Here is a 51,954-nt window from a genome sequence, read left to right on the forward strand (position 1 = left end):
TTTGGTAACGCACACAGGCAGAACACATCAGACCTTCGAGAGACAGAGATAAAGAGAGAGGAGGGCAGATTACTTGAAAATACGTGAAATAAGACATGCAACTTCATAGAGTGTGTGTGTGTGGGAAGGTGGGTCCAAAACCACTGACCAGAAAATGTTTCTTGGCTTAAAACAGATTGTAATACATTTGAGAGACTCACATTCTGCAGCACCTTACTTAAATACGGACAAAGTAAACAACTCTGTTTCCGTAAATCATGAGAAAATACTTTTTTTTTTTAAACGATCTTCCTCTGTTTCGTTGATTCTTCTACACGTACTGCGGAAGATAGTTCACCTTTTGAAAAACTCCTTCCATGTTAAGTGTTGAGGAGTATACTGGGATAACTAAGTTTAGATTGATTATATGCCGTTATATTATTTTTTGAGGCATCAGACACACATTGGCGGATTTGGCTGGATCTGAACTTGCTTTCTTACAGTTTTTATTTTTACACGGTATATGCATGGTACAGATAACAATAGAGCCTTTGAAACTTTGTATCTTATACATGGGTACACATTACAATACAGAGGTCACTGTGTGTGTTTGTCCATAACAGTTCTTCAAGTGTGTTTTTGCATTTTCATTATGAGTGGACAGGATTTGTTTTGATAAAATAACTGTGTTCTGTTTTGCAGGAAATAGTGTGTGTGTTGAAAACAAGATAAGTATACGCAAATGTGAATATCTGAGAACGGATACTGTAATTCACAGCTCTGTATGCTCATAATCAAGATACCTCAGTGAGTCACCATGGTTCTGCTTTTTAAATGCATCTGACAGAGATAATGTCTTTCACAACAGTTGCGCAAGGTAGAGTGTAATATTGTGAGTATTATGTAAAGGCTTTTCCTTCCTACAAATCACTACAATGCAACATTGAAGTGTGAGAAGAACACCATTTCTAACTCGGATATTTTCTTCCAAACTTTAAACTTTTTACCCAAATCCTGCAATATTGTACTGCGTGACGATGTATGATTCAATTCATTTTGCTTTAAACTGGAATTTGCGCCATAATAACTTCCGATTTTCTAAATGTGGTCCAACCACAAAGGAACATAGTAAATCAGAGCAATGCACGCGTGTGTAACTTTTATGTTCCTGTTAAAACTTATTATGTGCTTCAAGTGGGAGAAAATAAGTTTAACCAAAGGTTGGTTTTTATCTACAAGGCTGATCGACATTGTTTAGGGATATTTAATGACATTGATACGTATATAACAATGTGGCTAATGTATGAAAAACACGCCGATACTACTGTAACTCCCTCCTGGCTGGTCTACCTGCATGTGCAGGGTCGGCGTCATGGGGGTCATTCGCGGGCCATGCCCCCCCAAATGAGTCACTGTGCCCCCCCAACGCAGGGTGGGCAAGCCTTGCCACTTTGCCGTTTATTTATTTTTTAATCATATAAGTGAAAACGTTTCCAATAAAGGTTTTTTGTGTGAAATACATCAGAAATAAAGAATACAAATATAAAACACAGCCTGAGGTGTGCTCACTGCTGCTCTCTGATTGGTGTGTTGCTTGACCAATGACCCCCGACCTTTGTTTTGTTATCATTACGTGGCTGTGTGTTTAGATGAAAGCCCAGTGGCGATCTGTTAATCTGTTACACTGATTACACAGTAAAGCCATCGAAAATAATATGATATACAGTACAGTACAAGTAGCCTACTTCTGGGTCTCTGTGTTTCATTCAAGCTCGGCTCTGTGTGTGTGTGGCACGAGCGCATTTTGTGAGCGTGCGAGCGGTAACGTGGAAGTTGTTGTTAGCATCTGGTTAGCTAGCTATGCTAACGGATATAAAGAGCTGTTTCTACACCAAGGTGGAGGAGAGTCCTCTCCTGTCAGACTGAGAGGATCGTATAACCTCAGCTCAGTGAGGTAAGGACTCTCTCAGTGTTTAGATAGTTCACCTTAGTGTAGGTTATCTCAGTGGGTCTCAAACGGTTTGGTCACCATTTATGTAAACAAGTATTTGCGAGGAACACCTTTTATATGATCATATAGTTATTAAAAAATAAGAGAATAAATGAAAAACGGGTATGAAATACTATAGGACAGTAACACAAGAATACAGTTTAAATGGGGAGTGATTAGTAAAATATCCATAAAGAAAAAGTAAATCTGTTTACAGTTCTGTTTCATATGGATGCTGAGAGATGTATCCATAGATCTCTTAATTTTGCTCTCAAAGTGCACCAGATTGATGCACAGATTAACTTCAATATTTAAAAAATAATCTTCCCAGGGGAGCATGCCCCCAGACCCCCCTAGAGGAGGTTAGGTCCACCCCCACCTAAAACATGTTCACATGGATAGGATACTAAATACATTTGCACACTTTTATATGGTGGCCTATGTCCATATGTTTCTGTTTTGGTGGTTGTGCCACAACCGTGCATGCATGCACAAGTCATAGGTGCGCTATACAATAGCACTACACCCTGCAATGTGTGTGAAAGACAACAGACTTTACAGCATGTTTTTTGAAGTTGCGTTGGTGTTTGTGTGTTGGTTGTTGACGGCAGTGTGTGCCCCCCCTTGCTAAATGATTGCCCCCCCATTCGATTTGTTCTAGAGCCGACCCTGTGCATGTGCCATCCGACCTCTGCAGCTCACCCAGAATGCAGCTGCTCGTCTGGTCTTCAACCTTCCTAAATTCTCCCACACCACTCCGCTCCTCCGCTCCCTTCTCTGTCTTCCGGTAACTGCTCGAATCCAGTTCAAGACAATGGTACTTGCGTACCATGCTGCGAATGGATCGGGCCCTTCCTACATCCAGGACATGGTTAAACCGTACACCCCAGCACGTGCACTCCGCTCTGCATCAGCCAAACGGCTCGCTGCACCCGCACTGCGACGGGGACCCAAGTTCCCATCAGCAACAACACGTGGGTTTGCTTTCCTGGCTCCAAAATGGCAGAATGAGCTCCCCATTGACATCAGGACAGCAGATAGCTTACACATCTTCCGGCGCAGACTGAAAACTCATCTCTTTCGACTCCACTTCGAGCGATAGAATTACTAACAAAGCACTTATATACTAATAAAGGGCTGGCTTATCTAAAGCCAGTTGAGTAGCACTTGAAATGTTTTAGCTCTATGAAACCTGATGTACTTATATGATTCTGTTTTCTTCAAGTGTGTATCTTGTTGGTCGAATGCACTTATTGTAAGTCACTTTCGATAAAAGCGTCAGCTAAATGCAATGTAATGTAATATTTATAAATCTAAGAAATCAAGTTAAGTCCACAAAAAAGCTCAGGAAGCTGAGCATGTTTGAGAACGCAAAGCTTAACAAGGCTATCTTACAGAGGATCGAGGAAGCAAAACATAGTTATATCCTAAAATATACCAATGTTAAGAGAGATATGTGTGAGATACAGTGAATCAAATCGCAGGTCTAAGGCCTAGTTTGTGATGCTGTGTTGCCAGGTAGATGTTTTGGAGCCAGCAAACATCAACATTAATTAGATTAAAAATAATAAGGCTTCAAGCTTTAGTTCTTCTAGACACATTTGACACTACTCAACAAAATTCTAGTTTGAATCACTATATTTGAAATATTTCTCTAACTGATTCCATGCCTAAGTGTTAATGTTTGATCTCACAAGGCTTGTGCAATAGTTAACATGTCTTTTTTTCTGCGTATTTGGTGCACCGCTGTCTAGTTGGCACCATTGCCCTAGGCCACGTTGCTTTGGTTACTTATCTATCATATGCATCTGTTTCAGTACTTCCTTTTTCTGCTGGGAAACTTTAATCCCCAAGCATACATACATACACATATAACTCAATCTTATGTTTTCTAATGGCACATTTGGGAGTATTTGTTTCTACCTTTAAAGGTGTTTCAGGATGATAGGTGTATACTTAGCAATTTGGTAATGACTATTAAACATACGTTGTTGTGGTCTGCGGTGCAACGGACTGCATTCCTAATGCAACATGTGTTGTGTACCAGAAGTTATGTGACATTGCTCTTCGGTGCAATATTACATCAGGTACGTGACAGTACGTGACAAAGTGGTGAAATATTGTCACAGACTTCACTTGCAGGAAAGTGAAGTTTGGTAGTCTTATGTTAAAGTTGTAAATCATTAGTGATCAACTTGTTAAGTCTGCTAGAGAGAACGGCAGCAGAGCTTTGTAGTTATATAATGTCGATGTTCAAAAGTTCTTTAGACCTTTTATGATTATTTTTCTTATTTGTATATAATGATAATTCATGTTATTTTGCTTTTGTTGGCCTTATGTTTATCCTTCTCTTGGTATATCCTTTGTCTGCCAAAGCACAAAACTTCCAGTTGAAGGGTTACTTTATTTATTTTTTTAGCAGGGGTCAAAAAGAAAGTGTAACATGCTGTACAGATTGTTCAACCCTTTGGGATTTGGTATATTGGGGTGTCTGAATTAAATTGACTTGACGAAGGTGTAAAAGGATATTTACATCAATCTGAAGAAAGCCATAACACCTATAGGTGTGAAACATCCCTTGAGTAGTGTTTGTATAGGTACTAGTAGTTCTTCGCTATACCCAAATCTACCATGTTAAGAAGAGGTCTTTTTCTGATGAATTCTTCCACTAAATTGGTGGGTATGGAAATCAGTGATATGTGATATACAGTATGAGTGACATCCTGTTTTTAAATCTCTTTGTGATTGTGATGCCCCTGTGGGTTCATTAGTAGAGAGGAGGTGGCTGTCCTGCCTGTGCTGCATTGGCTCCAGTGATTGCAGTGACTCAGGGCACCTGGGTCTGGTGTCCTGCAGCTATTTAAAGCCTCTCTGTCCTCTCTCTGGGCTCTCTCTGCAGGCACCCGGTTTCGTTGAGTATATTATGAGTTTCTTCAGTTGTTTTACTTTGGGCACTTCAACACTCTCACACACATACATGTCCATACAATCCTCACCCTGCATGTACATTACTGATACCACTGACATCCACACCTCATACTTTACTGGTTTTGACTTGATTTCTTTGTCCTCAATAAACATATTTTGTTCACCGTCGACATGGCGTGTCTCCTCTTTGTTGTGTCTCCTCTTTGTTGTGTCTCCTCTTTGTTGTGTCTCCTCTTTGTTGTGGCCTTATGAGCTGGGTCATAACAGTGATTCATTTGATTGGAAACCTAAGAAGGTTGAAACATCCCTGTGTAGTTCTTACATTGTACCACCATTGAGAAAATGTGAACTTGATCATGACTTCATTCTATCATTGGCAATTTTGTTGATAAATGCTTCCATTGAGCTGGTGGGTGTTGAAAGAGCAAGGCTATTCCCCAGAGCAGTAGGTACACATTTTAAATGAGAAATAACTGTAGGACTAATAAAGGTATTCTGATTCTGTTTAAATGACACTGGCTGAAAGCCCAGAGAAGCACTTATAATACTTCCATACTGTGCCAGAAATATTTGAGAAGCTCAGTGCCGTTTGTATTGCAACATTTTTGTTGGCATACAACTTCAACTTTCACCAGAATGAACTGCATTTTTATTCCCTACAAAGCTGGAAATGAATAGTGAATGATGCACGAATGAGTCCTAGATCCTTGAATTTAGTTGCTGTTTTTGATTCCATTGTATTGAGGTCGATGTTTTTTTGGTTAGATTATTAAAATATGTTCGGTGGGCACACAAGTTTAAGAGATTCTGCCGTATATATCTGACTTAAAGGTGGGGTAGGTACGTTTCAGAAACCGGCTCGAGTGCACTAAAATTTGAAAGTACACAGCCGAAAAGAATCCGCCCCTTCCTTCAGACTTCCTTACAGAGCACCTCCTCCAACACACACGAACGCGCACATGACGTCAGCAGACTGGTGAAAGTGGCCGGCTGTTGCTGGCGAGTCATTGAAGTACTGCTGCAATGCACGCCCAATGACGGCACGCCCAATGACGGCACGCCCAATGAGGGCACGAGATACATTTGTGCGTGGACGAGATGGAAGGCTGACAGACAGGGCGGCAATCGTTGTACTGTTTACCGTATTACGGCTTCCACAGATGACATATTTTTTATGGATTTTTTGTCAAAGCACTTCAGATATTCATTGCTATCGGGATGTTAAGAGCATTCCATGGAATATAACAACAAGTGTATCTCGAGCCGGTTTCTGAAACTTACCTACCCCACCTTTAACAAAACGTTTTGGTATTAAAACACGTGGGTTTGCTATCCTGGCTCGAAAATGGTGGAATGAGCTCCCCATTGAAATCAGGACCGCAGAAAGCTTACACACCTTCCGGCGCAGACTGAAAACTCATCTCTTTCGACTCCACTTCGAGCGATAGAATGACTAACAAAGAACTGCTAACAGAGCACTTATATACTAATAAAGGACTGGCTTAGCCAGTTGAGCAGCACTTGAAACGATTGGCTCTTTGAAACCTGATGTTCTTATATGATTCTGTTTTCCTCAAGGTTGTGTCTTCCTGGTCGAATGTACTTATTGTAAGTCGCTTTGGATAAAAGCGTCAGCTAAATGCAATGTAATGTAATGTAATGTAATGGTATTACACATTTCTATTTGCAATTATCCGCAACAATCCAAAGGGAAAATCTCATGGGCTCTTTTTGGAAAATATTAACTTATAGGTCGGCCTACAAAAACACATCTTCCTTGCAAACTTTTATACACAAGCATGAATATAGTCTCATAATCCTGCTGTTTCCTGTTATCCTCAACCTTAACCCTGCGAAACATAATTAAAATGTAAATGAATGTAGTGCGGTACCATCAGTATACAGTAGTACATTCCCTGCCATATTTTTGTTGTTAAGGCTGTCTGTTCTTCAATGACTGATCGTATCCGGAGATAAACTGTTTTGTCATTTTCCTTGATGCACAATTGTTCTCATATCTTCACTGTCTCCAAGAATAAAACTAGACATGTGCAGGCATGATGGTTTCATATGGACAGACACCTGAGGAATTTCACAATTATTTCACCCCATACTGCTGGAAAACACCTTTAACTGCCAGTTTCCAGTAACAATTTCATGTGTAAAACCGAAACTGCAGTGTATGCCCCCTTCTCTTAACACTTACAGTAGATCGGATTCATCAAAATGCCATGTAACTGGTTACAACATGCATTTGTTGTGTGTCATTAAAGCCTCAAAGTCTAAACCACACCTCTAGCTGACAACACATATTTCCTCTCTGAGGGGTCAGAGGCAGTCTCACATAAAAAGGGCTTGCAGGCTGACTAAGGAAGGGTGTTTTTTTCTTCTCTATATTCAGTACTTTTCTTCATGCTGTGTGTACGGTGCATGTTTCCTCAGCATGTTTTTTTGCACAGACAGAGTCTCCAGGATCACTTTGAGGATCTAACAAGCCGACTGTTGAATTTGACGGATCACAGGGAATCAGCGCCTGAGAAGAAGATTGCGTGTAAGAGGCAGCTACCACCAACTCCAAAACAAAAAGGATTTACCCTGCTTGGCAACACATTTAACCGTTATGCTTCCAATTGCTTTGGCATAACGTTAAATAGGACTACTTTGACATCAACTTCTTCTATTGATTCTCAATGACTTCTGCACCAGAACAAAACATGCCTGTAAATTCAACGATTGACCACTGCAAAGTACCCAATAATTCCACATATGAAGTCCTCTCCTGGGTGATGGTTGGAGAGTTCGTGATGGGTCTGCCTCTCAACCTGTCGGTCCTCTACATCTTCATCTTCAGGTATGAAGTCACAAAATCTCTCTTTTAATGCCTATTTGCTATTTTCTGAAATAACTCAAAAAGTAGGTCGATAACGCCTTCAGGGAGGGGGACATTTAGCCAAACGCCTTGAACTTGCTGCATGATTTGTCAGCTGGGATTACCCCTACTTTCGTCAGTAATTACGATGACAATATCCCCCCCAAAACACCACAATAATGGCACTTAAGGATAGGATAGATTAATCCAGATAACTACTAGTATTACTTTCTATAACCTGGAGGGAGGACTGACATTTCTTTGAAAGAAAGCTGAAATTATGCCAACGTAAAAATTGGTCACGTAGTTGTGAAGAGCGTCTAGCCTGCTGTGACTCAGTCAAGTTGTTTATTGATTGAATAACTGTCGATTCATGACTCTTTGCAGGGAAAGGTAATACATGCATGCTCAGTCAAGTGACTAGAAGAAAGAAAATAGAGGCCAGTAGTTAGATCCAGATTAGGTTATTATTTTTTGGCCAAAAACTTGTTGGTATTCCTGAAGTGGTTAATTTCAGTTGTCTAGGACAGCTTATTTTAGGTCAGTGAACCAATTGTACTTAACGTGCTCGATCACTAACCTGCATGTTTTCAATACACTTACGGCCCGTCCACACTACAGCTTCGACAGCTTCAAAAACGGTTTCCAACGCTTCTGCCCATTCACTTTGAATGGGGTGACGTCACTTTTCGCCGAACTGCATTGTGGGAAGCAGAGCGGAGCTTTCCTGGCATTTCAGGCTGCAAAAGTTGAGCAATGTTCAACTTTTGAAGATTCTGAAGCTTTCGGTGGAAGCGTCAGCCAATCGAATCATATGCCAGTACAAGCTCTAGCCAATCAAACCCCTGCTTGTGTGTCAGGGGCGGGAGATTCATGTGATTGGTTGTTGGTCGAGCTTCAGACCTTTTTTGAAGCTGTAGTGTGGACGGGCCGTAAAGTTATTTTAATTATTAATAATTCAAAAGCAAAACATTAAATGTAAAAACAATCACATGAATGTTAAATGGTTGTTAAAAAGGTTTTGGCTGATTAGACTAGTCAGGCATCCATTGCCATTTTTGGAAGCTATTTTGAAATGCCTCACAATTTCACTTCTTTAAAACATCACTTGAAAACCAGACTATATTTAACAATTGAATTGACGTGAAATGCTTTTTTAACAAGGTGAGAACTGTCTGCTAGTCTTGAGATAAACCTATAGAACATAGCGGGCTGTGGGTAAAGATAATCTCTGAGAGCGGGAACTTCAGCATGCAGAGATGTTGGTGTTTTCTTTGGCCCGATTGTACATTTCTACCACTAAATTATACAGTGCAAAAAAAAGAAGCGGATGCAATAACACAATTATCATAAGCCTAGATTAAAATATGCATTAATATGCTGATAAAGAACTCTTTTTGCACAGTGATTCCTGTTTGAGTCTTCATATTTGACATTAAGTAGAGTGCTTCAGTTGGATGAATTGTCAGACTATAGCCGTGCAGAGATTCTGTGCATTTGTATAACTTGAGATGCCGAATAAATAACAGCTTGTCAATGGCTTCCTCTTTCAGGTACAAGTTCTGGAAGAACAAAAGTATCTTCCTGTTCAATATTGTGGTTGCGGACTTCTTGCTGATGCTCATTCTTCCTGCAAAGATTTACCATTACCAACATGGCCAGAGACGCAGCCCAATTAACGCCGAGTGTAAGACAATGCACTTCTTGCTGTTTCTCAACCGAGGGGCCAGCATCGCATTCCTCATCACGCTCTCCATCGACCGATACTTCAATGTGGTTCATCTCGGGAGGAGGAACTTTGTCAAAGTGCTGAAAAAAACGCCTCAAATCTCCATCCTCATCTGGGTTCTCTTGCTGCCCCTCACCATCCCCACTATGGTCAAAACGTTTGAGTGCTGCAACAGCCACGGCCGTAAAGAAGAGACGCCTTCTCACGATGTGACGGACACCTTTAGAGAGGTATTGTTTTGATTTGCTTTATTGCGGGGAAGCTATGGCTTAAGAGGGAAATGTTTGTCCTCCAACTGGAAGGTTGGCGTTGACCCCAAATTGCTCTTAATGTGATGTGTGAATGTGTGCAGCCTCTGCCTCTGTGTGAATGGCTGAATGCTGACTTGTATATTTAAAGTGCATTTAGGTGTTGCAAAGACTGCTATAAAGCAATATAAATACAGTCCATTTAGATTGACATAGCTGTAAAATATTTTAGTAGCTAACAACAAAGGCCATAATCATTTAAACAAACTTCCTATGAAGCTGCCAGTCATTACAGGTTTTTGCCCAAAGGTTATTTCAACACCCTGTAAACCCGAGAAAGACGTAGAGCTTGCAATAGCATCATAAATTCTGTCTAAATTATATTGTATGTGACAATCGAATAAAACAGAACACTTCCCTTGTTGTTCCTGTGTTTTGGACTGTGAATCAGACAAAACAAGACAAGTAAAAGCATGAAGAGTTGCTTTTGTTTCAATATGACTCACAAACCTCAAAATCTTGACTCCAAATGGCTCCAGAAGGCATGTCTACAGTATGGACATATATGTTGTTTCAGATATAAGCTCATTGACATGTAATGTGTCCCCGAGGCCTGTCTGTAGGTACATTAGTGTTTTTTTTCTGTGTTGGGTTTCATATTCAAAGTCACTTCTCTTTTCAGATTGTCTACTTCACGCAGATCATCATCCCCTTCATCATCCTCGTCTACTGCACTGTGCGCATCGTGAACCGGCTGCGGAGGAAGACCGTGGGCGAGAAGACCAAACTGAGGCGAGCGGTACTGGTGGTCATATCGGTCGTTGTCGTGTTCGCCCTCTGCTTCCTGCCAAGCACTATAGCCAGAGCCGTGCTGCTGGCCGTCAGGCTGATGGACTTGCAGGTCAAAGAGGACATTGTGGTTCAGGTGTACGACAGCCTCATGGTGCTGTCTTACAGCGACTGCCTGCTGGACCCGCTGGTTTACTGCTTTTGTAACTCAGGGTTCAAAGACGCTTACATTTCCACCTTCTGTCCCCAGTTTCTTCAGAGGAAACTGTTGAAAGCTGACTTTGGATTGGGAACAACAACCATAACAACCACAACAACCACAACAACCATAAACTCTGGTAATAGAACTGTGTTCTTGCCGATGGTAGAGAAATGATCATGTATATCCCTTCGGGGTGTTTATTTACTGTGAGCCAAACCACTGTTCCACATAGGTGTTTTCAACAGCCCTAGCAGATTACACTTTTTCTCAGAAAACATTGGATTTTGCGATACTGATAAATGCAATTGACTAAGGCTGAAACACATCAGGCACAAAAGTTTCCGGACAAAACGCCTCCTCCGCAGAGCTCATCATGTAAGGGCATAGTCTTTATCTGATCAAACCACTATCGACAAAAATGCAGGGCATGCTTATCGTTTATCTGGAACTGGTGTTTTTCCTTGGTACTACACACACACACACACACACACACACACACACACACACACACACACACACACACACACACACACAAAGTTGTTCTTTGTGGGTTACTTTCTGCATGAATCTCTACAAACCGTTTAATAACATTTCTTTGGAACTAAAGAGACTATCTTTTTTAATATTTCAAGAACCAATAATATCTTTTTGCTATTTTTGTGTGTGAAATTAACATTCATATGTGCTCAATAATGTGTCATATTAAACGTACTACTAGAGAATAGTCAGCAGTAGTAGGCGACTGGGCAATATGGAGAAAATCCGATATTTTTTATCAAATGCCACAGTGTCGATATTGTTTTCGATTGGACTATTGGTGCGTTCATAAAATATTGACATAAAGAGATTTATAATGAATAACCATCATTAATCAGTAATGTAGATATGATGACTTAGTGGGTTCATGCAAATCAGAGATATGAAATTCACTTTCCAGTAATGCAGCCTTTAAAACCAAGAAAAGACAACACCATATTACGATATTATGATGACGACATCTAGTCTCATAGAACAATATATTTACAAACCCCAGCCCTAGTCTGTATACAATTAATCAGAAATTGATAAAAATCTCAAATGTGGACTATCGCTAACCAAGTTGCTGGAGGTGCAATCTTTTTTCGGAGAAGAAACATATTAAAATAAACGTTTGAATAACATTTTTAGAGCTGCAAATTGTTTACTGTGGAAGTATCTGCAAACAGTTTGGGCGTCTTTATGTGGATTATCAGGGACGTGTACTCATATAGCTCATGTAATGTGGCTACTTCCGTTAGAATGTAAAATCCAATAAGAGAAAAATTGATTATAAGCGCAAAGCATTTTTTTATATTTATTTTTTTATAATATTATTGAGTTTTATTGTATAAAGGCCTTTTAATTTATTAGCATATATTTCAAGCCAGGATTTAGGGTTATAGGGCATTTCAGTTGGGATTGCATTCTACCACTACTTTGTACCTATAATTACAAAGTATTCAGCAGTCAAGTAAAACATGCTCTGCAGGTACTTTTACAGTGTTTGCAAAACTCTCATGTATCACTCAGGAAACTCTATATCTCTGCATTCATCATCATGACCTCAAACCAGTTTCACGCGTCCTCATTGAGATTTACCATCAGTGAACAGTACATTTCAATATTTCACAATTGCTGCTTCAAAGTGTTGGAATGCATTTCTTCAAATGACTCGTTTTGTTTCCTTTTTATAAGTCAGAGTAAGAACGAGCCTTTCTGTTTCGTGAAATGAGGTCATCATGTCAAACCTACGTGGACTGCAAATACCTGGAAGGCTGTTTTAAATGCTTGTCGTTAAGGCTGTATACAAACATGTGATGTTGATTATCAAAAAATAATTATTTGTATAAGATTGAGGTACCGACTGGGGATGTTTGTATACTGCTGCTGTAAATAAAGAGAATTCATGTCTTGGCAATGCAACGACATGCAGAGCTTTTACTGTGAAACCACATCCCTCTTTTTTCTAATGGTGTAACGTTATCCCAAGCAAGTACTAAAACCAACACGTCTATATCTCCTCTGTACACTCCCACAGCTTTGCAAATGTGGACATTCCCCCCCCCCGCTTGTGCAAAGGTGTTTCAGTCAGTTTGTACCAATTGTGTATATGCAATCTGTTGGAAACACAGGGTATATGCAGGAATCCTGAAGTCAGATGTAAAACCTTTTAAGACCTTTTTTAAAGACCCTTTCCATACATTTTAAGACCTCATCGCCACTTGGAGTTGTAACCGGTTGCCTTGCCGACACACTTTACCTCACATTGACTATATACAGTATTGATTGTCCTTCCTCCTTATCTTCCAACCATTTGGACGCAGACTTGCATTTCCCCATAACGATGTTGTTTAGCAACCGGCGTAAACGGACCTTCGCGCTATCGAGCAGTGAGCGTGCGACGTCCTGTTCAGATGACGTCAAATCCAACGGGATGCCATCAATAAACTACAGAATCACTCTACACACCTACGCCATGACTACATTCAGGCAGACTGTAGAACACAACCTCTTTGGACAATTTATATTCTTATTGAAAACAAGCTACAAAATGTAATACCTTGTAAAATGCCGTTTAATACTTTTTAATAGCCTTCATTTTCGCTAAATTGATTTATCAACTTGTAATACTTTTTAAGACCCCGTGGTCACCCTATCACAACATGAAGTTATCTACAAAAGGTAAAATACAGCTAATTAACACATATTGTTGTCTATCCATTTCCTAACTCTGTCTTTCTTAAACCCTGTGTGTACAGTAGACACATTAGTGCCTCATTTATCTTTTAATGATGTGGGAACATTTCGAGGTGTGTGGCCTTAGCAGTCTGTGTGGGTGTTGCAACAGGAGATATGATGGTGGCTGTCAAGTTGAGGGTCGCAGAGCAGAAATATCACAGCAACAACAACAACAACAAGAGAAAAGAAGTATGAAAACAAAGACAACAAACTCTAAACATCGAGAAACACTAAGGTGTTATTGCTGCCACAACCTTTGCAGATTGGCTCCACGCCCTGTCTGCCTTTTTGGTTAATACTGTAATGGCTTAACGGATAGTTTGGATTGTTTGAAGTGGAGCCATCTGAGATAATTATTTACAGCACGCCCCCAGTTTGGAGAAGCAGAGAGGAGTTATTGCACATAAGCTAAGCAATGTGCTCCTGTAGACGGGGGAATCATGCAAAACATATTTTAGCCACCTAAAAGAAAGGCCCATCTATTTCGAATATTTTCCTTTAGTTAGTTTATTTGTGTTAATGTTTGACTTCGGTGAAGCAGAACTATCCCTTTTAAAATATGGGTTTACTCAGAAAAGGCTCAGATGCAAACCTTAGGATTTTAAATATCAATAGTGGGGCATTCATACAAAAGTTAATCAGAGAATTGTTTTTCTTTTTAATGAAGCCCTATCCGTGAGTTGGTTCTGTTCAACACTGACCTGTTTTCATTCGAGTCCCCTTTGTGGATCGGCTCAATTCAACGCTGAAACTCCTCATATGGATGATCTGGAGCCTAGAAAGAGACAAACATTAACATCTTGACCAAAGAAACAGAACATGCCTCACAACTGAAAAACTAATCTGAAGTTCTACTGCTATCTAGTGGCCAGAAGCACAAAATAAAAAAACTTAACTTAATCATCGAGTCCCATACAGGAAGCTGAGCCTTAATGTTGGGTTATTATAAGCCTGTATAACGTGTTATGCTGTATGTAGAGAGAGATGTGTTGGATCTTACTGTACATATTTTCAAAGAACAAAATAAAAGTAAACTGTGGCGTCAGACTGGTTGTTTTGTGCACTGAAATTGTTAAAACTCAGTTAACCTTACTTTCATTCCAACCTATTTTCAGTGAAACGTAGAAAGCTTATTGACGTTATGTATTTCAATTTGTTCTGATAAAAGGCATTTCAATATTCGTACAGTACGTACCTTCGCAAAGCTTGTCCCAGGCAGCCGGCCAATCGACCCGCAAGGATACGCTGGCTGGAAACATCAGACCTACGACAGAGACAGAGATAAAGAGAGGAGAAGCAGATTACAATGTGAAAGAACACATGCAATTTCTAAAAGTCTGTGTGAGTGTGAGGAAACACTTGATGGGTCCAAAACCACTGACCAGAAAAAGTTTAAAAATGATACATTTGAGAGATTCAAATTTTGCAGCACCTCGCTCTAAGTGCGGATAAAGTAAACGACTGTAAACTATTGTCATAATTACTGCCCCTTCAGAAAAAAGTAGTAAAGAATAAGCGAGAACATATGATTGGATTACTAAGGCGTGGTAGTCCACACAGGTACTTTGTGGGTTGTGTTGTGGCTCTAAATGCATGGTGATGATAGGTCACTTAAGTAAGGACCTTTTGGGGATAACATATGTTTTTGACTTCATTTGCATTTTCATCATGACTGGACAGGAAGATTACATCAGTTTTCAAAAAACACCTGTGTATGTGCAGACACGATGCATGAAAACGTACATTAAAAAACATCTGGTGTGTAAAACAGAAAGTGTAAAGGGCATGTCACCTTCTCTTATCCCTTTAATCGGATTGATCAAAATGCTATGCAACTTGTTAAGAGACATGTTTAATTTCTTTAAACCACACCTCTAACTGACATCAAATCTTTTCTGAGAGGTAGTCGCATTAAAAATAAAGGGCTTACAGTCTTAAAAGAGCTCCAGGAAAGTGGGTTGTTGAATTTGACGGATCACAGTGAAGGGCCTAAGGAGAAGATTCTGGGTCCAGTGCAGATACTACCACCTCCAAAACAAAAAGGGTTTAACTTGCTTGGAAACACCTTCAACCGTTATCCTTTGCTTTGAAACTGCAGAAAAAAGGACTACTTTGACACCAAATGCTACTTCTTGGAACTACTGAAAGTACAACAAGGGCTCTTTTCACACACCAAAACATGTCTGTAAATTCAACGATTGCCCACTGCAAAGCTCCCAATCGATTCACATATGAAGTCCTCTCCTGGGTGATGGTTGTGGAGTACATGCTGGGTCTACCTCTCAACCTGTCAGTCCTCTACATCTTCATCTTCAGGTATGAAGTAACACAATCTCTCTTTTAATGTCTATTTACTATTTTCAAAAGTCAGTAGAGAAAGCCTTTGGGGAGGGGAAAACGTTCAACTTGTTTACGTGATTCTTCAGTTTGGTGTTTCCCGTCTTTCAGACACTAATACGCCTCCAAAGAAAAGTCAACGAGGTCACTTGGGGATAGCATAGTCACATCCAAGTGACTTTGCCAAAGTTAAAATGTTTACATATTTTTGAAAAGCTTCTCATCTCACTGTGACCAATTAAAGTTGTTTCTTGGTTTATTAAATGATCCGCTGCATTTCCTGTCTGGTTGCAGGAACAGATTCATACAGCTTTGAGTCCATAAAATCACCATCCAGAGTGCTCTAAATACACACTAAAAGGATTGATAGATAAGAAAGAACAACGAATACATCAAGCAAATAAAAAACTAAACATTAAACAAATCAAAACATCAATGTTAAAGGGGTGTTATTATTATAAAGGCTTATTAAGTTTTAGGGTAGGCTGTATTTAAAACAGTGAACTTGCTACACATAAGAACCATACTTTATTTAAATTGACTTCTCACGAAGTGCCGTTTTAACCAGATGATCCGTGTCTGCTAATCTTGAGATAAACTGATAAAGTTGTAGAGCATAGCGTGCTGTGATTAAAGATAATCTGCAGGAACTTCAGCAGGCAGGATGCACAAGTGCATGTTGCCACCATTCAATTATACATCGCAAAAAGATTTAAAAAAAAGCTATAACACAAAACTCATATTCCTGCATTAAAACATGCATCAATGTGCCGATTGAAGATTTCTGCACAATAGGTCTTCATGTTTTAAACACTAAGCAGAGTGCTTCAGTTTAATGAATGAATTGTCAGACTAGAGTTGTGCATGGATTCTGTAAAATAAAGCCAGTAACCGCAAAATAATACTGTTTTCTCAATGGCTTCCTCTTTCAGGTACAAGTTCTGGAAGAACAAAAGTATCTTCCTGTTCAATATTGTGCTTGCGGACTTCTTGCTGATGGTCTGTCTTCCTGCCAAGGCTTACCATTACCAAAATGGCCAAAGACGCAGCCCAATTAAAGCAGTGTGTAAGACGATGCACTTCTTGCTGTGTCTCAACCGAGGGGCCAGCATCGCCTTCCTCATCACGCTCTGCATCGACCGATACTTCAATGTGGTTCATCTCGGGAGGAGGAACTTTGTCAAAGTGCTGAAGAAAATGCCTCAAATCTCCATCCTCATCTGGGTTCTCATGCTGCCCCTCACCATCCCCACTATGGTCAACACCTTCGAGTGCTGCAACAGCTTGAGCAATGAAACTTTTCTAAACGATGTGACGGACCTCTTTAGAGAGGTACTGTCTTAGTTACTTTTCTTTGGATTTGCTTTAGTGCGCAGTGCCTGATGCTCAGGATACAGAAAACATGTCGACCCGACCTTGGGCAACAATACATACTTCAGCCCTATTTGCTCCTGATGGCCAACAACATTGTGTGAATGTTAGTTTCCTTGAGCAGGTAGCACCTTGTATGGCAGCCTCTGTGTGAAAGTCTGTCAATGGGTTAATATTAGTTATGCAATGTACAAAAAGGCCTTAATAATTACGGCCATTTTATACTCCAATGTTAGAGGACCAATCTTACTAAAGCTTTCAACCCTGAAGAACTGTGTATCTGTATGAGCTGTCTAACTCAAAGTCACTTTTCTTTTTAGATTGTCTACTTCGCGCAGATCCTCATCCCCTTCATCATCCTCGTCTACTGCAGTGTGCGCATCGTGAACCGGCTGCGGAGGAAGACCGTGGGCAAGAAGACGAAACTGAGGCGAGCCGTGCTGGTGGTCATATCTGTCATTGTCGTGTTCACCCTCTGCTTCCTGCCAATCACTATAGCCAGAGCGGTGCTGCTGGTTGCCAGGCTTCAGAAATGGCAGAGCGAGAACGTTGTGGTTCAGGTGTACGACAGCCTCATGGTGCTGTCTTACATCGACTGCCTGCTGGACCCGCTGGTTTACTGTTTCTGTATCTCGGGTTTTAAAGATGCTTACATTTCCACCTTCTGTCCAACGTTTCTTAAGAAGAAACTGTTGAAAGCTGAACAACCACAATAGTAATTACGAATTCTAACTGAGAAATTCCTGAGGACTCTGAAAAACAGGTTGTCTAAACGGCCAAATATTAACAAAGCATGGACAGACAACTTCTCTGTGCAGTGTTAATTCTGCTCTGACGGCTCTGACTCATCAATTAAGTTGAATGGTTTCATCTGAAGATTTTTTGTTTTACTGACGCTGATTAAAAAATACTTGTCTGCTTCTTTTGAAACTCATTTTCTTCTGTGTTTTTATTGAGAAATAATTGACACCAAAACCCATGTTTTCTTTCCCAAACTCACTTCAATTCTAAGTCTATGGTAAATATAAAGAAAATAAGAACATATCTTAAAAAAAAATCAAGAGCGGTGCAAAGTACATCATCATCCATAGCTGTTTTTAAGTGTTCAGTCATGGACTTTTTCTTTAATTCATTGAGATATGGTGTAAAACTGAAAACAAATAAATACTTGTTGCATGATCGGATTTATGGTCTGCAGTTTTGCTCTCCTCATTTGTATATCTGCAGACATCGTTGGACAACACTCACTCAGTTTTCAGAAGACCATTCCAAGATTGTATTCATCTGAATTTCACCATCTGCAAATATTACAAGTTGTTAAAAACATTAAAATGCCACAGAGCAATGATACTATGTGTTTTCATTTTCAGAATTAATCTAATACATGGGACAAACCAAATTAATCTAGAATGGTTTTCCACTTTTTTTTATATAGGCCTATATCATTTTTAAAACCAAACTAATATTCCCGCCAGAAATATCAGTTACATATCTGAGTGGAAGTGAGGTGCAGCTAGCTTTGTCAAGGTGTAACATTAGCATAATGCAAAGGAACAAATAGGCAGCGACAAAACGGGTTAAAAAGGTTATTTTTTTAATAAACCACAAAATATTGTTATATTTAAATCTAGGAGTAAGACATCAAGAAATGTCTTCAACGCTGTGGTAAACTAGTGACTTAGCTAACAAAAGTTAGCTAGCTTAAGTCATATGTGAGTGACCTGCCGGTTTTTTTAAATTGGCTTTTGGGTAAACACTTAGTAAAAATGCTTTTATTTGAAAGTATTTGTTTTAATTATCAATTAAAAGTAAAATGTCAAAACTATGATTGTAAATAATTCAAACGGAGTATTTCAAAACTGTCCTGTCATTTGAAAAACAAACTACATTCAAACTGCTATAAATTAATGTAAACTAGCTTAAAATTAGTAACCCTTCATCTTTAAAATGTCACATTCATGTAAATAAATAACAAACATAGTATTTCTCACTTCGGGTAAAGAAAAATGAATGAAATTTGATGGTAAGTTTGAGAAACCGGCTCAAGATACACTTTTTGTTATATTCCATGGAATGCTCTTAACATCCCGATAGCAATGAATATCTAAGTGCTTTGACAAGAAATCCATAACAAAATGTCATCTGTGTAGTACTGTAAAAAGCACGACCAATCATCTGAGCCGGCCCGGCTAAAGTAACTGGATGGCCTACCTGCCTGTCAGCCTTCCATCTGTGCACACACTTATCTCGTGCCCTCATTGGTCATGTGCACGTTCGTGTGTGTTGGAGGAGGGGCTTTGTAAGGAAGTGGCAGATTTTTTCCAGCTGTGTAATTTCAAATTGTAGCGCACTCGAGCTGGTTTCTCCAAAATGACCTACCCCACCTTTAAGGATCGCGTAAAAAAATAGTTACCTTGAGTGTCCCAGGCAGCTGAGTTATCGTTGTGACCGTTGAGTGAAGTTGACCGTTCTCACATATGCATTCTTTCACACACAGTGACGTCACAAGCTACCCACAATGCAACGCGCGCCATATATATATATATATATAAATACGCCATTTTCCTGGAGGTGCAAATATTCTGGAGGTGCAAATATAAACAGCTAGCTAATGTAGCCAGGCAGAGCGCACTAGTTTTTTTTTCTGAATTAACGACCGAAGAAATCGCTGCATGTCTTCGGATTACATCTTTGGATTTGAGGGGTGTACTCTAGGTCGTTACCAGCGTAAACTAGAGCTGTGTGGGTTGTCGGATTGCCCTTACAGACTGCCTGCAGATGTATGGAAAAACGACCCGCGAAAGTGGCCTTCGTCGATTTTGGCGGCATCTACATCTAATTTCTGGAAACACCAGGTGAATACCCCACTTGTCACAATAATATTATCATTCCATTGCATATGTGGTATTTTAGAGTTGACTAGATATTGATTAAGGCAATAGACTATGATATTCTGCTTGCACCTCGCGTGAAATGGCGGATACCGGAAGTACGGTGTCGCCCTCGGCCCAATACCCGTATGTGTGTGTGAAAGAATAGAATGCATACAGAGTTATGGCTGTTATGACAGTGTTGCGACATGCTTTACGGCATGCGAGGGATTGCTTTACTTCAGAGTAAGCCCGCAAGTTGTGTTGTTGCTGTCTACTGTAATGTCTTGACTTACTGTACAATAAACCTGAGTCGTGAAAGATACTCGACCCTCGATCATTCTACAACCGTTAGTACAGTTTATCCGTTACTTAGGCTAGTTTGAATTCAACCAATCCCTTAAAGTGAAATGAGGCCACAAACATTAATTGTTTAACCTCCCAACAGGTAAACAGGTGGATATTCAACTCACTTTCGGTTATTGTGACGTCAAGAAATGTCTTCAACTTTGTGGTAAACTACAGTGACTTAGCTAACAAAAGTTAGCTAGCTTAAGTCATATGTGAGTGACCTGCTGTTTTTTCTTAAATTGGCTTTTGTGTAAACACTTAGTAAAAATGCTTTTATTTGAAAGTATTTGTTTTAATTATCAATTAAAAGTAAAATGTCAAAACTATGACTGTTGTAAAATAATTAAAACGGAGTACTTCAAAACTGTCCTGTCAGTTGAAAAACAAACTACATTCAAACTGCAATAAATTAATAAACTAGCTTAAAATGAGTAGCCTAACCCTTCATCTTTGAAATGACACATGCACATACATATATAACAAACACGTTATGTATCACTTTGGGTAAAGAAGAATTAGTGAAATTTGATGAAAAGCAGCATATATTATTTAAGGTTCGTGTAAAAAAATAGTTACCTTGCGTGTCCCAGCTGAGTTGCCGTTGTGACCGTTGAGTGAAGTTAACCGTTAGTAGTTTATCCGTTAAAACCTATACAGTCTATGGTTAAAACCTATTTTATTGCGATAAAAAAAACTCCATAAAAATATAGTTTGAATTAAACCTAGTTTTAATCCCTTAAAGTGAAATGAGGACACAACATTTATGTTTTAACCTCCCAACAGGTAAACAGGTGGATATTCAACTCACTTCCGCTACGACCCTTCAAGATAAAATGATTATTAACGTGTTTTGAAAAACTGGGCTTATTATTATTTATTTATTTTTACACATTTTTATAAATGTTTCCGTTTTTTTCATTTATGTATGTAGGCCTATATGCTTATTAATTTATTTTATTTGTTTATTTATAGACTCTTCTCTTCCTCCTTTTTTGCCAACGTCACGGAAATTCAAACGTCTGCTTCAGAGCCCTAGGCTGCAGTCGAATAGTTTAAAAATCAGCTCCTAAATTCTAACCCTATCTCCTATTCCTTGACCTCTGAGTGAAACGTCACGAGGTTAAGGGATAGTGGATAGGAGAATTCAAAAGGACTTAGGAGAAGAGACTGCGGTACTTTAGAGAATCAGAATGCACTTTCACTATCAGACGTGTTTATGATGCGCCAGCGGACGTCATTTTGTGCGTCTGCTGCTGTGGGGAAACTATGGAAACCACAGTTTTCTATACAGCAGACTACAACATGGATGTTCAATAAGAACGAGGGACTACTGTAAACTCATCTAGAGACTCTGCACCGTGCTCTGATGCTGTTGCTTTGCTTTATGAACGGGGACAACAGAGAAACATATTCTTCATGACCAAAGTTGGAATTGAAATAAAAAAGGAAAGTGAAACTTATGCTCGTCACCCTCTCCCTCCGGTCCACATTAATACTAATGATCCCAAAGATTGTATGAACTAAAGATCTTAAAATCAATACAAATGTATTTATTATCAACGTTAGTCCTTAACATGTATCACTGTGTATATCACCATTCAAACATCTTTTAAAAGTTGAACAAACCCCACACAGCTCAGTAAAGACTGTGAAATGTTGACTTTATTTGATAATTTCTGTAAAAACTAACGTTCATATTTCTCTTTTTGATTATAATACTGATGAACGTTCAAAACAAAGCACTTTGACAACTTGCCACTTACGTTTTAAAATGCTTAATAAGCACCGTAACTTTCATGATATCATTTCTCGGTCATAATCGGTTGTTTCCGTGAACGGCCAACTGTTGAGTGACGGCAAATGCTGCGGCTGCAAGGCATTGTGGGGCAGCATTTTTGCTTCTCCTGTCGGTTAGGGAGGTCCAGTGGTTCCTAAGCTAAAGGAGGTTATAAAGGAAGTTTGAAACCTCCTTTCCTATCATTCTCATCATTCTAGAGAATTCGAACGGCACTTATCATGGCTGCCACTGAGGGACTTCCGGGTCATTTCACTCCTTTAGGAAGGTTCCTAAGCTAAATGGACTATTCGACTTCAGCCCTAGAGATATCTCTCGCTGCACCATAGGCCGCACCCCCAACTCTGACTAGGCTTGTTTGAGACGAGCTGCGGCTCGTCTCGAAAGTAGACGAGAATAGCCGATCTTCTTCTTCGGTTGCGTTCGGATAGTTTAAAAATCAGCTCCTAAATTCTAACCCTATCTCCTATTCCTTGACCTCTGAGTGAAACGTCACGGGGTTAAGGGATAGTGGATAGGAGAATCCAAAAGGACTTAGGAGAAGAAACTGCGGTACTTTAGAGAATCCGAATGCACTTTCACTATCCGACGTGTTTATGATGCGCCAGCGGACGTCATTTTGTGCGTCTGCTGCTGTGGGGAAACTATGGAAACTACAGTTTTCTATACAGCGGACTACAACATGGATGTTTAATAAGAACGAGGGACTCCTGTAAACTCATCTAGAGACTCTGCACCGTGCTCTGATGCTGTTGTTTTATGCGTTATGAACGTGGACAACAGAGAAACATATTCTTCAGGACCAAAGTTGGAATTGAAATAAAAAAAATGAAAGTGAAACTTGATCCCAATAAGTATGATTGTATGAACTATGAAAATATCTTAAAATCAATACAAATGTATTTATTAAAAACGTTAGTCCTTAACATCTATCACTGTGTACATCACCATTCAAACATCTTTTAAAAGTTGAACAAACCCCACACAGCTCAGTGAAATGTTGACTTTATTTGATCATTTCAGTAAAAACTAACATTCATATTTCTCTTTTTGATTATAATACTGACGAACGTTCAAAACAAAGCAACTTACCACATACGTTTTAAAATGCTTAATAAGCACCGTAACTTTCATGATATAATTTCTCCGTCATAATCGGTTGTTTCCGTGAACGGCCAACTGTTGTGTGATGTAAATGCTGCAAGGCATTGTGGGGCAGCATTTTCTCCTCTCCTTTTGGTTAGGGAGTTCCAGTGGTTCCTAAGCTAAGGAGGTTATTACATTACTTTTCACTCACTGCTTTTTGCACTCCTGGTTAGAAGCTAACTGCATTTCGTTGTCTCAGTACTTAGTAATCTGTGCAATAACAATACATTTGAATCTTATCTTGAGCAGGAACAAATGGATGTAGGCCTACTTAGTACATATCTGACATTAACGATTAAACACATTTGTGCATTCTTTATCAGGGTGTCCGCGGGATCTTAAAAAAGTATTACAAGTTGATAAATCAATTTAGTGAAAATTAAGGCTATTAAAAAGTATTAAAACGTATTAAACGGCATTTTCAAGTTATTACATTTTGTAGCTTGTTTTCAATAAGTACACCGACTCCAGAGTACTTGAGTCAATGTACTTTCTTACGATCCAGCTCTGGGACTAGTACAGTATGTTCTAGTCTATCTATTTAAATTATAGTTTTAATACAATGATGGAAACAAGATGGAATGAACCTTTATTCAATCAATCAATCAATCAATGTTTATTTATATAGCCCAATATCACAAATGTTACATTTGTCTCAGTGGTCTTCACAGTTTGTACAGAATATCAGTATGACAATATGACACCCTCTGTCCTTAGACCCTCTGTCCTTAGACCCTCACATCGTACAAGGAAAAACTTCCGAAGAAAACCCACAGTTTAAAGAGAAAAATGGGAGAAACCTCAGGGAGAGCAACAGAGGAGGGATCCCTCTCCCAGGACGGACAGACGTGCAATAGATGCCGTGTGTAAATTGAAAAGATAATACATTTGCAACATAGGTATCCAAATGTTTGGAAATGCATGTGTGTATAATAGGAAGATGAATCCACGCCCTTATTGAGAAGAGCCAGGATTCTGCTTTGTTTCTGCATTCAACATTCCTACCAATTGACACCCAGTTCAATCTAGACCAAGGTCTTATTCCATGTATGAAGATGTTTTAACAAACAGACAACAGAGTCCTAAATAGCAGTTTATTAGAAACATTGTACACACACATGCTCGCCACAGGGTGTCATCCTTTCCCTCTGCCTGTTCATTCAGATGACTGCATCTATTCCCAAGGTCTGAGAAGGGACACGGCCCTGCCCTCCATGTTTCGAGCGCTCTGTCAATGCGCTGCTGGAGTTTAGCCCATAGAATTACCATTGTAAATAATTTTGGTTGAACTGAAAAAAAATTCAAGCCTTTGTAATAAATCCCGGTTTTCCACTTTTAGTTTGGTTTGGCCCTTAAACAAATTCCAGGTAGTGTTTATAGACCAAACCCTATAGATGATGTTGTGTAGGCCTAAAAATAGTTTCTTATATTAGAACCTCTTTTATTTTGTTATAGACTTTGAACTTGCAGGTGGACAAGTTCCTAGACCAGCTCCTTCAAGCAGAGGATGTGGGACATCATTCTTCCTCTGCTTCACGTTTCTAGCTTTCATTTTTTTTTAAACAGGCAGAGAATCTGTGTTGCGTTTGTTTATGGTTCTGTCAAAGTGAAACATTCCTCTTGGATGCATTAGGGACAGGGCCGTGGGAAATAGGGGTGCTGAGGGTGCTGCAGCACCCCCTGGTGGAGGACCATTAATCTGCACTTCCACAAGATTAAATACAAATATAATACACAAAAAACGAATTTTCGTTAACTTTAGTCTAAGTTATCTCAGTGGGTTTGTTTGTATGTATTTATAGAAGGACCATGCATACAAAAATGAATCTCAGCAAAGAGAAGAGATGCAATATGCCAGATTATAGCTAATAGCTCATTTCCATCTGTGGTCCTCAGGTCAGTTTTAAACGGTTTGGTCACAATTTATGGAAACAAATATTTCCAAGGCACACCTTTATGATTATTAGGGTAAATAAAAACAGGTTTGAAATCATTCCAATCTATACTATAGGACAGTAAACCACAACTATCGTTTAAAACTGGAGAGATTACAACATATGCATAAATGAATGTTAACTAGGTAAAATAAGATATAAATGAAACACAAAAATAAAATAAGTTAGCCTACATTTATTTGTTATTGGCTATGGTAGGTTATTGGAAATTTGCACATTCTTATTTTATTAATAGATTGAAGCATTTTACTTTGAAATGTTAAAAAAAATCTTCCCGGGAGGCACCCCCGGACCCCCCTAGAGGATGTGACATCCACCCCCCAATTAAAACATGTTCATACAATACTAAATATATTTGAAGCCTTTTTATAAGCTGTCCACCATGTCAATATGTTTCTCTGTTTGTAGTGTATTGGTCTTTTGTAGAGGTTTTTCATTACCAGCTAAAGTCTTGCCAAGGGCAGCAAATTGGTCAGAACTGGCTCTGGTGTCATCCCAACAGCAGGGGCGGTTCTAGGGGGGGCAGGGGGGGCAGTGCCTCCCTAACACTGACCTCTGACCCCCCTGTGGCCCCCCTAACAATGAAACGTTTTTTTTGTTTTGTTTTTTTTGTATATTTTCTGGTACTCGGTTTGCCAAAAACCGCAGGATTTTGTTGCTGGAATGTGAGATTGTGCAGACACCTTTATGTAAAGTAGAGATGTAACTGTTCATTGCCTTTATTTTTATATAAATATGGTGTTAGAGCAAACATTGCACTATAACTTAAACTGAAGCTAACAGTAATAACTATAAGATCTATCTGAAATAAAGTGTACTGAAACAAATACCAATAACTGTATTGCATTGTTTTCTTATGCGTAATTACTTCATACTGTCTAGTTCTCTTTTTCGTCCTGCATTTATTGTGCCCCCCTCAGAAAATAACTGCCCCCCCCCTGTCAAATTGGTCTAGAACCGCCACTGACTTGAAGTCATTTGATTTTAAGTATTTGGAGGCATTTTCAATAATTTCTTTGTTTGAACGGCATGGATTGATTTGTATATGTCTTGTGTTTCAAACATATAGATCAAATTGTATTTATGTAGCTCAAAATCACAAGTTTTATTTGATTTAGTCTGTACAGATTAACAAAACATGAATGATATTTTAAAAACACAATAAAATGACACCATAGACCACAATAATAATGTGATAGTGTATACAAATGAAGGATCCAGGGGGATGTCAAAATGCTTCCTGCATGGTTTTCATGAACTGCAACACTAACATTTTATTTAAAATCCAAAGTAACAAGCAATGAAGCAAATATATGCACATTTTAAACATGTGAAAAACGCCCTTCACCTCTCTCTCAATCGGCCTCATGTTTTGAGTTCAGTGTGCAGCCAATTCAGCTGATGGGTGTCTGATTGGACGCAGGTGTGCTGCTCTGATGAGGATAATGATCGGCTAGAATTTAAAAAGCTCCACTGCTCTCACTGAACCATAGGCCTACTGTGAGTCAGTCAGGAAGACAGAGAGCAGCTGACCAGGTTCCTGTTATCAGTTTCACTTATGGAGGCCTTTCATGTTCAGGTTATCCTCCTTGTAGGACTCTGTGTTAGCTCCTCTTTTGCTTTCCCGCCCACACAAGATGCTTCGTTTCAGAGCCTTGTGAAAACAGGCAGGTCAGAACTCGGGCAGCAGCAGCAGCAGCAGAAGTCTCCGGCTGAGGAACCGCAGCAGGTGAATACCGTCAGAGTTACCTGCCATCCAGACTCTTTGGAGATTGTTATCAAAGCCGATATGTTTGCGGTTGGAGCTCCTGTTGATGGTGACGAGCTACGCCTGGGAGTAGAGACCAACAACCAGTACTGCAGAGCTACAGCGTCTTCAGCAGATGAGTACAGTATCAGTGTTGGACTTGTGGAGTGCGGCACCAGACACTGGGTAACTTTAGATATATTTAATTTCAAATCTGATTCATTAAAGATTCTAGTTTTAAACACGTCTACTCTCCACAGGTAACTGAGGACTCTCTGATCTACACAAACCTCCTCATACTCTCCTGAGGCTTCTCCATATTGTGTTGTTCGAATGGACCAGGCTATAATTCCAATTGAGTGTCATTACGAAAGGTCTTTTGTTTTTAAAGCTCACATTGTAAACATCTTTGAATGATGTCTGTTTTTTTTTTTTAAATGCATGTTTTCTGTTTCTTAGGAAGTACAGTTTGTCCAGTTCTTCACTCATGCCTACCTGGATCCCCTTCATGTCGACCCAGGCTGCAGTGGAAATGTTGCAGTTTAACTTGAGAATCATGACAAGTGGGTTTTGATGATTTCTCATGTTATGCGTTGTCATGTCTCTATTTGCACTTAGTACTTTTTTCTGTCCGTGTGCAGGTGACTGGCAGCACAAAAGAGGCTCTAATGTGTTTCATATCGGTGAGCCCATCAGCATCGAGGCCTCGGCCAGAATTGGGCATCACATTGGGCTCCGAGTGTTTGTGAGCAGCTGTGTGGCTACACTGAGCCCTGACATGCACTCCAGCCCCAGGCATGCCTTCATTGAAAATGGATAAGGCTGCAAATTGCTAAATGTCTTTTTCTGACCCTAGAGGGAGCTGTTTTAATGTGTAAGGCTCTTCAAGTGGTTTAATTCAGACGCGAGCAATGCTGACTCGAGTGACAGGTTAATAAAAGATCAGTCCTTTGGTGTCGTCATCAAGTTAGCCCTTAGCTAAGGCTAGCTGCGGTTTGCTTTTAATCTTTGGTATTCTAGTTCCTTTCTGTGCCACTATTTATGCACAGGTCAGATTTGTGCAGTTCTGACTCTAAAGAACTACTTCCAGAACTTGCCTATATGACTAGAAATGTTAGTGGTGGAGTTGCATTGTGGGTAATGTAGACTCTGGTTATAGTAGTCAATGAGTGCTAATTTAGGTTGCGTATTTGTTTGTCCTCATCATAGGTGCTTTGTTGACTCTCAGCTTCCAGGCTCAAGGTCTCAATTCTTAGCCAGGACACAGGATGACCAGCTCCACATGTCCATTTATGCCTTCAGGTTTTATAATGAGGACAGAGGGGAGGTGAGGCTCTATTAAATTGCCTTAAACATGATTGTGTGTGCATGTTTCCCAACACCTGCTTTTCTCATAGCTCTACATCACATGTCACCTGAATGCTGTGCCAATAAATAAAGCAGATGCACCAAACAAGGCGTGCACTTTTGTGAATGGAAGGCAAGTGAGATCCAGTCTAATATTTCAAATTACACACAAAAACAAAGTATTGGTGCTGAATGTTTTTTAATTTATCAGATGGAGGTCCGCTGATGGTAATGACTACTTATGTGGGCAATGCAAAAGACCAATTGAAGTTGAGCAAACTCCCAGCAGCCCGAGCAAGTTTAGGCCTCGAGGGTTTGTGAAGCCAGAAGAGCGTGAACCCCTCTGGAGGAGCGGACTGAAGACCAGTACAGGCATGTAGAAACTTGTATGATTTAATATTGGCTGCAGATGTTGTCATAATGATCAATGTTGACGCATGTTTTGGCGTAGGTTTTAGACATGATGATGGCTGGGTAACTGAATTAACATGCATTGTGCTGGTTTGTGTTAGTGTGGGAACATCAGGCCAGAGTGGGTCCCATGATGGTCTTGCCAGCCAAGCAGAAAAGCCGGGCCATTCCTACAGAGGAGCTTTCTTCCGTTCTTGATCAAACCAGCAGATCTACAATGTATGGCAGACAGTGGAGGAGTGGAATAAACAGAGTTGGTAAGTCCATACCAGTATTAAATTATTCTTTGTTCATTTGAAGCCTTTAACAATCTCTAAATTGAGATTAAAATGGCCCATAATTAAATCTTAAGGTTTTTTTTTTTTGTGTCAAAGATCAGAGGAAAGGACTGCTTCCTGATTCATCATCGACCCAAAACCAAGTGGCCGTTCTGACTTTAGCTTCTGCGCAGAATAAAAACGAAGACAAAAATGGAACCGACAAAAGGTTAAATGTGAAAAGTTCTAACTCTTTTTTTTTAAATGGCACTCTGGAATGCACAGTTTACATTAACACATTTCTTCTGCGATTACAGATGATGCTGAGGAAGTTCCTGAACTTCTAGAAAAAACCTCTCCTGAGGCCCACCTGCAGTCGAAGGCTGCGGTGCTGAACAGTACCCACACTGCGGCGCTCGATGAAGTCCTCCAAACTGAGCGGCTGTGCACCCACTGTCCAACACAACTGCAACAGAAGCTGACCTTTCTGAAACAATGGACCAAAGAGATAATAAATTATTCAAATTGTTATTTGTTTGCTTTTTTAATGTTGTAATAAAAAAGGAAAACCGATGACCTGCTCACAGCTAAACACAATTAATTGCAAACAAAATTGTTTCCTAATTAGCCAAAGTATTCCATGTAACGGTGTTACGGCCCGCCCCCTACTCCGTGGTAGTGGCTTGTGGGGAGACCCGCAACATAAAAGAAAACACACAACGTCCAGTACTTAACAGCGGTCATTTATTTAAATGTACAGCCATTACTCACACAGGCCAACCGGCAAACCAACAAGGTCTGGAGGACTGGCCAAAAGAAACAAAGGCCGGAGCCCGAGCCAGCCACACCACGGGCTGTAGGATCCAGAGCTTCCCTCCCCTAACAGAAATCTAACAAAACGCTTCCGGAAACTAAATAAATCCACGAAAACTAGACTACCAGGGGGGTATACTACGAAGCAGGATTTTTGCTTAGCCGGCTAAATTCAGGGAAAACTCCGGCTTTCCGGTTCTCTTTTTAGCAGGCTAGATCTCCATGGTAACTTATGCTTAGCGGCTAACCTGTGACATCAAAATAATTTAACTCTTTTTCCAAGACAGCTGCAGAGCGCCTCATAGAACATCAAAGCTCAGAAAATATTCAATACAAATATATAGTTTTACAGTTAAATTAAACAATAAAAAAGGCCAGGATGAAGGGGTCTTAAGCTCTTTTAGTTAAAACCCAAACACAACTTCAAAGGGGCTTCCTTTTAGTTAATAAAGTAATTCAACAATAAAAAGACAAGATCATTGGACCTGTTAAGCCCCATGGTCCCCGCCGGCGGGAGTAGTAATTTCGTCAAATTAGTATGCATAGAAAGTGACAGGTGGACACGCCCCAAATTATGCAAATGAGCTAAGTCCGCCTCCCATTGGCCAATGAGCTAAGTCCCGCCTCCCATTGTCCCGCCTCCCATTCTTTGATGTGCGTGTTATCAGATTGGAGTGAAAGGCCCCCCGGCGTAGTTTTTTGATGTACTGTATAAGTGCTCTCTTTGAGTTAAGGTATTTGACCCCTGCCCCTGAGAGTTGAGTAATTAGCCTTGTAATCAGATAGGTTATAGTTCTTTGATGTATTGATTAAGATAGTCTCTTTGAGTTAAGGTATTTGACCCCTGCCCCTCAGAGCCCTTTGTTGTCTAATCTAATTAGCCTTTGATGTTTGCCCTTTGATGTGATGTGTTATAACAGGCAGGTGTGATTTCACATTGGTGAAAGCCTTTGATGTTAATCTCTGTATAAATGCCTACCCTCCCAGCCTGCCTCCTTTGCCCCACCCCTCCTGAGGCTATGGCCAGCAGAGGAGTGTATAGAGATACGCTCAAACTAAATAATAGGCCAGTCATTTCCACTCACCAAGTCACCTTTCAAAAAAGCAAAATGTCCGAGAGACGTCTCGAATTGGGTTTAATTAGCCTGTGTGACAACTTGCAGCCACCCGTCTGAAGCGCCAGTCAAGAAACGAATGCAGCATCTGCGAGGGGTTAAGACACCTACCTGCCTGTCAGCCTGTGCACAAACTTATCTCGCGCCCTCATTTAGTCATGTGAGCGATCGTGGGGGTTGGAGGAGGGGCTCTGTGAGGAAGTGGAAGATTTTCCCCCGGTTGTGTACTTTCAAATTCTAGCTCACTCGAGATGGTTTATCCAAAATGACCTACCCCTACCTTTAAGAACAATTCACACTGCCCAAGTAGATGTTTAGGAGTCTCTTGGAAGTATACGAATGCAGCATATGTTTTACAAAGGGGTATTCATGTTATTTTTAAAATATCTTATTTAGGTTTTTAATAGTGATACCTAAGGATATTCTCTTTTTTAATTGTAGGGACTGTGAACTAATGTGTAATTACTTTTTACTAACTATAAGAAAAGTCTCTCTGAAGAGGGGGAAATAATAAAACAATTTAAAAAACATGATCTTTGTCTTTTTTATAATTACTTTACACCACTATAAGGAAACCCAATATTAATTTGTGTGAGGTTGTACTAGGGGTAATATTAGAATGTTGCTGTACCCATAAAAGAGAAATATCTTTAAAAAATGTGTTTCTGCTCCATTTCACTCCATGAAGCCTCCAGCTTGTACAAGGGCTCCGCCTCCACTCAACATAACATGTCCCGCCCTCCTCACCAGAACATTTAAAAGTAAGGGGATGGAAATAGATGAAAATAAATACACTCAAACTAAATAACAGGCCAGTCATTTCCACTCACCTAGTCACCTTTCAAAAAAAGAAAAATGGTCAAGAGATGCCTAGATATTGGTTTAATCAGCGAGACGCCTGTGACAAATTACAGCCATCTGTCCAGAGCACCAATCAAGAAACGAATGCAATATCTGTGCCGGATTCAGACGCCTCCAGCCGAAGAACTTCATGAAGAATGGACTCTGAAAAATGGCAATGTTTGGGGTTATGTATTCAGCTATATGGGTAATGAACTGCATTTATACAATCTGAAGAATGGAGAAACGTATGGACCACGTAGTGTTAAAGCAACACTGACCTCAACAGTTTGGGCTGTGTTAACTCTGGTGTCTTCCAGAGATCTCCACGCAACCACTGTATCGGAAGAAGTAGTGCATCAAGAAACCATAGTGGAACCATCGGTGTACAAGATATTTGCAAAGAAAAACAAAGAAACACAGACAGCATGCGAGATCAAAGAAGAGATTTCACCGCCGCCTCTCAATGTGGAGGAAGAAGGAGTTATTTCCCCGCTGCCAGAAGTGAGAAGAGTCCTGACAAGCACCGTCTGCTACAAAGCTTAAAGAACTTTTTAAACAGAGTCAGACATCGATGGACATTATACTGGTGAAAAAGACTCTCACCTTTACAGAGGACTCCGCCTCCCACTCAACATAACAAGTCACACCCTCCTCACCAGATCATGTTAAACTAAGGACCCCTCAAAGAAAAGCATTTTTGTTTTCTACCTATGTAAAAAGAGTGTCGGGGTTGTCTTACGAAAATGTGTTATCTATGTATCAAGATGATGTGTTTAAAAAATGAATTTTGTGAAAAATACCAACTGTGTGAGAGATGTCATAAAGACACTCATTCTAACCACAGTGTTTGATCTCTAAAAATGTTTAAAGATTGTTACAAAATGTAAAAAATGAAAAAAAAAGGTCTGGAGACAAAATGTATTCAGATGACTCTGTTTTTATTAGGAAAACAAACATATAATACAAATGGGTTAGGGGGTAAATGTAACCATCTTGGACTTAATAGTCTAACAAAATACTTTTATCTGAATACATTTTCTTTTTAAACGCACTTTCTGAAATTATTTATTTATTATTTCAGTGGAACAATCCAGTTTTTGCTAACATCAACGCTTTCTTCTCTTTTTTCTTGTGGTACTAAGATACTTTTAGACACACTTTGGCGTGTGCAACACTTGTTCAGTTAAACAAGGTTTTTTCTTTTCTGATAACCTTACATATTTTTAGTTATTTTTTCTGCTACCAAGATACTTTAACATACACCTTGATGTAAGCAACACTTAACAAAAGGGTATAATATGAAGTACTTGGTAAGGAAGGGGTTTTTCCTTAAGGGGTGCAACACTTTAGAACAGGGTAAATATTCATTAATTTGTATTTGTATTTTTTTTGTTTTTGATTTTCAACATACTATTTTGTACACAATGATTTTCCATATTTCTGACAAACTATACTTTTTGACTTTTTTCCGTAGAATCTTGATAAAACTATTACTTGTTCTTAAATGATGACCTATTGCTGGAGATGAGAAAAAGCTACAATGCTTAAAGAACTTTTTTTTAAAAACTCTCAATTCTTTAAATGACTCCCCCCATTCAAAGCAATACACCCCACCCTCCACTCAGCAAATCATCTACAACGAAAGACCCTACTAAGACGACAGTTGTAAACTAGCCATGGATCTGAGAAAAACCAAGACTCCCCCCGCGAGTTGAATCCAGGAACAGACTCTTGAACTACCATCAACACCACCATTTGGGAAACCCGAATCTTGCAGTACTAATTCTGCTGATGCTACTCCTCGGGTCAAGAAGTCTCTGTTTAGGGACACAGTGAAATCAGAATTGTTTTATATTCTGGAGATGGTGATGTATCGGTACAGAGAAGAAATCTGCAAAGGATGCCGAGGCAGTCACCCCGACTAGAGGCAACACGATTGTCGGAATGACATGCCCGATTTCTTCTTCAGAAACAATTACAAAGCGTTAATGAAAAGACTTTGGCTCGCCAACTTCATTACAGTGATTGACCAGAGTCTTATTGAAAAAGGCATTCGCGAGGATGAACTGAGGATAGGACGCGCTTCGGAAGCTTTTCTGCACAAGCTTTTCTGCACAAGCTTATAAAATGCAGATGCCTCAAGGAGAGACTTGAAATATCCATGCAGAGTTGGATGGAGAAGAAGAAGAAGACTAACATCCAGTTGGATGGAGAAGAAGCCAGGGACTTGTTCAATGCAGTGACTTTTTTCTTTAAGTAAAATAAAAATGGGGAACTACTTTGCAAAACGCTCTGTATATATTGATCAGAATGTAGTCAATACCCTTTTTAATAAGTGTGGTGATGAGGACGATTGAAAACAGAACGAGTAGTGACCCCCGTGTAAAAAGTATGGCTGAAGTTTGTAAACTGGAAGACATTGTGGATATCGTTCGTTCTGGCAGTACTATTCCGGGTCATTGGGAAACGATTGTAAACGAAACATTTAAAGTGGTCCTGGAATCTTCATTTTCCGCAACATTCTGTAACATTACCTCAGAAAAGAATCAAACATAAAAAATGTATCATGTGCTCTCATTGTATGCTCTGTTTGTAGATGTAATGTATCTTTGTGTCGAAAACAGCATACACATGAATATTTTGACTGAAGTGAAAAAACTCCATCAGGATATCTCCAGTAATATGGGGGAATTCTAAGCTGGAGACGGTCCTGGGGATGCTACAATCAGTATAACTATTGATTTTTTGTGTGAAAAATAAAAAAGTGTTTTTTTTACATTTAAAAACTGTTGTCATCATTATAGCAAGGGGAGCGTGTCTGATACATGTGTATTACAGTCCTTCTTTTTGTGTTTTTCAGTGTTTTCTGTGTGTCTGTACACACAAAGCACAAATAATTTAAAACAAACCCTGAATCAAATTTAGAGAGGACCATTAAGAGTCAGATGCTTGACGAAATCTACTAAAACAAAGTACTTCATTATCTACTTTTCAGCTTTAATACACAAAGTGTATCTTTCAGTAACTTTCTCAGAGAATTAAAGCATACATCTGTCAAATGTTCAAAACAGCCTTGTTTCACTGAAATAGCCTCAAAATCACAAACTGCCATTAAGAGTCAGATGCTTTATGGAATCTAATAAAACAGAGTACTTTCTACAGATGACTCCTCCCACTCAACGCAATAAGTCCCACCCCACTCAGCAAATCATATAAAACTAAGGACGACCGTTGAAAACTATCCATGGATCTGAGAAAAACCAAGTCTGATGTAGCCTACCCTTATTATCACCAGGATAACGGATATGGGCTTAATGACTGGATGTTACAAAGTAGGGGAGAGGATGTTCCAGAAGAAGAGCTCTCCTCTATATCATATCCATTTAAGGTCTTTAGGACAAAAGAGGACCATGATAACATGACATATGAAGAATATCTTTCTTTAAAAGATGGTATTATAGATAACCTTTATAGAAACAGTATATCTCATACCACTCGCCAAGATCGCAAACGACAATTAGCAGAAAAGAAAAGAAAAAGTAAAGAAAAACGAAGAAAAAGAAAAATGAAAAGGAGAAGAAAAATGAAAAGCAAACGCAGAATGCGAATGAAAAGAAAAGGGGCCATAGGACGGAAAACGGAAAAAGACAAAAAGAAGGAAGGTGAAAAGAAAAAGGAACAAAGTGAAGAAATTTAAACTAGAGGATGCTGATGGTGTTGTAGAGCCATTACCGGATCATAATAATCTTATAGATCATCTACCGCTAACCGACTGCTGCGAATGTGCTGAGCAAATACCAAAAGCAATGGCAGAGCTTTGCTTCAGTATAATGAGAGAAAAAGCTCGATACTGTGGAATTGCCCAAATTGGCGACAGTGCCAGAACATGTATTAAAAGACTGTTGGAGGATCTCTATTCTAGTGTCGGTTGTCATTACAGCGGGGAGGATACGCCAAAACGTGTGACGACATAGACAAAGCTTTTGAAGACAAATATATGGTACCTGTCCTTACAGCTAAACAAATCCTACGCCAGGTATTCAACAGACCACAAGAAGCACAAGAAAGGATTACATTCAGAGCTAATAATGGAGAAACCGAAGAAGAAACAAAGCAGATTATAATCGTTACGGGTGCAAGGATAGAGAATTTGCATGTGATGTTAATGCATTTATCTGACATAAAAAATGCATTCGTATACTTCCAAGAGACCCCTAAACATCTACTTGGGCAGTGTGAATTGAACGATAAACAAATCACTGTCAATGAAACGCGGAGAGAAGCAGCAGTGCAAATCGTTAAGTCTATTACCTTGTATGCACTACGACACTAACTTGGTCAAATGTATTTTTTTATGAAAATGTGTTGAATGTTGTGTTTTTTCAATTAAACAACCATTACAAAATGAAAATGTGTTTTATTTTTTTTTGCTTTCCTATATAGTAATAGTATTGTAAACAAAACATTTAAAGTGTATCATGTGCTCTCATTGTATGCTCTGTTTTTTTTTTAGATGTAATGCATCTTTTGTGTCCGACAATCGTGTTGCTTCTGGTCGGGGTGACTGCCTCGGCATCCTTTGCCGATTTCTTCTCTGTACCGATACATCACCATCTCCAGAATATGAAACAATTCCGATTTCACTGTGTCCCTAAACAGAGACTTCTTGACCCGAGGAGTCGCATCAGCAGCAGTAGTACTGCAAGATTCGTGTTTCCCAAATGGTGGTGTTGATGGTAGTTCAAGAGTCTGTTCCTGGATACAACTCGCGGGGGGAGTCTTGGTTTTTCTCAGATCCATGGCTAGTTTACAACTGTCGTCTTAGTAGGGTCTTTCATTGTAGATGATTTGCTGAGTGGAGGGTGGGGCTTATTGCTTTGAATGGGGGGAGTCATTTAAAGAATTGAGAGTTTTTAGAAAAAAGTTCTTTAAGCATTGTAGCTTTTTCTCATCTCCAGCAATAGGTCATCATTTAAGAACAAGTAATAGTTTTATCAAGATTCTACGGAAAAAAGTGAACATTAATAGAATATCACCTCCCATCTTCAGAGCAATCTGACTATAACATTAGTGTTAAATCTTACTTAAATATCTGCCACAACATAAGTACACTGAGTGCAGACGTCGATGTGTCCCATTATCATTCTTATCACATCATAATGTATCATATATCTCCTTATCTGAGTCAGCTTCTTGAGCCGTATCTGGCTGTGCAACACAGTGTCACATACTGTATGCAGAAGTATTATTTTAAGCAACACATTAAGTTGACGAAACACTCGAGACAAATGTAATTAAAGTCAGATCGTGTTTTAGACGGGGCAGTGATATCATAAACCTGTTAATGTACGCATTCAAACACTTTTTCTTTTGCCAGCTGTATTCACCTTGTAGGTGCAGCTATGTGGCTTTTATCCTGGATAAAGTGTTTAAGTCATGGATGTTTAAAGTTTAACTTCATATTTGACTAGTATTAAAGTTCACTTTTCATTCAGGAAGTATGACGCTGCGCTGTCAGTGCGCTTCTCCATGTTTGTGATTTTAGCAGAAAAATTACTAAAAATATATAAGGTTATCAGAAAAAAGAAAAAACCTTGTTTAACTGAACAAGTGTTGCACACGCCAAAGTGTGTCTAAAAGTATCTTAGTACCACAAGAATAAAGAGAAGAAAGCGTTGATGTTAGCAAAAACTGGATTGTTCCACTGAAATAATAAATAAATAATTTCAGAAAGTGCGTTTGAAAAGAAAATGTATTCAGATAAAAGTATTTTGTTAGACTATTAAGTCCAAGATGGTTACATTTACCCCCTAACCCATTTGTATTATATGTTTATTTTCCTAATAAAAACACGGTCATCTGAATACATTTTGTCTCCAGACTTTTTTAAAAATGTTTTACATTTTGTAACAATCTTTAAATATTTGTAGAGATCAAACACTGTGGTTAGAATGAGTGTCTTTATGACGTCTCTCACACATCGTCTTGATACAGAGATAACACATTTTCGTAAGACAACTCCGACTCTCTTTTTACATAGGTAGAAAGCACAATGTTTTTCTTTGAGGGGTCCTTAGTTTTAAATGATCTGGTGAGGAGGGTGTGACTTGTTATGTTGAGTGGGAGGCGGAGTCCTCTGTAAAGGTGAGAGTCTTTTTCACCAGTATAATGTCCATCGATGTCTGACTCTGTTTAAAAAGTTCTTTAAGCTTTGTAGCTTTTCCATCAATCATTTTCAGCCAAGCAGTCAGAGGCACCCGCAAGGATGTCTGAAAAACCCCGCACGTAGAGTTGAAATACGTCTCCAAATGGCTTGCGCGGTAATACCATCGCCCCGATGGTCCGCTTTTAGTTTCCCAGACGGTGCTTGTCACGACTCTTCTCACTTCTGGCAGCGGGGAAATAACTCCTTCTTCCTCCACATTGAGGGGCGACGGTGAAATCTCTTCTTTGATCTCGCATGCTGTCTGTATTTCTTTGCTTTTCTTTGCAAATATCTTGTACACCGATGGTTCCACTATGGTTTCTTCATGCACTACTTCTTCCGATACAGTGGTTGCGTGGAGATCTCAGGAAGATACTAGAGTTAACACAGCCCAATCTGTTGAGGTCAGTGTCGCTTTAACACTACGTGGTCCATACGTTCCTCCATTCTTCAGATTGTAGAAATGCAGTTCATTCGCCATATAGTTGAATACATAACCCCAAACATCGCCATTTTTCAGAGTCCATTCTTCATGAAGTTCTTCGGCTGGAGGTGTCTGAACCCGGCCCAGATACTGCAATCGTTTCTTAATTGGCGCTCCTAACGGGTAGCGGTAAGTTGTCACAGGCGTCTCGCTGATTAAACCCATATCTTGGCGTCTCTTGACCATTTTTCTTTTTTTGAAAAGTGACTTGGTGAGTGGAAATGACTGGCCTGTTATTTAGTTTGAGCCTATTTATTTTCATCTATTTCCACCCACTTACTTTTAAATGTTCTGGTGAGGAGGGCGGGACATGTTATGTTGAGTGGAGGCGGAGCCCTTGTACAAGCTGGAGGCTTCATGGAGTGAAATGGAGCAGAAACACATTTTTTAAAGACACTTCTCCTTTATGGGTACAGCAAAATTCTAATATTATCCCTAGTACAACCTCACACAACTTAATGTTGGGTTTCCTTATAGTGGTGTAAAGTAATTATAAAAAAGACAAAGATCATGTTTTTAAAATTGTTTTATTATTTCCCCCTCTTCAGAGAGACTTTTCTTATAGTAAGGCAAATGTCAGCCTTATGAACGGAGGTACCGTGGGACTTGCCCTTCCCATGTACGGGAGTCCGCTCAATGGAAATGCGATGTCAAGTTCCGATGTCAAGTTCCTGTCAGCGGCTAGACATATGTTACCAGTGTTTACCAGTGTTGCCAGGGGCATGATAACATCCTCCACTGGAGGTTGGGTGTTGCTGCTGTGAATAAGGCCGACTATGGGTGCCGATGGGCGGACGGTAAAGCACCGCAAAGTAGACCCCCTTTAAGTGTAAGGCAAATGTCAGCCTTATGAACGGAGGTACCGTGGGACTTGCCCTTCCCATGTACGGGAGTCCGCTCAATGGAAATGCGATGTCAAGTTCCGATGTCAAGTTCCTGTCAGCGGCTAGACATATGTTACCAGTGTTTACCAGTGTTGCCAGGGGCATGATAACATCCTCCACTGGAGGTTGGGTGTTGCTGCTGTGAATAAGGCCGACTATGGGTGCTGATGGGCGGACGGTAAAGCACCGCAAAGTATACCCCCTTTAAGTGTAGCCAGGGGCACGAGAAACATCCTCCATGGAGGTTGGGTGTTGCTGCTGTGAATAAGGCCGACTATGGGTGCTGATGGGCGGACGGTAAAGCACCGCAAAGTATACCCCCTTTAAGTGTAGCCAGGGGCACGAGAAACATCCTCCATGGAGGTTGGGTGCTGCTGCTGTGAAGAAGGCCGACTATGGGTGCTGATGGGCGGACGGTAAAGCACCGCAAAGTATACCCCCTTTAAGTGTAGCCAGGGGCACGAGAAACATCCTCCATGGAGGTTGGGTGTTGCTGCTGTGAATAAGGCCGACTATGGGTGCTGATGGGCGGACGGTAAAGCACCGCAAAGTATACCCCCTTTAAGTGTAGCCAGGGGCACGAGAAACATCCTCCATGGAGGTTGGGTGCTGCTGCTGTGAAGAAGGCCGACTATGGGTGCTGATGGGCGGACGGTAAAGCACCGCAAAGTATACCCCCTTTAAGTGTAGCCAGGGGCACGAGAAACATCCTCCATGGAGGTTGGGTGCTGCTGCTGTGAAGAAGGCCGACTATGGGTGCTGATGGGTGGACGGTAAAGCACCGCAAAGTATACCCCCTTTAAGTGTAGCCAGGGGCACGAGCAAAATCCTCCATGGAGGTTGGGTGCTGCTGCTGTGAGGAAGGCCGACTATGGGTGCTGATGGGCGGACGGTAAAGCACCGCAAAGTAGACCCCCTTTAAGTGTAGCCAGGGTCACCCTGCATGCGTCGTCAAATGTGATTGAAATGGACAGATTCCTGTACATTTCAATCACTTTTAATGGGAGTCGTCAGTATATGGAGCTTAACCCATAATTCCCGGACGTTCCAGGCCGAATTTGGAAGCTCATATGCGGCCTGCCATGCGCCTCCACCCGTGGAAAGCAAAAAAAAGTAAAGAAAACGGTCAATTATATGTTAAAATAATCAAAAATGAAGTTTTTGAAAATTCTTGAAAAACGGCTAAGTGCCAACGGGGGAGGGGGTCAAGTCTTCGGCGCTTCGGAACGAAGCCCCGGAGACTTTTGCACTCCCCCGTTGCAATTTACAACGGAGAGGGGAAACGAGAGCTCCCCTCCTCCGTCCAAAATTTTTATTCATCTTTTCCAAGCTACCATCTGCACGAAATCGGAAACCCGGTTTTTGAGAGCACTTAGAAAAAAACGAGCTATTTTCACATGATGGGGAAATCATGGAGGAATGTATCCGCCTCATGAGCACTTTGGATCGGATGAAATTGTTGCCTGGAGGACCCCCAATCATGGTTCTCACAAAACTTTAAGTTTTCAAACTGGTGTCTGGAGGAATGCAAGGGGAGTTGTCAGGGGACTCTACCCGCCTCAAGAGGCACTATTTTGGGATACATTTTATCCATTTTCACCCCTTTTTATGGTTCTTCCAAAAAGTTAACTTATACTTTTTCCGACTCTGGAGAAAGGTAGGGGGAGTTGTCAGGGGACTCTACCTGCCTTTTGGAACACTATTTTCGGATACAATTTATCCATTTTCACCCTTTTCTCTGGTTCTTCCAAAAGTTAACTTATACTTTTTTCGACTCTGGAGAAAGGTAGGGGGAGTTGTCAGGGGACTCTACCTGCCTTTTGGAACACTATTTTCGGATACAATTTATCCATTTTCACCCTTTTCTCTGGTTCTTCCAAAAGTTGACTTTAACTTTTTCCCACCCTGGATAAAGGTATGGGGAGTTGTCAGGGGACTCTACCTGCCTTTTGGAACACTATTTTCGGATACAATTTATCCATTTTCACCCTTTTCTCTGGTTCTTCCAAAAGTTGACTTTAACTTTTTCCCACCCTGGATAAAGGTATGGGGAGTTGTCAGGGGACTCTACCTGCCTTTTGGAACACTATTTTCGGATACAATTTATCCATTTTCACCCTTTTCTCTGGTTCTTCCAAAAGTTGACTTAAACTTGTTCCCACCCTGGAGAAAGGTATGGGGAGTTGTCAGGGGACTCTACCTGCCTTTTGGAACACTATTTTCGGATACAATTTATCCATTTTCACCCTTTTCTCTGGTTCTTCCAAAAGTTGACTTAAACTTGTTCCCACCCTGGAGAAAGGTATGGGGAGTTGTCAGGGGACTCTACCTGCCTTTTGGAACACTATTTTCGGATACACTTTATCCATTTTCACCCTTTTCTCTGGTTCTTCCAAAAGTTGACTTAAACTTGTTCCCACCCTGGAGAAAGGTATGGGGAGTTGTCAGGGGACTCTACCCGCCTTATGGAACACTATTTTGGGGTACTTTTTTCCCATTTCACCCCTTTTTTCTGGTTCTCTGGTTGTGGCGGCCTCGCCCTGGCCGTCCACCCTCTGGGTACCTGACTCCCCTGCCTCCTCCGGGGGGCAGTTGAGAAGGGTTCAATGCCTCCCCGGAGGATACTGTTATCCCGGCAACCCGCCAGCAGATGAAAAGACCCACCCCTCCGCCTCTCCGCCTCTCCACCTCTTCTGAGGGACGAGGGAACCGCGCGGGGGTCTGCTGGAGGCTACTGCCGGGTGCTCCGTCCTGCGCCTCACCGGGACCCTGACTCCAGCGCGGTGTGGCGGCCTCGCCCTGGCCGTCCACCCTCTGGGTACCTGACTCCCCTGCCTCCTCCGGGGGGCAGTTGAGAAGGGTTCAATGCCTCCCCGGAGGATACTGTTATCCCGGCAACCCGCCAGCAGATGAAAAGACCCACCCCTCCGCCTCTCCGCCTCTCCACCTCTTCTGAGGGACGAGGGAACCGCGCGGGGGTCTGCTGGAGGCTACTGCCGGGTGCTCCGTCCTGCGCCTCACCGGGACCCTGACTCCAGCGCGGTGTGGCGGCCTCGCCCTGGCCGTCCACCCTCTGGGTACCTGACTCCCCTGCCTCCTCCGGGGGGCAGTTGAGAGGGGTTCAATGCCTCCCCGGAGGATACTGTTATCCCGGCAACCCGCCAGCAGATGAAAAGACCCACCCCTCCGCCTCTCCACCTCTTCTGAGGGACGAGGGAACCGCGCGGGGGTCTGCTGGAGGCTACTGCCGGGTGCTCCGTCCTGCGCCTCACCGGTACCCTGACTCCAGCGCGGTGTGGCGGCCTCGCCCTGGCCGTCCACCCTCTGGGTACCTGACTCCCCTGCCTCCTCCGGGGGGCAGTTGAGAAGGGTTCAATGCCTCCCCGGAGGATACTGTTATCCCGGCAACCCGCCAGCAGATGAAAAGACCCACCCCTCCGCCTCTCCACCTCTTCTGAGGGACGAGGGAACCGCGCGGGGGTCTGCTGGAGGCTACTGCCGGGTGCTCCGTCCTGCGCCTCACCGGGACCCTGACTCCAGCGCGGTGTGGCGGCCTCGCCCTGGCCGTCCACCGTGCGCCCTCTGGGTCGTACCCGAAACTGTCGGGTATCCTTTGGGAGAATCAGACTCTGGAGGAACGTGAGGGGAGATTACAGGGATCTCTGCCCGCCTAACGAGTGCCTAAATGGGACACCGCACCATGATGCAAATGAAAACAAACACAGATTTGAAAATAAGCTGAGTGCGTCTTTCGTGAGTCTTTTCACGCTTCCTTCTTTTTTACCCACGATTCTGGTGACATTTTCCGGTACCGAAATGCTCAAGAATACAGGTCGGATGGCGGTCCGTTGTCCGATCTGCAATAGCTCCTACCGTGCCCTGAGCAAGCACCTACAGAGGAACCATGGTGTGCGTAACTTGGATGAAAGAAAAATTCTGCTGTTGTTGGCCAACGGACGGACCAACATTAGGCTCCATCCCTGTACCATTCTGGGATGCGAGTACCACGGCACAAGGCTGGATCGCCACTTGGCCAGAGACCATGTTGAGCTGGCCCGGGAGGAACTACATGTGGTTCAAAATCAAATGAAAATGACAGTGGCCAAGAAGGAGCTTTATGAACTCCGAATGACAAACCCCACAATAGAAATGATTACCGCTTGGGCTGTTGACACGGTGGCAGACGACGATATACTGTCACAACCTCCACCCTTGTCCCCGGTGAATGAATGTGACAACCCGGACTGCAAAGAATGGAGGCTGGAGGCTAACGCAGTGAGGGCTCAGCGGGACATATATGCTGCTGAGGTGAAATCCCTGCGCTGCAAGTTGCAGCAGAGGATAAAGGACAAGCGACAGAGGATGGATCAGCGGGCCGGGGACATGCCCGCGTTCGATGGGGAGGAACGAGAGCGGGTCATTCTGAAGAAACGACCCCGACCAGAGTCGACACCAACGAGGCTGTCCAAGTCGAAAGGTCCCTCCTGCAGCAAGTCTCCCATTCCTGCCTGCAGCACGTCTCCCATTCCCGCCTGCAGCACGTCTCCCATTCCCGCCTGCAGCAAGTCCCCCACTGGCTCTCACACCCATTCACCCAGCTCCTCAGAGCCTGCATCCATCCATACCGAGGCCTCGTCAACCTCCCCTCCCATAAATTCCCCCTGGTTCCGGGGCAGGGGCCGGGGAAATATAATGCGGGACATAACATTCCCACGGATCATGGGTAAGTGTTTTGGCTATGTGACACATGCAGTTTCTGTAACACATCATGTGTTGTCATTAAAGTACTGTTTATATTTCACAGAGGAGTATCTGCAAGGATACCGGGAGCATTATGCAGGTATCGACCCACCAGTGAGGCTCCAGGAAAACACAGTCTCCAAACTAAGCAGAGTGAAGTCGTTCCTCAGTTTCATGGCACACGGTTTCAATCGCCTGTCTGACTGGCTCTTTTTGAGGGATCTCAAGAGGATACGCGGGTGGTCCCGGAGCCTGATGAAGTCAAGCCTTCAGGTCACGACCTCCGACTTCTACATCAAGAATATATCACACTTTCTCAAGTACATGGCCGACACACCGTGCAAGGGGAGCAGGCTCAGCCAAACGGACATGATTTTAATCAAACGGGAAGTAGTTGCCATCCTGAAGTCCCTGAAGAGAAAAGTACTTATCCACCAGATGCAAGTGAAGCGTGACAAGATGGAAGGTCTGCCGAGCCACAACGACCTAATGACATGCTTGACTTCGACCACCACTCGCATCCCTCAGCTCCTGGATGTGATGGCCAGCAATCCGACTACCGCGACCCGGACACTGCTCTATGGGTATATGACTCTTCATTGGAGCTGCATTTATGGCCACCGTCCGGGGGTCTACTCCAACATGACCAACGCCGAGGTCCGAAAGGCGGATACAACTGGCACTGCCTTCGGCTACCTGGTTCATGTGAGTGCTATTAATCAATGTATTTATTCTGGCAGTTATATGCATGATTGACATTGTATTGACACTCTCTATCTCTGTCATAACAGGTAAGTAACCACAAGACGGCCAACGCGTTCGGGGAGGCGCAGCTGTACCTCACCGTAGAAGAATTTGGATGGATGAAGAGGTGGCTGGAAATTAAGGGTACGCTGACCTGCACCCAGAGCCGTTACTTTCTGTACACAGAGGGGAAGAACCCGTTCAGGAAGCTTGCCTACTCCCTGAGGTTGGCATGGGCTGATGTGGGGCTCCGCAGTCCCATTAACTTCACCGACCTCCGCACAGTCCACGCCGATAATGCGAAGAGGTTTCAAGACAAAGGCAACCGCCAAAGAGTGAGTGATTTCATGTGTCACAACACTGCAACTGCGGACAAATTTTACGCGAATAATCCTTCTTTGAAGGAGGCTGCGGACATTCGGTTGCTCTTCACACAGTCACTTCAAGCAGCGGCGGCGGCATCGACAGCAGCAGCAGCGGGAAATGAAGACACTTTTGCGGGTATTGACATCGACAGTGACAACTCTGGAGAGGAGCACAGCCCGGCTCCCTACCAAGACTCCCTACCAAGACATGTCCCGAAGAGGGACCAGTCACTGGCCGAACACAACCCCTCAGACATGGGTGAAGAGAGGGTGCCATACTCTGCCCCAACTTCACCCACTGTTGCCAGTGATCAACTTGTAAATATGCAGTGTGTTGTTGTAATCAGTCCCCTTGTAAATACGTTATATCCTGTTTGAATTTATTTATTACTGTCAATATTACTGTAAATAAAGTTTGTTAAAATTACTAAGTGTTCTGTTTTTAATCCCACTATGGGTTTTCTTCTTTTAAGATCCCCAGGGGCACGATATTCTGGTTCTGGTGGTAGCATGTAGGTGTTTAGTCCGAGTGAGGAGTGCTCAAGTGTGGGATGATTTGTAAGGTAGAAGAGGGTAAAAAAAGTTAAAGTGTGAACCTCCAGCAGGGCAGGTGGTGCTGTGAAGAAGGCCGACTATGGGTGCCGATGGGCGGACGGCAAAGCACCGCAAAGTAGACCCCCTTTAAGTGTAGCCAGGGGCACGAGCAAAATCCTCCATGGAGGTTGGGTGCTGCTGCTGTGAAGAAGGCCGACTATGGGTGCCGATGGGCGGACGGCAAAGCACCGCAAAGTAGACCCCCTTTAAGTGTAGCCAGGGGCACGAGCAAAATCCTCCATGGAGGTTGGGTGCTGCTGCTGTGAGGAAGGCCGACTATGGGTGCTGATGGGCGGACGGTAAAGCACCGCAAAGTAGACCCCCTTTAAGTGTAGCCAGGGGCACGAGCAAAATCCTCCATGGAGGTTGGGTGCTGCTGCTGTGAGGAAGGCCGACTATGGGTGCTGATGGGCGGACGGTAAAGCACCGCAAAGTATACCCCCTTTAAGTGTAGCCAGGGGCACGAGCAACATCCTCCATGGAGGTTGGGTGCTGCTGCTGTGAGGAAGGCCGACTATGGGTGCTGATGGGCGGACGGTAAAGCACCGCAAAGTAGACCCCCTTTAAGTGTAGCCAGGGGCACGAGCAAAATCCTCCATGGAGGTTGGGTGCTGCTGCTGTGAGGAAGGCCGACTATGGGTGCTGATGGGCGGACGGTAAAGCACCGCAAAGTAGACCCCCCTTTAAGATTCCCAGGGGCACGAGATTCTTGAGGGTGTGATCATCTTGGTTTAGTCCGTGGGGGAGTGCTTAAGTTCGGGGGCCCGGGGACCCAAGGTGCTCGAGGTTCTGGAGGTACATGGGAGGGATCCTGGAGCTCCTTAGTCCGTGTTTTGGGGGTCTTGGAGCGGCCACAGAGAGGTGCTTTTCCCCGGGGTATGTCATGGAAGTTTGAAATAACCTGTTTGCTCATGTCAGGGAGAGATGCTGGGGCTGCTGCGTCCTTGTTTTGGGGGTCTTGGAGCGGCCCCGAAGAGGTGGCTTTGTCGGTGTACCTAATGGGTAAGAAAGCCAGTCTACACAGGTCGTGAAATGTGATTGAAATGTACAGAGTGCTGTACATTTCAATCACTTTGAATGGGAGTGGTGAGGTGTGGATGAAATGGCCATATCTCCCTTAAATTCACATCAAACTCACCCATCTTTCACACACTAATTCATGGGTAACAGAGCCATGTGCACCATGCATTTAAAGTAATGTTAGCCAGCTTTCAGACACTAATTCGTGGGGAAGAAAGTCACCCTGGTCGGGTCGGGAAATGTGATTGAAATGTACAGAGTGCTGTACATTTCAATCACTTTGAATGGGAGTCGTGAGGTGTGGATGAAATGGCCATATCTTCCTTAAATTCACATCAAACTCACCCAGCTTTCACACACTATTTCATGGGTAATAAAGCCATGTGCACACTGTATTTAAAGGGCTGCAGGAACACTTTACCCGCCTTTTAAACACCTTTTCCTGGGTAAACAATCCATGTATTTCCGCCTGCTTTCCATCAGCACCCGCCAGTCATCTCCCTGTTTGAAAGGGCCATATCTCCCTTAAATTCACAGCAAATTTACCCATCTTTCACACACTATTTCATGGGTAATAAAGCCATGTGCACACTGTATTTAAAGGGCTGCAGGAACACTTTACCCGCCTTTTAAACACCTTTTCCTGGGTAAACAATCCATGTATTTCCGCCTGCTTTCCATCAGCACCCGCCAGTCATCTCCCTGTTTGAAAGGGCCATATCTCCCTTAAATTCACAGCAAATTTACCCATCTTTCACACACTATTTCATGGGTAATAAAGCCATGTGCACACTGTATTTAAAGGGCTGCAGGAACACTTTACCCGCCTTTTAAACACCTTTTCCTGGGTAAACAATCCATGTATTTCCGCCTGCTTTCCATCAGCACCCGCCAGTCATTTCAAACGGTTTCAAATCGTTTTTTCACTTTTAAAAAGAGCTTTCTGCCCTGTAAATGATTTCTAATCATTATTACCGTCATGGAGGAGCTGCAGGGACACTTTACCCGCCTTTTAAACACCTTTTCCTGGGTAAACAATCCATTTATTTCCGCCTGCTTTCCATCAGCACCCGCCAGTCATTTCAAACGGTTTCAAATCGTTTTTTCACTTTTAAAAAGAGCTTTCTGCCCTGTAAATGATTTCTAATCATTATTACCGTCATGGAGGAGCTGCAGGGACACTTTACCCGCCTTTTAAACACCTTTTCCTGGGTAAACAATCCATTTATTTCCGCCTGCTTTCCATCAGCACCCGCCAGTCATTTCAAACGGTTTCAAATCGTTTTTTCACTTTTAAAAAGAGCTTTCTGCCCTGGCAATTATATCTAATCATTATTACCGTCATGGAGGAGCTGCAGGAACACTTTACCCGCCTTCTAAACACTTATTCCTGGCTAAAACAATCAATGTATTTCCGCCAGGGTCACAGCCTGCTGCTGCTGCTGCTGCTGCTGCGGCTCTCCCTCCCTAAATTCACATCAAAGTCACCCAGCTTTCACACACTATTTCATGGGTAATAAAGCCATGTGCACACTGTATTTAAAGTAATGTTAGCCAGCTTTCAGACACTAATTCCTGGGGAAGAAAGTCACCCTGGACGGGTCATCAAATGTGATTGAAATGGACAGATTCCTGTACATTTCAATCACTTTTAATGGGAGTCGTGAGGTGTGGATGAAATGGCCATATCTTCCTTAAATTCACATCAAAGTCACCCAGCTTTCACACACTATTTCATGGGTAATAAAGCCATGTGCACACTGTATTTAAAGTAATGTTAGCCAGCTTTCAGACACTAATTCCTGGGGAAGAAAGTCACCCTGGACGGGTCATCAAATGTGATTGAAATGGACAGATTCCTGTACATTTCAATCACTTTTAATGGGAGTCGGTGTGGATGGCCTGTTGAATCCGATTTTGAGCACTCTTTTCCCCGCATAAACTAGTTTAAATCACCGTTAAACACTTATTCTGTTGATGTCTATATAACCGACTTCCCGCTATGCATTAAGTCGGTTATATGGACCCTGTACACTAGGCATACCGCGGCCGGTAGTAAATGTCCAACCATTGTACCCTCTGGTCCCTAGGGTATGTTAGTGTTCAACAAATGTCCTTGAGGGGTCCTTACTTTTAAATGATCTGGTGAGGACGGCGGGGGTTGTTATGTTGAGTGGGAAGCGGATTCATGCTGAGTGGGATGCTGAGTGGGATGCTGACGAGGAGGAGGAGGAGGAGGAGGAGGAGGAGGAGGAGGAGGAGGAGGAGGAGGAGGAGGAGGAGGAGGAGGAGGAGGAGGAGCTAGGATTGGGAGGATTAAGACGCATTTCTAAGATTCCTAGTTCAAGAGATTTAAGAATGATTGACAGCATACCCTTTGACAGATCACCCCTTAAAAGAAAAAAGACCCCTCCCAAAGTCCCATAAGGACGAGTTTGATTCCTTCGGACACAATGAGTCCTTTATCCGAGTGATTAGCTATGCTTCTTTTGCCCCCCAGCTGTTTTACAGCTTTTCTTTTGTTTTTGAGCAGACCCACTGGAGCCGCATGGAGTGATTGGGGCAGGAACACATTTTAAGAAAACCTCTCTTTGTTGCCTACAACAAAATCTAATATTACACCCATACAGCTTCATATTGGGTTTCCTTATAGTGGTGTAAAGTAATTATAAAAAAGACAAAGATCATGGAGACTTTTCTTATAATAAAGTAATTACACATTAGTTCACAATCCATACAACTAAAAGAGAATATCCTTAGGTATCACTATTAGAAAACCTAAATAAGATATTTTTAAATTAACATGAATAACCTCTTTGCAAAAAGATACTTCCTTGTAGTTAACAGTTTCACAAAAACTTAAAAAGAAACATCCTTAGCAATCACATATCATTTAAAACAAACCATGAATCAAGGGGCAACTCCAACGTGTGTGTGTGTGTGTGTGTGTGTGTGTGTGTGTGTGTGTGTGTGTGTGTGTGTGTGTGTGTGTGTGTGTGTGTGTGTGTGTGTGTGTGTGTGTGTGTGTGTGTGTGTGTGTGTGTGTGTGTGTGTGTGTGTGTGTGTGTGTGTGTGTGTGTGTGTGTGTGTGTGTGTGTTAATTGTTCTTAATGTAGGGGTAAGGTCATTTTGGAGAAACCAGCTCAAGTGAGCTAGAATTTGAAAAGTAAACACAGCAGGGGGGGAAATCTGCCACTTCCTCATTAAGCCCCTCCTCCAACACACACGAACGCGCACATGACCAAAAGAGGGCACGAGATAAGTTTGTGCACAGATCTTTTGGCTGTAGGCGTCTGAACCCTTCGCAGATGTTGCATTCGTTTTCTTGGCTGGCGCCCGGGCGGATGGCGGTAAGTCTGTCACACAGGCCTCTCGCTGGTTAAACCCTTATCGAGGCGTCTCTTGGCCATTTTTCTTTTTTTGAAAAAGGTGACTTGGTAAGCGAAATTGCCTGTCTTTTTAGATTTAGTTTAAGCATATTTCTATCCACTATTCTGTTGGTTTCATAGTCTCAGGAAGGGGTGGGGGAAAGGGAGAGGCTGAGCGGGGGGAGGGTAGGCCCTGTCACCCTAGCTTCAAAAGATATACAGAGATTAACATCAAAGGGCAAACATCAAAGGCTAATTACTCAACTCTGAGGGGCAGGGGTCAGACAGCATGACTTCAAAGATACTATCTTAATCAATACATCAAAGAACTAAACAACAAAAGGCGCTACCCTGGGGGCTTTTCACACCTACTCTTTATAACACACATCAAAAGGATCTCGAGCAATGGGAGGCGGGACTTCGCTCATTTGCATAATTGGGGGCGTGTCCACCTGTCACTTTTTATGCATACTAATGTGATTGAAACAGCATTGGTTATACTACTACGGACATCATTTAGAGTTAAGCATGTAAAAACTGTTATTTTACAGGTTTTTCCTAAATTATTCATTTCAAACGCCTTCAATATATTAACGAACTAAAAACTCAGCAGAGACCCTATTATTTCACAGAAGACCAAATGCTTTCAATAAAGTGCTAACACTTGCTCAAGGTTGTAAAATAACAGTTTTATTTTTGGAAGCAAGTGCTGTAAACAGCTCAAACAGATTCCATCATTTCAAACTTTAGCTTGCAGTGTTTGTTTAGATGTAATGTTTAAAGACAGTATGTGATGTTACACCTATAGAAGTACAATCTGAACAAAACATTTAATGATTCATTTTTTGAAGAATTAAAGTACAGACCTTAAATGAAACACAACTTTTAATATGTAAACTAACTGTGTGTGTGTGTGTGTGTGTGTGTGTGTGTGTGTGTGTGTGTGTGTGTGTGTGTGTGTGTGTGTGTGTGTGTGTGTGTGTGTGTGTGTGTGTGTGTGTGTGTGTGTGTGTGTGTGTGTGTGTGTGTGTGTGTGTGTGTGTGTGTGTGTGTGTGTGTGTGTGTGTGTGTGTGTGTGTGTGTGTGTGTGTGTGTGTGTGTGTGTGTGTGTGTGTGTGTGTGTCAAAACATACCACACCACTAAAGTTCAATGACAAGTTGGCAGTAATCAGCTGGATCCTTGGGGTGGAACAACACACAGAAAGGACACTATGACTCACTGGAAAGTCCTTAGAAGCAGGATGACCATTGCTTTCAACAAACTTAATTTAAATAGTCTGTACCGATATTTGCCACTATTACACATTTGGGAAATGTGAACGCAGAGTACTGTCAGCTTTGAGAGTGCTAGTTGTTAAATGTTTAGAAATAAAATGCCCCGTCAGAAAATGTTGAATCACCAACAGAAGGAAGACATGTGTGGTACGGTGGGTCAGGTGCCCCGTGCCCAGGTGGGCTATCTCGCTGGAGCCTTTCTGCGTGGAGTTTGTTGTCCCCGTGCACCTGAGGCGTGACCGGGAAGACGGGGGTGCACAGGTCAATAAAACACTATTTTATTTTAAAATCTCAAAATGTTGCTGAGTGTTCAGATGCCATGTGTGAACAAAGTCAAGGAACCTTATGACAGATAGATTAAATTAACTACATTTTTTAGAGCGAGAAATTGTAAATCGGTCAGATGTAACCGCAAAGACAACAGGA

At 41.8% G+C, this 51,954-nt stretch overlaps 3 protein-coding genes, 1 long non-coding RNA gene and 1 pseudogene across 4 annotated transcripts in view; 4 read left to right on the forward strand and 1 right to left on the reverse strand.

The window, feature by feature from the left end:
- Nucleotides 1-7,230: 7,230 nt before the first annotated feature.
- Nucleotides 7,231-12,706, forward strand: LOC117439490 (12-(S)-hydroxy-5,8,10,14-eicosatetraenoic acid receptor-like). The gene is made up of 3 exons (XM_034075383.1): nucleotides 7,231-7,748; nucleotides 9,320-9,725; nucleotides 10,426-12,706. Exons 1-3 carry the CDS (start codon nucleotides 7,588-7,590, stop codon nucleotides 10,906-10,908), a joined length of 1,050 nt encoding a protein of 349 aa, XP_033931274.1. The 5' UTR covers nucleotides 7,231-7,587; the 3' UTR covers nucleotides 10,909-12,706.
- Nucleotides 12,707-15,670: 2,964 nt separating this feature from the next.
- On the forward strand, nucleotides 15,671-18,037 carry LOC117439513 (12-(S)-hydroxy-5,8,10,14-eicosatetraenoic acid receptor-like). The gene is made up of 3 exons (XM_034075421.1): nucleotides 15,671-15,807; nucleotides 16,761-17,160; nucleotides 17,520-18,037. Exons 1-3 carry the CDS (start codon nucleotides 15,671-15,673, stop codon nucleotides 17,913-17,915), a joined length of 933 nt encoding a protein of 310 aa, XP_033931312.1. The 3' UTR covers nucleotides 17,916-18,037.
- An 8,776-nt stretch (nucleotides 18,038-26,813) lies between these two features.
- LOC117440194 (zona pellucida sperm-binding protein 3-like) lies at nucleotides 26,814-29,658 on the forward strand (annotated as a pseudogene).
- A 13,486-nt stretch (nucleotides 29,659-43,144) lies between these two features.
- On the forward strand, nucleotides 43,145-45,730 carry LOC139433074 (uncharacterized). The gene is made up of 3 exons (XM_071201966.1): nucleotides 43,145-44,145; nucleotides 44,227-44,867; nucleotides 44,954-45,730. Exons 1-3 carry the CDS (start codon nucleotides 43,239-43,241, stop codon nucleotides 45,647-45,649), a joined length of 2,244 nt encoding a protein of 747 aa, XP_071058067.1. The 5' UTR covers nucleotides 43,145-43,238; the 3' UTR covers nucleotides 45,650-45,730.
- A 5,191-nt stretch (nucleotides 45,731-50,921) lies between these two features.
- The window catches only part of LOC139433039 (uncharacterized), a 7,759-nt gene continuing 6,726 nt past the window's right edge, over nucleotides 50,922-51,954 (reverse strand). The window contains exon 2 of the long non-coding RNA XR_011642614.1: nucleotides 50,922-51,119. This is a non-coding gene — a long non-coding RNA (uncharacterized lncRNA). The remainder of the gene's footprint in view (nucleotides 51,120-51,954) is intronic.

Source organism: Pseudochaenichthys georgianus, chromosome 24, assembly GCF_902827115.2.
Source record: "Pseudochaenichthys georgianus chromosome 24, fPseGeo1.2, whole genome shotgun sequence".
Classification (NCBI taxonomy): Eukaryota; Metazoa; Chordata; class Actinopteri; order Perciformes; family Channichthyidae; genus Pseudochaenichthys; species Pseudochaenichthys georgianus.

Bases quoted from the DNA above. Each gene is read 5' to 3' on its own strand.
- LOC117439490 (XM_034075383.1), top strand. From the start codon at position 7,588: ATGACTTCTGCACCAGAACAAAACATGCCTGTAAATTCAACGATTGAC. The intron at 7,749-9,319 runs GTATGAAGTCAC...TTCCTCTTTCAG, and splicing joins CTCTACATCTTCATCTTCAG to GTACAAGTTCTGGAAGAACA. The intron at 9,726-10,425 runs GTATTGTTTTGA...TTCTCTTTTCAG, and splicing joins TGACGGACACCTTTAGAGAG to ATTGTCTACTTCACGCAGAT.
- LOC117439513 (XM_034075421.1), top strand. From the start codon at position 15,671: ATGTCTGTAAATTCAACGATTGCCCACTGCAAAGCTCCCAATCGATTC. The intron at 15,808-16,760 runs GTATGAAGTAAC...TTCCTCTTTCAG, and splicing joins CTCTACATCTTCATCTTCAG to GTACAAGTTCTGGAAGAACA. The intron at 17,161-17,519 runs GTACTGTCTTAG...TTTTCTTTTTAG, and splicing joins TGACGGACCTCTTTAGAGAG to ATTGTCTACTTCGCGCAGAT.
- LOC139433074 (XM_071201966.1), top strand. From the start codon at position 43,239: ATGCTCAAGAATACAGGTCGGATGGCGGTCCGTTGTCCGATCTGCAAT. The intron at 44,146-44,226 runs GTAAGTGTTTTG...TATATTTCACAG, and splicing joins AACATTCCCACGGATCATGG to AGGAGTATCTGCAAGGATAC. The intron at 44,868-44,953 runs GTGAGTGCTATT...CTGTCATAACAG, and splicing joins CCTTCGGCTACCTGGTTCAT to GTAAGTAACCACAAGACGGC.